The sequence below is a fragment of the Eurypyga helias genome, unplaced genomic scaffold, assembly GCF_000690775.1.
Source record: "Eurypyga helias isolate BGI_N326 unplaced genomic scaffold, ASM69077v1 scaffold10327, whole genome shotgun sequence".
Taxonomy (NCBI): domain Eukaryota; kingdom Metazoa; phylum Chordata; class Aves; order Eurypygiformes; family Eurypygidae; genus Eurypyga; species Eurypyga helias.
This window is the reverse complement of record NW_010262313.1, coordinates 1-65,903: the sequence shown is the minus strand read 5'-3', so window position 1 is coordinate 65,903 and position 65,903 is coordinate 1. Positions and strand designations below refer to the sequence as shown.

General features: G+C 51.9%; 1 protein-coding gene across 1 annotated transcript; it reads left to right on the top strand.

Moving 5' to 3' along the window:
* Positions 1-16,252: 16,252 nt before the first annotated feature.
* On the top strand, positions 16,253-58,758 carry EPHA8 (EPH receptor A8; the record flags this gene model as incomplete). The annotated part of the gene is given in 17 exon segments (XM_010155679.1): positions 16,253-16,317; positions 26,900-27,563; positions 40,791-40,946; positions 41,996-42,331; positions 44,786-44,910; positions 45,087-45,249; positions 45,721-45,817; positions 46,453-46,520; positions 47,012-47,188; positions 47,851-48,036; positions 48,632-48,693; positions 49,085-49,294; positions 50,523-50,672; positions 51,802-51,992; positions 52,391-52,546; positions 53,955-54,035; positions 58,719-58,758. Coding segments are annotated over 17 exon segments (2,927 nt in total), but the record flags the coding sequence as incomplete, so codon positions are not given.
* Between the last annotated feature and the right edge of the window lie 7,145 nt (positions 58,759-65,903).

The window sequence follows — 65,903 nt, the reverse complement described above, 5'->3', positions numbered from 1 at the left end:
GGATGTGCCACCTGCATGGATCCAGCACCTGCCTCTTGTCATGCTATGCGTGGGGCTTTGCCGAGGAGGCCAGGGCGGAGGGCCCAGGACAGCGTGGGGAGGTTGGTAGGACCCTGACTTGTTTATCCATCCAGTTTTTAAAAGGTTTTTGCCTTCAGGGCTGTTGCCTGTGCAAGGGATGGGGGGGGCGCGGGGACATTGTGCATGGGTATCTGGGTGGGGAAAGCTCCTCAGGAATTCTGTCCCCCCCACTGCTTTGCCAAGAGGCTCCCAGATCTCTGTACAGCATTGCCTGTGCTCAGAGCTCAGCTCCTCCTCCTCCTGCAGACACTTTGTGAGTGGGACAGGGATGCACATGGGGCTTCGAGGGGACCCCCACACCCCATTATCTCTTGGCACGCCTCGTCCTCTGAAAGAGATGCACAGCAAAGAACAGGCAGATGGGCAGGCATCAGGGGTTACAGACACCTGTAGCATGGCTCTTCTCCCTGCCCTGAGCATCCCCTTCTCAGCAGGGGTGGGAGGAGTCCTGGGTCTGCTGGTGGCTCAACACAGAATGGCATGGGTCCTGGAGATGGTGCCATTCCCTTCGTGACTGCCACCCAGGCTGCCTGCACCAGCCCTGACCCAGAGGCACCTGGTCCTGCAAATACTGCAGGACAACAGAAGTGCCTGGACATTGTTTTCCTGATCGGGGAGGAGCAGGGACACCAGAGGCAGGCAGGTCTGGTCCCTGACTAGCCCTTGCACAGATTTGAACTTGCAGGACTGTGATGGGTGATCCCTAGGTGCAAATCTGGGTGAAAAGAGTGACAGCCACTCAGGTCTGAGCTGCTGAATTAGCGAGGAGGTTGTGGTGTCCCTGATAAATGCACAGTAACCTGGGTCATACTAAAAGGGAGTATAGCCAGGCTTGGCTCCCCTCCTTTGCTGATCCTCCCTGTCTGAGCTGTGCAGCTCTATCTGCAGCATCTATAAATATCCTCCCCACCTCCGTGACAGCCAGGTGCGGGACCACGTCTGAGGGACGTGGCGATGGCAAGAAGCTCGCCGAGGAGCAGAAGCAGCAGCATGAGGTAAGATGAGGGAGGCAGCTGGTGAGCGCACACTGTGACACATCCGGCTCAGGCCAGGGAGAGGTGACTGGGAACCGGGGGAGGGATGCAGGTGGGGAGAAGGGCTGGGGAACTTGGTGTGATGTGCTCCGTGTGTCTGGTTCTGGGCTGTTTGGGGTTCCTGGGGTGCCTTGTGACTGTGTCTGTGGCTGCATATGGATCCTGGTAAGGAAAAGGTCCACATTTCCAGACAGGAGCATCCCAGGCTCTTTCTCAAGTGTTTGCACCCTGTAATGCGCTGCATTATGGTATGCAGTACACACTGAGCGAGCACAGTCCTTCACCAAGGCTCAGCACCCTCCTGCATGCACCACTGCATGCAGGCACCCCACTACATGTCCAGCCCTGTCCCCAAAGCTGATAGTGTATCTGGAGAGGTCTCCCATTCTCTGGGGGTGATTTGGAGCACACTGTTCTGGAGTCACCGTGTCCTGGCTCCTGCAAAGCTGCTTTACGCTCTGTAAAGAGCTGTGGTTCAACCACCACAGCTTCTCTAGGACCATGGGTCACAGCAAAACCAGAAGCTGTGGGGAGGTGCAGTATCTGGTAGTCCTGCACACCTCTGAAAGACCTGGAGGACCCATGTTCCTGGGACACAGAGGGCTGGGATGGCACCAGGGGACTGGAGAGCCCATGTGGGTGCCTGGGTTGTGTTGGAGGTCTGCAGGGTTAACCCCCTGCATTAGAGCATCAGACTGGGAGCGTGCATCACTCTACTTCAAGTCCAAAGCTGACTTTTGCTTCCCCAGAGGTTCATTTCCAGAGCTTGGGGCTGAGACGATGGCAGTGTGGATGGTCTCCCTGTCACGCCTGGCTCTGCTTGGGCACGGGGTGACAAAGAGTTGAGGGATCCAGCACTGAGCTGTGACAAGCCCTTTCAGCACAAGGAGATTGCTGGGCTGGAGTAGCAATGTGATAGCTCGTGGGAAATCGCCTCTCCCCCTGCAGCAATCAGGGATTCTCTGGGGCTTCCTGGTGGCTTGGTGCTATTCAGGAAACTGTCAGCCCTGACCCCTTTGCTCCAAGGTCCACGGCAAAGATCACTGCTTAGCTGCACTCCTGTCCTGAGCATCGCTAAGCCTCTGCCAGCTGCCCTGGGAACTGCTGGAGTCCTCCCCGAGCCACGGCTGTGTCCCTGCCCGAGCTGCTCTACAAGCCCACCCCTTGATCCCACTGATGACAGGATCTCTCCGGCAGTGTCTCCAGTCAGACGGCTTCCCAGGCAGGCACAGCAAAAAGCCTGGAGGGACCTGACGCCCTGGGCCGTTCCCAGGTCCTGGTGATGAGTGGTGCAGGCATGTCCCTGCAGACACAATCCTCATCCTGTTTAGAACTCCCCCTGTTCTAAATGGGAAATATTTGCTACCATGTGCTTCGAGCCAGTCAGCGAGCCTTTCTCACCCCACACGTAAGAAGCTGCTGGCAGTGCCACAGGGTGTCCTGGCATGGGATCCAGCATCTCCAGGGAACATGCTGAGATCCAGGGTGGGATGGAATGTGTGCGACACTCCCCCCTCTTGCCCCCAGCCCACTTAGCAAGCCTGGGGTGAGCTTTATCCAGGGGATGGTCTGACAGTCGGCAGGGAGAGATACCTACCTGTCTTCCCTCATGTGCCTTTTCCTGGATGAGTTGCTGGGGGCAGGGCAGGGCTGCAATCATACACTGGTCCCTGGCCATGAGCACGTGGAAGAGCAAACCCCACTGTACATGGCGTAGGTGGGAGTCAGCATCTGTGGTTAGCATGGGCAGGTATTAGTGATTGTTCAGCATTTAGATGGGGAAACAGTCGTGGCCGCTGTAGGGGGTCTGTTGACAGATGCCGAGTGTTTAATGCTGAGCAAGGTATTCACCTGGCTCGGCAATTCTGGCAGCTCCAAGCAAGAGGGATGCAGAGACTTCCTCACAGGGCTGTGGGGAGGATGCTCTGAGCTCCTGAAGCAGCACAGACCTCTGTCACAAGGCACCCTTGCCCAGCGCCTGGCCTCGTCCACCTTGGGACAACTGCTGCATTCTCCCAACCTCTGCTTTTGAAGGGGCTGGCCCTCTCTCAGATGACCAGTGTGGCTGTAAACAGGCTGGGGGGGTCAGTCCTGGACTTGTCCCCTGTTCACATTGCCCCAGCTCAAGGGTGGCTGGAGAGTGTTTATCCCAGGTCGTTGTGGCACCAAAAGCATCAAGGCTGGGGGTGTGTGTGGTGTGGGGTGTGTTCTGCCTGTCTTCCCTGATCCCAGACATGCAAGGGGAGCATGTGCAAGGGATTTTCCTCTCTGTGCACCCCAGGACTGAAGGGAAACCCCATCCCCTTCACTCTTGACCCTGACCGAGTGCAGAACTTGCCGCCAGGCCACAGCTCAAGCTGCAAGTTTGGCTCTTATAGCAGCCGGACAAGAATAGCAAAGAGGCGTGGGGAGCACAAGGGGCAACAGGGGCTGCTGGAGCATCACGAGGGAGGGAGGAGGGATGGCAATGGGGAGTGGGAGCCCGCCACCCGTATGCTCGGGCTGGGTATAGCATGAGTGTGTGGCGCGGGAAGGGGGGCTCGCTGCAGAGCCCACCCAGCCCATTGGCTTTCGCGGGGCTCCCTCCCTGCCGAGCCGCTCGCCTGTGTGGATGTGAGCAATGTGCGCAAAGTGCCTTTGCATTAGCCAGCGTGTGCCGTAGCTCTGGGCGCTTGCTTGCAGAGGTGCTGGGACGACCGAGGTGGCTCTGTCCCGTGCCTGCTGGCCCCACCCGATCATGGCATGGGCACGGGTGGATCTGACATCCTCACTCTCCATCATCATCGCTTTGGCTGCCTGCCTCTCTGCCACCACTAGTGAAGGTAGGAAACGGGGCGGCCCTGGAGCGACAGGGCAGCGTTGGGGGGACCCGCAGGATTGCTGTGGCTGTTTGGATGTGTCCGCATGGGCTGGCTAGCTCTGCCGGGGTTAGCTGACCCCTGCTCCCAGGGGAGCACAGCTCCAGGTTCCTGTCTGAGTTTGCTGATCCTGGAGCTTTTGCACCGGAGGCTAAACTTTGGAGCTGGGCAGGAGACTTGATTTCTGCAGCAATGCCTGCCAGCTCTGCCTGGGCTTCCCTGCAAGGGCTCTGCTGCAGCGTGCAGGGGTGGCTGCAGAGGGGAAAGGGACACAGGCACCAGCTCAGCCATGGCATTCCCCATGACCAGAGCTGGCGGCAGTGCGGGGCCGTGCTTCCTGCCTGGGCAGCGTGGGATGTGATGGCATGGGAAAGCGTGCAGAGGATGTGGGTGCTGGAAGGGCACTCAGGTGGGTAACTTGTCTAGAGGGAAAGGGCTGGAAACTTCTGAAGTGGAAAGCAGGGGTGCAGCCAGGGACCTTCTCTTGACATGTTGGTGTCAGCCATATTAGGCCTGCTCCCTCCGCCCAGCCACTCCACTCCGCTGCCAGCTGCTCTCATCCCTGGCCCCTGTCAGCAGTGCAACCCTACTCTGGTGTCTTGGGCCCCCCTTGGTTTCGGCAGCGCTGTTCCTGCTGCCTGACCCGCTCAGCTGCCTCCTTCTGCACTGGCAGCAGCCGCACGGCTGCTTCTCAGGTCTGATGATCTTCATCACCCGGAGATCTGCTGTTCCCGCTCCTGAGCGTGTCCTTGGCACCGGCAGCAGCATCCTTCCTCCCTTCTGCTATGCCTGAAAGCCGCGGCCAGCATGGCACAGCCTTTTGCAGTGAGTCCCAATGCCGGTGTCCCTACACAGTGCTGGCAGTGGCATCTCAACCTTCTCCTGCCCCTGCATCCCTGCCATCCTGGCATGCCAAGGCCCATGGGCTGGCACTGCGGTGCCTCGTGCGCTTTGTGGCACGCCACTGGGCCAGGTCCTTGTGCCTACTGCCTTCTTCCAACATGCACTTGCACCTCCTCTCCCACCCAGCCTGTCTTCCTCACCTGCATTACCCTTTTCCAGCTATTTTCTGGTCCTAACCTTATTTTCTGCCAGCTCTCCATGTCCTGGCATTCCTCCTGCTACTTTCCTCACTGGCTTTTCTACCCTTGCGGGGCAGCGCGTTGATGTCTCACTGCTGGGGATGGGCTATGTGGGTGCAGATTGGACCTCAGCACCCTGACACCCCCAGCTCTTGCTTACCCTCCACTCCATGGTGCAGGAGCTGACCTGCTCCCTGTGCCCTGGGCAGAGCGCAGTGCAGGATGTGGCCCGTGCTGCCCCAGGCTCTTGGCGCTGCAGCGCTATAAAGCCAAGCAGCCTTGCCTGAATTCAGCTAAACCTGGGCATGGACAAGCGAGGCTGGGCCCTCTTTGCTGTCCTCTGTGGAGGAGATTGGTGGCTGCTGGGGTGGGTTTTATGGCATCTGTATAGACAGACAGGCCTTGGACTGCTGTCTGTCTGTCCATGGCTGGGAAAGACCTGGGTTTCCTGCAAGACTTTTTTGAAAGGAAAGCTAGTCTCAATAACAGCCTTTGTCAGGGGGTGTGTGGGGCTGGGGATGAGGCAGGCTGTGGAGAGGATCTCTGGGCTGGTCTAGTTTAGACCAGGCAGAAGCTTCTGGGTGGCAACAAGTCAAAGTGTGGTACCCTACAGAAAGCTGGTGGTGCACCATCCGCTGCCCCCAAGGGTGCTCATTCCTCAGCGGCTACTGGGGCCCTGCTCTGCAGTGGCATGACCCAGCTCAGTGCCAACCAGCCCTCGCGATACAGGCATTGTGGCTGCCGGCTCCTGCCAGCACCCGGTGTCTTAGGGTGCTGGGATGGCTGGTGGCAGGTCCATGACGGGTGGTTGCGGTGCTGGTCGTTGAGTGCCCTGGCATGGGGATGAAACTAGAAACATGGAAAGATGGCGCAAAGTGCAGCACAGCCGTGATGTCTCCTACATTCTGCTTGTGCTGGGCTTTGCTACCCCATTTCTACAGCACGTCGCACATGTGGGCACGGTGTGCATGGGTAGCCGTGGTGCACAAAGGTGCCCTGTGGCTACTGACCATCACCTCTGCCTGCTGCCGCAGCCACAGCCTGCTTCTTGCCGTGGATCTCCAGCCACGCTACCCAGCAAACCCAATGATCGTTTAGGAGCTGCTGGGTAGAAAATTACAGCCGCAAAGCAAATTTAAGGCAGGTGCGTGCTGCACTCTGTGTGTGCGTATTGGGAGGCAATTGGTATATAAAGACGTGTATTAACCTGAAGAAATGGCTTCAGTCTGATTTTCTTTCCCTTCCAAGAGCTCCCAGTGCCTTTCTCTTTCCTGAAACATTTGTTCCAAGAAGTTTTGAGCTTATATTTTTTATTCCTTTTAGTCTTGTTTGCAGTGCGTGCCCTGGAAATGGGAGGAAAAGGGAATCGCCATTCCGTGGGCAATCTCCACATTTCAGCGCGGCAGCCATTACAACATACACTGAAAGCCAAAACTCAGAATTTTTCTAGATGGGTGAAAATTTACAACAAGTGGAAGATTTTAATTTGGAGCACTGAAAAAAATTCGTCCAAAATTGTTAATTTGCTTTAGAGTAGGGAGGTAGAAAAGTTATTTTCAATAATATGAAGAAAGTGTGATAGACTAAAATATTTACACTATTACACACTGAGTTGCATAGGCAAAATTATTAAAGCAGATATTTTATATGACACCACAAATTGAAGTTAAATAATAAAGTATGAAATATCTTTGTTGTATTGAAAGTAAATCAGATGAGTAGACATTACCAGATTTGGAGTTTGGATGGAGGGTAACAAAATTGTTTTTTCTGCCAGAAAATGGCACTTCATATGCTGCTGCTGTGGTCTGCTCCCTCCCAGGTGATGCCTCTGGCTCTGCTCTGCCCTTCATCCGTGAGGTGGGGGACCTTTGTCCCCATCATTGCACAGACCATATGGCCCGTGGGTGCTCTTGGGTGGTACCTCGGTGGGGAACATGGTGCAGCAGGGAAGGAGCAGCCGGGGACATCTCCCCCAGCATGTCAGGGCATGCAGAGTCGGCCGAGGCAAACAGTGGCTGACGGGCATAAGGATGTATGACGGGGACAGGGAGATGTACAGGGAGTGTACTGGGGAGGACGCAGGGCTGATGGCACAGGGATGCTTGCCTTTTCCCCGCACCACAGGGTTGGTGATGGAAATGTTTTATTCCTCCTAACAACAGGAATGGGGCACGGGAGAGCACCAGGATCCTTGGGAAAACCCAGCAGCTTGCTGCACTGCTGAAACGGGGGCCAGAGGAAGGGTTTGTGGCAATCTCCTCCTCTAATCTCTCAATTGTAATCTCATTAATTTCCCCTCTGCTCAAACAGAAAAAGAGGCAAAAACTCATCTGGGCGTTTATTGAACACTACTTTTCCACCCTTTCTGCAGCAATGGCAAAGTCGGGGCTGCTGGAGAAGCAAAGCTCTGAAAGGGAGAGGAAATAGCTTTTTCAGTGGTAAAAAGGCTGTGAGGATGCCGTGTTCCCCATAAGAATAGGAAACGAGATTTTAGGTATATAGACTTCTGGTGATGGGGGACGGAGAAGCATTAGTTCAAAACGGGGAATTGATTTGGGCTACAATTAAAAAAAAAAAAAAATTGGGGAGAGGTGTAATATTTTGATTGCTCCCAAAATGCTGATATAAAACAAATACTTGCATGATTTTAGGTAGGGTCATGGGGATATATTTCTGGTCTCATCTTTATTTACCTCCTCCCTGTATGAATAGCTTATAAAACTTCTAAAAAATAAAACTGCAAAAATTGCAGAAAAATAACACAACAGTGCGCAAAATGGACCTGCTCTGTGAGATTTTTTTCATTTTCGTTGAATTCTTATTTCCTGAAATCATGAGGGGTTTGTTTACGTTGAAAGTAAATGGGTACCCATTTTGGTGACAGTGGAAATAGATCTGATGAATCCAAATTTAAGTAAAACTGAAAACCCTATAAATTACTACAGGGATGAAGGAATTCCCTATTTTTTTGATTGCTGAGAATTTATTAGAAAAATATTTTACCCATATTAAAACCAGAAGAAAACCCCAATGAACGTCAGCCCCAAAAGATGCTCAGCCAGGGAGGGAGGGAGAACGGCTCGTTCCATGCATCCTGCTGGGATCAGCGTGCGCAGGTCTCAACAGGAAAGACACCGTGAAGTGCCGGTTTCATCAAGACATCCTGACACCTCCGCTCTTTGTTTCAGCTGGGTCCTGTGTTTTGTATTTCCCTGCTTGCCTTGCTGGTAGCCTTCGGTGCTGCCTTTATCTCCCGGGGCAAATCCATTCATATGATAACTTTATTCATATCCTGACAGTTTTTCAATAGTTCATTCTCCTAATCCCAGTGTGTTTGTATGACCAAGACTCAAAATTATTCTTCTGTCACAGAGAAAAAATTGACCTCTTCTGTCCTGGTAGACCAGAAGTGGGCAGAGGGATCATGCAGTTGTATTTGCTTCAGAAAGAAACAAAAAATCCCCCCACATGCTGCTTCTGTAAATGATAGTACTTAAGGACATAAAGTATGTAACTCCTTTATGAATCAGGTCCAGCCTCACCAACACAGCCTAACAAACTGCTTTTGGCCAGGCAAACTGTCCAGAAAGGTATTCAAAGTTAATCTGAAGACATCGGCAAAGACAGACCTATCTCTTCCTTTAATAATTCTTCCAATGTCTCATCAGCCTCAGCCTTAAAAAAAATAGGACCCCTCTTTTCCTTCATACAAATTTGCCTGGCTTCACCTTCCAGCCATTTGTTCTTGTTAGGCTTTTCTTGCTAGATCAAAAAGACTGTATTTTTCTCCTGTGAAAGTATGCTGAATGTAACCGGGTGCCTTGCATTCCTTGTGGGTATAAGCAGATTGGGCTCTGCAGGTTCCCCTCTCAGTTTTTAACTCCAGCCCTGGTATCGTGGTTGAGCCTGTGGTATCTTCTGCTCTATCTCCAGTTTCCTGTATTTAAAATACTTTGACCATGTAAGTGAGTGACAACGGCGCTGGCTGCAACTGGAAAGACCAGCTCCATCCCAGCATCAAGGGTGCGTGCAACTCACTGGACCCTTCCTTGCATGCAATACCTTTTGTATCAGGAAACTCTCCCATACCATTTTTAAGGACTCTTACGATATTTCATTATCAGTGGCATGAGATGTTCAGCCTGTCCCGTCAAATGTTTTTAGCATTGATATTTTCGTCCTTGAAAATGTTCCATTTTAGAAAGGTATTTTTAAGAGAGTGAATTAACTGCCTTTAAAAGAAAATAACTTGCTTTAAAAATATCATTGGGGTTTGAACAGCTAAGCATGGTTTAGGGTGACCAAATGGTGTGAGAGCAAAAGACATCCTCAGAAAAATTAGGCAAAAAGCATCCAACAGCCTGAAAAACTGCCATCCAAAGCCCTTTCCAATAATCCAGATAAGTAAGCACATTTGCAAAAATCCACATCTCCTTACTGAATCCTAAAAAAAAAAAAAAAAAAAAAAATTAAAAAAAAAATCTTTGCCAGAACTGTTGAGACTTCAGAGTCAGTGGGAAGAGGAGGGTCTTTTTTTGGGGTGCTGCCAGATATTTACTGGTGATGGACTCACAGTCTGTGCTACAGAAACAGATCTCCAGCTCCAGGTCCACCTGAGTCACTGCGGGTGGCCTGGGAAGCAGCTGGGAACAACACCAGGGAGTCCTGATTTTGAGTAAGAAATCTGCAAAATCCCAAACAGGCAGGAGATAACTGAGCGGCCATGCAGCGTACAGGCAGGGAGTGGAAGCATTGAGATGCTCTGGGATAAGAGCCTAGGATGGCATTGCGGGCTTACCTGACGTGAGCTTTAACTCCCCAAACATGCATTAGAAGTCAGAAACCTCAGTGGCTAAAGCTGAAAACACACTTGTGTCTATTTTTCTATACCCAACAAACTTGAGGAAAGAAAAGAGAGCCAGGACTGGTGTGAAGAAATTTCCCTGAGCCTGTACCACACATTTGTTTATGGTTTGCTTACCACAAGCAAAAGAGGTGTATTTTGTGTTAAAAACTGCTGTATAATTTTTAAAGACTGTCACATTACTGGTGGCATGAAATATTCAGCCTGTCCCTGAACGTGGGACTGCAGGCTGGTGGAAAGTGGGAAGTCCAGGTGTGGGTCCATTACCTGTTCTTCAGCCTTCTGGGTTTGAGGACACTGGTCAGTGATGCAAGAAGCTGTCCTTTGACAGTGTGTGGGTTGGATGGATAAGCTGTCACAGGGCTTTAGCCAAATGAGGTACCATGGGGGAGTTGTGCAAGGCTCAGGCTCCTTTCTGATGAGGTAAGGGTCCGTGTTGTCTTGCCAGTCCATGTTGTCTTGCTGTCCCTTAGGGTGGGGACATTGTGATGGAAAGGACCCACATGACTCCCAGATGGCTAAATCCAGACTTGGGGATGCAGGGACCCTTCAGCTGCCCCTGGTGCTCCCCAGTGCCTGCCCCCTCCTCAGCCTCATTGTGGTCCTGCTCCTTCCCCTGCTCACGTTGGATGTTTCCATGGAATTTCTTTCCTCCCTGACCTTTCTCCCCACCATCCCCAGAGCCTTCCCACCTCCTCCTCTGGCTTCTGCACTGAATTACAACTAGCCCACCCGCCCCTTGAGCCTGAACTAGTTCCTTCCCCACCAGCACATGCTGCTGGACTGGGGACAAGAAAACGTGTGCTCACCCCTTACTCTGAGCCTCGGGTCTGACCCCATACACCCCATCCTTGAGCCCTGGGACAGGCCATGCTTTTTTAACATTTCCAGTCATATATGTCCTGCTGACCATGCAGTGTTTGCATGGAAACCTGCATGTGCCACAATGCTGGGGTGCACACCGGCACTATAACCCGCTGCCCGGCAGTGGGTAGTGTGCGTGCTTCAATTTGGGTTGCCTAAGCCAGTGTGCCCAATTCACCCTGCCTGTCCCACTGCACACAAGCACCAGGAGTCTCAAACAGAGCAGGAAACAAGAGCATTTTACATCTATATTTTCTCATTTTTATTTCTGAGAGGAAACATTTTTTTGTTGTTTGGCTTTTGATGTGTTTGGTTTTTCTTTCTGGGGAAAAGAATGCTGCAGTGTAACTTCAAGATTTTTAGCATTGGAAATAATACTTTATTCAGGGTGTTTTATTTTGTTTTGTTTCATTTTTTATATTATTTCATGACACCTCAGTTCTAACACAGGTTATGCTCTTGCGCTGCACATTATCTTACATGATATCATGCAGGGTCTGGAAGATCGAGTTGATCATTTTATTTTTAAAACCTGAACTGTGGCTTTTTGTTAGCACTGATTGAACAAACAAGCTTTCTTCCTACATCAAAGTATCTTCTGCTCCTGGTATACTGAAAAGGGGTGACCATCTGGGCAGTCCTTACGGGCATTACTGCTCCTGATGCATTACAAAATGATATAAAATTAAATACAGAAAGTTCACAGCAACAATCCGGAGGTCTGAGAAGAAATCCTGAAATGGAAATTAGGGCATGTCCAAAATGCAGCACTGCTTTTTCACAGTAATTGTTTGAAGATGTTTCATTCTAATTTTTTTTTCAGCCTGATTCTGGCACTTCCAGAAATGTGGAAATCCCACATTCCTGCCAGATTGGGTGAATTCTTTTATATCTACCTGCAATGTTTTCCTAAATTTCCTCTCTGGGCGCCCGAGGCCAGTGACTGCCGATGTGACTTCTATCCCTGCTGTGTCCTTAGCCAGTGCATCCTTGTGGACAAGCAGCTGTTCAACAAAGCCTGACTGGATCTGGCCGCTTGTGTGGCAAAGCACCCGTGTGCAGCACCCCACAGCCACGGTGCCGCCCTGGGTCTGTGGGGCACATCCCCTGGACACAGCTCCTGGATATGAAGAGCTGACCTACCCTCCAGGCTTGTTGCTTTTACCTTGAAACCCCAATGCTTGGCCTCATGTTGGTGAATAAATGACTATTTTTCTTTCTTTAAAGACAAATAGTGTCCAAGGGAGGGGGAAGCTGAAAAGGAAAGCATCCCATCCTGTCCCCCTGCGATGCTCCAAGGCCAGTAAGACACAGCTTTGTTGTTTAGCTCTGCCTTCTGAGTTGGAAAGGTCGCAGCTGGCTATTCAGCACACCCTTGGATTAAATGGTGGGACACAAATAGCTGACCCACCCCGACTCCACCTGCCCCTTCAAAGTCCTGCCTGAGCTTATGGGAAATGAATGCTGCTGGCTCTTGTTCCCCTCCTCTCAGGGAGCCTCTCCCTTCCCCTTTCCTATACCCCAAGTCTCTCTTCCCACTGCGGATAACCTTCCCCATGTCATTCCCCCACTGAGTGGGGCTGGGGCTGTGGGGCCGGTGTGGGATGTGGAGACCTGCATGTGGCTGCGGGGCTGAGCCCACCGATCTTTGGGTAACAGGGAGCAGGAGCACCTAGCTGTGCTGAGGAGAGTTTAATTATCGATGCAAAAGGCGTTGTTGCATGGGGGGGAGCCTTGCTGTGAATCTTGGGAGGCCTTTGAAGTTGTGATGGAGAGGAACTGAAGCCCAAGGGAACAGGGCTGCTCCCACTGACCCTTCCTCCCCATGCCTGCGCTACAAAGCCCCTGCCTAGGAGGGAGACGGAGGAGTAATTAGAGTGAGGACCACAGTGGGTTAACAATTAGTGAGGAAGCTCAGAGCACTCCTCGGTCCCCCACTGCTCTTTTAGAGGCTGGGGCTCAGCACATCCCCCAGCTTGTCAGCCCTGCGCTTGTCCCACCACCCCACCATGCACCCCGGGGTGGGCTGAAGGTCCACAGGCTGGGCAGCAGCACTGCTTCTGAGCCCAGGATGCGTAGATGCAGGAGCCCAAGGTATCCTCTCCTGTTTGTAGGGGTGTAATACACCCCTGCAGCAGCCACAGCCACCAGTGCAAGTGTTGGGAAGGGTTTCTGAGCGCTCACTCTTTACAGATACAGATATATGGCAAGAGATATATGGGCCCAGGCAAAATACACATCACCTGAATGCTAGTCCCTGCCTCAGCTTCCTCACTCATCCCAAGCAGTGTTTAGAAATTGGTAGATAAGGGCATTGATATGGCTACAGGCACAGATTCAAAAATAAAGATGTAGGTATAAATAAAGTATACATATACATCATGTACGTATACATATACCCAGTCTTTGACTCCTGGAAAATTTGCATCTCTGAGATTGCAATGTGCACTACTCAAGCAACATTACGTGATGCAACTTCATAAAGGAGCAAGTAGGTCTGCCTTGCATGAGACTCCAGTTGGTGCTGGGGAAGTGACCTGCTTGCTCCTAGGTGCTTCCATTTGAACGGGCAATCAGGCTTGACAGCTTTTCCACCACTGTGAGAATTCCCCCTGACACCTCCTGGTGTTTTGGCTCAATATGCCGAGTCAAGGCCAAGGCACAGCGTAGGGAAAATACAAAATGGTGCTCAGGAAAACAAAATGGAGCTTGCAGTTTGAGACTGATACGTGCAGACAGTCCATAACATCAAACAGAATCGCCCAGCTGTAGGAGAGAGGTCTCCCAAACTGGCACGTTTTCTGAGAAACATTTAAGCTGAAAGGGGTCCTTTGTGATGGTCCTGCTCGCCTTTCAGCATCACGGGAGGGCTTTTTCTGAGCATCGCTCCCGGAGAAGTGAGGCAGCCGGGAGTCACTTGCAAGGGGCTGGACAGAGTACTTGTCACATGCGATGTGGTGGACTCACTTCCATGTTGGTCTGTAGCCTTTCCCTGACAGTTGTATTTTGGGAAAATATTTGCCTCCCAATATCCAAGCAGAGCATGCAGTGCTGCTAGATGGATGCTTATATCCACAGATGTGTGCTATACCATGAGTTAACACAAGGGCTCTTGGAAATGCAGTGCCTTTGTATTTGTGCAATGCCCACTGCAGTGGGCTTAATGCGTTGGACTCCTATGCACTTGGCTGAAATGTTTGCTAAAGGATAAAAGAAATAACTTAGCCCTCTTTCTGCAAAGAGGCATGAGCAATCTTCTCTGCGGGCTGCAGGGACTGCAAGCTTGTGCAGATATTTATGCACCAAAGCACCTGCAAGGCGATGGCTCTTTCATCTATATGAGATTGGGTGACAACCATGTTGTCCACGTGGTGGGATGGGGTGTAGCAAACTGGCTTCCGATGCCACATACCCCTTTGCAGACAACCCTGGGGTATGTCTTACCATGCCTGCAGTGATCTCAGCATCGTTCCCCATGACCGGGTGCTCCACCTGGTCCCCAGTCCATGCAGGCTCCTCGTGCTGCCTGGAGAGCAGCAAGAGGCAGCTGCATCCATCACTGGGCATCTCAGCGTGGGAAAGAGGGTGCAGAGACCACAGCAGGGGGGAGAGAGGGTCTGCGAAAGCAGTCCCCTCCCTGCAGCCTGCCTGCTGAGGGTCACCGGGACTGTGCTCCTGCACTGCGATCAGGGAAACTCCTGAGCCCGGGCTCCTGCTGGGCGAATTACCCAGGGAAAATAGGCAGAAAATCTCCAGATTAACAATAACAAATAAAAATGGATTTGAGATCTCTGAGGTAATTACTCCGTGCTGAGGGCAAGGGGCCTCTTGAGCAGTGGGAGCAGCACCGTGCGGGGAGTGGAGGGGCTCGGCCTGCTGTTGGGCCAATGGAGTCACACAAGAAACTCTGGAAATTCTTTCAAAATGTTCTGCTAACATTAATAAATGCCTCAAAAGCTCCTAATCTGCTCTGTCAGGAGCATGACGTCTGGGCAATTCACAGCCAGCTCACGTCTCTGCTGCTCGCTCCCCCCCTCTCCTTCCCTGACTGGTAATAGTAAATGAAAGTGGCACCCGTTCCTCCAGCTGCTGGGACCAGTATCACGCTGAGCCCAGTCTCTGTTGTTGGTGGGGCTGACGTCCCGACATGCCCCATCCCTGCTGTGACAAGCCAGTGCCTCGCACTGAGACCACCCTTCCTCCAGAGCCCAGGGACCAGCTGGGACCCCGTGCTGCAGCAGGCTAAGCTGCCTTGAGGTCCAGTTTGATGTCACTCAAGAGTGGGCAAAAAGAAGCCAATGTGGACACAGCATCCACTCTCGGCTTGGCCCTCCTGGGTGGCTGCAGGGCAAAGAGGGCTGGGGAAAGCTGGAGGCACTGGAGGTTCCTGAGGGAGCCTGGTGCTGATGAGGGTTGAGGAGGCATGGGCATTGGTGCCCGCTGCACTCATTCCTGAGGTCCAGAGCACCTTGCCAGCACCCTCTCCCAAGCCTCCATCCCTCTGGATCTGTAACCTGGAGCTGAGGCTCAGGCTTCTTCCCAGGTGCTTTCCTCTGCCTGATACTCTGGGATCTGGGTGTGGGGCTCACGGGCAGCAGGTGATATTCTGGGAAAGCTCACCCTGGGCATGCAGCGATGCCATGGCATCCTGCTTTCTCCCCCCACCCTGAGCTGCTGTCACTGCACAGGTTTTCATGGGAAGCTCCTGAGCACGTTCAAAGATGTCCTTGCCTCTCCCATCGCAGAAGCTGCTCCCCTCTCCTTGCAGATTTAACCATGTCTCCTCGTTAAGCTGGTCTCCCGGTGGTGGCAGGGCTTTTGAAGGGTTGCCTTTGATGGCCCTCCTCATGCAGCCTGTCCCCCACAGTCTGGCCTCTCCAGTGGGGTGTCAGCCAGGACCATGGGGGGTCACTTTGTGCTGGAGCTGGGCACTGTGGTGAGCAATTACAGACACTGCTGGAGTGCAGACTTCAAACCAGTGATGCCCAGAGGGATGTGAGCCTAAAGGGCTCAGCAGAGCCTCTGGAGAAGCGTCCAAATGAGGAACAATCCTCTGGTTGCAATGGTGTTGGCCCAGCATGGGACTGGTGGACAACCTGATGCTTGGAGTTTGTTTCCCCAGCTCTCCCTTGCTTTGCGTCCCCTCTGACCTGCTTTTTGCAGCCTCCTCTCCTCCAAAAGGACATATTGTTCTCAGTGCTGTGGCCAGGACTGTTTCAGCCCCATCCCACCTCTACCCTGAACTAACAACTCTGGAGAGCATTATTTGTGGTCATCCCCTCACTCCATATCTGCCTCAGCTGCAGCCAGGCAGGTCCTTGGCTGCAGCCCCATGGAGTGATGGGTGCAGGGGACAATCAAGTGAGTAGGATGCGAGGAAGGGTCGCTTGTGGTGGCTCAGTTCCTCACCCCTCTGGGATGGGGAGAAAGCCTTCTAACACAGCATTTTGCTCCTGTGTTTTCCAGTGAACTTGCTAGACACGTCAACAATCCCGGGGGACTGGGGCTGGATGACTTATCCCTCGCACGGGGTAAGTATGAAGCAGCTGTTGGTACATGGGGGACCCCAGTGGGATGGGTCATCAGGGTGCCTGTTGGCAGGGTGAATGGACATCTCAGCTCCAGGCTGGTCAGTGCTGATGTGGCAAACAGACCATGTCTGTTGGGAAAATGCCAGCCTGAAAGACTAGCAGTGGGATGCGGCCAGTTTGGAAATGCTGTTTAACTCCCCATGTCCCCTGGTATGGACCAGGTTGTCACCGAGTCCTGAGCTTTGAGGGAACTCAAGAGCTGGGTCACTCCATGGGCGCTTATGCTGAGAAGCATCTCATTTCTTGCTGTACTGGAGGAACATCAGGAGGAACAGCCCAGAATGACTGGGAAGCTCTCAACCACCTGTAATCAGAGGGGTTTGCTGTGGGAACTGGGCAAGGGGGCGAGGGGAGCATCCCCTGCGCATGATTTCTTATGGGGATGTAAATGCACAGCCCTGCAGCATGACAGGGAGGGATGTATGGGTGGTGACGCCCATGTGAGCCTGCTATCTCTACTGGCTGGATACTCTCCACACGCTCCCTTCATGTGCATTTCCATGTTCAGGTTTTCCTGCTGCAGCAGCTTTCTGGAAACGGGGAGTTTCAGATGGCTGCAGTCACCTGGCTGTAAGGATTTTGGTCATTCATTTAGTGAACAGAAACAATCCCATAAATAAACACAGGGCCAACTGCAAGGCACAGTGGGGCTTGCTGCATTGCACAAAACAGGAAAAATTAGGGTGCTTACCTGGATTTCACTGCTGTGGGTTTTCTTTTTTTATTTTTTTGTGTCCACTCTTTTTCATCCCCTCTCTCAACTAAACAGTCCTAATCTTTTCAATTCCGCCTCCTACAGAAATCTTCCCAGGCCTCTAATCATTTTCATTGATCTGATGCTTGAGACTTTCAGTCCCTGTGCTGTTTGAGCAGGAGTGATCAGAACTGTGAATTCATAATAATAACAGTGACCAGATTTATATCAGACATTATCAAATATGTAAATATATTCAATCATTAACTCAGCCCTAATTTCAGCAGTTAGCTGTTGCAATGATGACTATCCTGGAAGTGTAATAGATTCAGAGGTACAAGGTCAGAAGGGACCGCAGAGCTAATGTGATGTGATCTCCTGCATGAATACAGGCCTTCAGACCTGTCAATGCACTCGCATCTCCGAAAAGCTCAGGTTTTAGAAAACAACGTCCCTGACTACCAAACTGCCAGTGGTGGTAAATCCTCCAGGTCCTGTAGTGATGTTGTTAACAAGTCACTGTTAAAAACCCATCGCTACATGGGTTTGCCTGGCTTCAGTTTCCAGCCACCAGACCCTCTTCTGCCATGGCCGGGATAAGAGAGATGTTGTCCTATTCATGGTCATCCACAGGCTGCCCTCGGTCATGTGAATCCCTGTCCTGTCACCCTGCTGCTGCCATCTCATCCCAGACCTGCTGCTGCCTTCTCATCCCAGCCCTGTTGCCAAAGCTGGCATCCTGGAGTGGGGATGGGGGATGTCATGTATGTTTAAGGGATCAGGGACCAGGGCTTCCCCTGCTCCTATTGGGAGGGAGGATGTTTGTGGGATGTTTCTGGGAGTGAGGCTGTTTTCCTTTGTCCACTTCCACTGCTCTGCCTTTCACCGCACCCTAAGCAATTCCTCCCCATAGACAGACCCTCCACCACTCACAAAATGCCCAAGATCCTCCTTCTGGATCCTCCACCATGAGTTCAGCTTTCTGGACGCTTGTGTGACCACATCCGCAGGCCCATTGCTAGCTGACAGACATGCAGGTGAGATTCATCACGTCACTTAGGTGACTTGCATGAAGATGAATCCACCTGAGCTGTCTGTCCTAGGGACACATGGGCATGACTGGGTACTGGGAGGGGACTTTTTACAAGAGCCGGTAGTGATAGGACAAGGGGTAATGGGTATAAATTGAAATCAGGGAGGTTTAGATTAGATGTCAGGAAGAAATTCTTCACAGAGAGGGTGGGGAGGCAGTGGCACAGGTTGCCCAGAGAAGCTGTGGATGCCCCATCCCTGGATGTCTTCAAGGCCAGGCTGGATGTGGCTCTGAGCAACCTGGTCTAGTGGAAGGGGTCCCTGCCCATGGCAGGGGGGGTGGAACTAGATGATCTTTAAGGTCCCTTCCAACCCTAACCATGCTATGATTCTATGATTCTATGACTGGGCAGGACCTTGCACTCCAAAGCAGACAAGGTATTGAGCCTACAGATGCCTCGTTCGCAGCACATCAAGGAATTTCATGACCAGTTAAGGTACAGTATCCTGTACTGTGCATCTGCAAATCCAAGGGCTGAATCCTGGATTCCGACCCATTAGGGCTGTCAGGTGTAAAGTGTTACATGACCATGGAGTTCTGGGTCTGGCTCACAGGGCAGTGCCCACAGTCCTGCTCTCTTGCACTAAGCCAGATGCCCAGCAGCCCTTCACCAGCAGCCCAGCAACTCCTGAACCTTAATACATGTCTGAAATCTCCACCTTATTAGTAATGTTTATTAAAACTAGTTAATACCGGATGCCAAAAAAGAAAAAACTAAAACCAAACAAAAATACTTGCATAATACCTAGTGCCAGTGCCACCTCTTGGACATGCTGCTGTGTCCTCCTAGAAGTCCTAGCTAAGTCATGGGGTAACACCACTTTTTGCTTATCCTGTGCTTTTCCCTAACTCATGGCCTTGTTACTGAGAGGGTGACCATACAGCTGTGGGAAACTGTCTTGAACACCTTCAAGGAGGGTGCCTGGGTTTTGGTGTGACATTCTTGCACAAACAAGTCTGCATATCTTCTTCCAGCTGGATGTTTTAATGGCCCCTCAGAACACTTGTCTGGACTGTGGTTCTTCCTCCATGGGGCATTGCATCATCCTGAAAGGACATCTCAGTCCTTTAATTTTGTGCTGGTCCTTCAGCTCCAGGTGCTTTTTGAGTAGTAAATTTGCACTTGGATCCATTTGCCATCACCAGAAAGGAGGTGGGATAGGGTGCTGGTGTCTCAGAGAAGCTGCTGTAGGACACGTGCCAATGATCTGGCACTGAGCAGATGCCTCCTGAGCAGCCCCTGCAGCAGGGTTCAGATTCAGGTGGGAGAGAAGCTGGGTGACTCACAGGCTTGGTAGCTTGGGTCCATACAGCTCCAATCCTGGTATGATCTCTGCTCCAGGGAAGGGACTGAGTTTGCTGGTCACCATCTCAGGAGTACTACTGGTGTCCCTGGGACTGTCCCTGCCCCCTGTGGCACGCTATGACTCTGGCAGCCCTGAGCTGGGTAGAGCCCAGCTTCTGGTGTATTATGGAGGGGGTGTACTGTGAAGGCAGATTTTATTTGAGGTCCCTTATTTTTGCTGCTGTTTCCTTAATTCAGATACTCCTTCTGGAAAATATGGCAATGCCCCCCACCTCCAGTATCGTCCCTTGCTGCCTGCTGGCTGTCTTGCCTGAGCCATGGCTGGAGTGTGTGCTGGGTGCCAGAGTGTGCAGGATTTCCCTGCAGTGCCTCTGCTCTGTCCACGGACAGATCTATCTGTCACAGCAACCAAGGCTGCTGACCCTAGCTCCCCAGCTGAAGTGACATTTGCTATGCTCTACCCGCATCTCCGTTCCCCTGCCCTGCATGGGCCCAAGGCCACTGCATGGGTGACAGTGGGTTGGTGCGTCGGTCTGGCTGCATCTTTGCACGGGACTAAACAGCACAGAGCTGCAGTTCCAAGCCTGATGACCTTAAAAGGGGACTTATCTCCACTAGCTCAGTCCATAGTGCCCTACAGATTGCTTTTCCAGCACCATCCCTCTGGGGCAGCTGGGGATGCCAGAGGAAAGGCAGCAGTTCTCAGAGGTTTCCTCTTCTGGACTGGGAGATCCCAGAGCTGCCTGCATAGTCAGGACAACAGTCCGAAGTACCAGCAGTGCAAAACTGGAAGGGTATCACTTGCAAAGTCCCTATGTTTTCATCACACCTGTGGGCAAGGTGAACTTGCCTCCCAGGAGGGTTTTTTTCCTCTCTGGGCTTACTGTGGCCAGCAAGAACAGAGGAACAGAGGGCTGGGAGCAATGGGCACAGTGGGGGTCAGCAGCACCATCAGCTCTGGGGAGTGTCAAGCCATCAGGGAGGCATGTGTGGCCTGTTTTGACATTTCCTCTTGCCAGACAATTAACCGAGGGGTAATTGGCTGTAATTGCCGCTCAGGGGTTTAATTGCATTCCCCCCTCACCTCCACCCTGGAGACACGTGCAGGAAGCGGAAGGGTCACCAGGAGCATCCCTGTCCCGCAGGCTGCGGCTCCTCTCAATTATAACTTCAAAGGGCTCCCAGGAGCTTTGCAGCTCGCTCCATCCCCAGAACAATTCCCTTTGCATTGAAAATTAAATTCTTATCAGTGCCGTCAAAGAGGCTGTCCCTTCCCCTTCTGTGCCTCTGGTTTCCCAGCTCTCCCGAGCAAAATGCTCCAGTGCCCCAGTGCCCTTCTCTTCCCCTCTTCTTGCTTGGCACGTGACCTGCTGGATCAGAGGGAGCCTGATCGGCCCCTTTGCAAATTGCTTTTCTACTGACTAATTAAAACACTGATGAGATAAGTCAACATATTATTAATAATTATTGTATCGTCTACTTTGATTTACAAAGTCAAACAGGAAATGATTTTGTTCAGACATCGGGTATGTAAGGATGCCTTGCAAAAGCTAATTACATTGGGAGCACCTTGATTGCTGCAGAAAGGTCTCCCATGAGCTCACAACCTCCCCATCTGCCCCCCACCAGCATCTCTGTTGTCTAGCCCCACAGCATCTCCCTCGCTGCCTGGGCTGGGATCAGCCCACAAAGCTCGTGGGCATCTGCTACTCAGGCAGCTGCCCCAATGCCTAGCATGCTTCATGTTGGCTTTGCTGGTTGGATCACCAGGAAAGATCTTCAGAGGTTGTTTGCACCTCCCCTTATCTGCCCCTCCACTCCTGGTATCCAGAGGCCCCTGAGCACAATTAGCCAAGAGTGCTTTTCCTTCATTCTGCAGTAGTTCAGAGAGAAGTCCGGCAGAAAGGCACCAGATTTGCTTAAAGGGTTGCCATTCCTTGGATTTCTCTTCCAAGCCAGAGCTTCTGTCTGAAAAAAAAAAAAAAAAAAAAAAGAAAGAAAAAGAAGATGGGTAGGAATGGAACATTGGAAAATAAAGATTTAGACTAGTAATTGAGACAAAAGCTCATCTCCCTGTGCTTGTTCAGTAAATGCTAATTCCCCAGACGCTGGTCAGCACCAGGAGTTAATCACCTGCAGTAAAACTCAGGGTAGTTAACCGCCCAACAAATCCCTCCTTAGCCACAGCAGTGACTGATTTCATGGGGATTATCTGCATTAATGCCTCCCATTTAATGATTTATAGGTGCAATAATGTTCTTTTTTCCTCTCTTAGTGACAGCAGCATGAGGGACCCGGCTTCTGGGGAATTGCAGGAGCTCATGGCTTGCTCTTGGGAGGAAGGAAAGTGCTGGATGCCTCAGCAGCAGCAGCAGCTTTGCTATGCCAGGCAGATGTGGCATCCCTCCTGCAAGCTGTCCCAGGGCTGGGAAGATCTTGGCTTCTCCTCTGGGCACTGCAAGGGTGGTGAGAGGCTGAACCACTGCTCCAGGGGGATTTGGTCTTTCCTTGCATGTTTGCTCCTCTGCTTCTCCTCCACCTCCTTCTCCCCACTCTTCTGTGCCACACAGGCCTTGGGAGACTGCTAAGACCTCAGCCACCCAGATATCTGGTGTTTGCATCTCTCACCTTTCATCATCTGGCAAACTTTTTTTAGAACTGGTGTTGACTTTAATTTAAAATATTAGGCAAGCCCCTGAATACAGATGCAATCACGTCCCCCCTCCCAGTGTGTGCGCTCACCACATTAATTATGATGTCCTCATTTCCGTCTCGTTAAGGGATCTTATCACAATAGTGGGGGCCGGGCTGGGCTTCATTTAATAAAAGCCACTTCAAGCTGTCAGCTGAGAGCAGGCGATGCCGGGAGGCTGGGTATGTGCACAGTGCCTGTGCTCTTGAACTGATGGTACCCAGCATCAGACACTCCTCTCCCTGGCCATAAGAGCCTGTAATTAAGGTGAAATAGAAAAATGCTTCAAGTCACGGGGATTCCTGAAGCGGGTCCTTCCATCCCAAATGACTGGCAAGTTCTGGGACCTGTCAGAGCTTGTGGGACCTTGTCGTGGTTTAGCCCTGTTGGGCAATTAAGCGCCACCAGTCACTCTACTACTCCACCCCCACCCCGCTCCCAGTGAGGAAAGGTTGGAGGAAAAACAAGGGAGCCTCGTAGAAATTGAGATACGAACTGTTTAATTATATAAATTAAACTTGCGGAGTTACTAACAATGCTATTGCTGATAAGTCATTAAAAGAACAGAAAAATAGAACAAATGATGCAGGATCTCACCACCCGTGGGTGGACACAAGCAGGTTCCAGGCAAGGCAGAAAGATAAATCCAAAAACCCTGAGAAAAGAGGAAAAAACCCAAAATAGAGAAAGAAACCCCCTCAATCAGCCCGGGAGCTGAGAGCAGAGAGAGATAAAAACCTTTCAAACCCAGACTCCTAGATCAATCTGCTGGACAAAAGATGCTCCCTCGGCGCTAAGCACCCGCCCCCAGGTCTGAATAAAGACCTGGCTGGAAACCCCGAGCCGCCCCCCACCCATATTCTGTGCCCGCCCCTCAAACTTCCCCCCCTCTCCCCTGCCCGGCGGTGTGCAGGGCTGCTGGTACCGGGGTGACACCAACCACTTAGCTTGATGGATCATGGGGTGAAACAAAATGTAGACTGTCCCTAGGAGAGCAGCTCATCGCTGCCCGGGACTAGGACAGACCTGTGTTGCCTTGTGGCATGCTGGGAAGATGCACCTGTAGCATCCAAGCCACCAGTTCAGGTGGCCCAGCTTCCCTCCACACGTTTCCACTGACGGCAGAGTTCTTGCCCTGTAGACCAGTGATATAGGTGCGATGGTTTGAGCTGGTCTCGGGTTGGATCCCAAGGCACTGTGTATGGCCCTGGGAAAGAGCTGGTAGTCCAGCTGCTTTGCAAGAAAAGAACCAAGTTTGAAAGAGCCATGCTGCAAATACAGACCCTCCGAGTTCTCTGCTGTGGTTGATAACAACCATTGCCAGTGCTTGGAGATGGACAGTTAGCTTTTTGTCAGCAGTGAGGATGCTGCCACCCCTGGAAGTGCCACAGGGGGTGTGGGGACACCGCAGTCATGAGCATCATCTCCTCTGCCAGATTTGGGAGAGGAGTGAATGTCTGGAGACCCAAGGCAACCACACTAGCTGGAGGCCAAGGCATTTGCAGAGGGGAGATGGCTGTGCGTTGCAGGGAGCATCCCTGCAGCTCTGCCCTTGCCCTGTGCGTCTCTTCTCATGAGCAGCTCTGTCTCACTTCCCCCCCTCTGGGAACTCAGTGGGGAAAAGACAGGAAACAGATGTTGTGTTAATTTGTTGATTAATTGTGACAACGACTTCCACACCCTCCATAGTACCGCGGTGTGTGCACACATTGGTGCAGGAGCAGGGAGCTGGCTGGCTCCCGCCTGCCCCAGTGTAGTGCTGTGCAGGGAGCTGTGCCGTGCCTGTTGCTGTACACACTTCAGGGCACCCTTGTACCCCTTGGCCTAGTGGCAAGAGTGTAATCCATCTGTCACTGCACTTTCTCTCCTCAGAACCCTCTCTCATCAGAACTCTCTCAGCACCCTCAATATCAGAAGGATATTGACCAGTTGGAGCGAGTCCAGAGGAGGCCACGAAGATGATCAGAGGGCTGGAGCACCTCTGCTGTGATGAAAGGCTGCAAGAATTGGGCTTGTTCAGCCTGGAGAAGAGAAGGCTCCGAGGAGACCTCATTGCAGCCTTCCAGTACCTGAAGGGGCTACAAGGAAGCTGGGGGGGACTTTTTACAAGGGCCTGTAGTGACAGGACAAGGGGTAATGGGTTTAAATTGGAAGCAGGGAGGTTTAGATTGGATATCAGGAAGAAGTTTTTCACGGAGAGGGTGGTGAGGCACTGGAACAGGTTGCCCAGAGATGTTGTGGATGCCCCATCCCTGGAAGGGTCCAAGGCCAGGCTGGATGAGGCTTGGAGCAACCTGGTCTAGTGGAAGGTGTCCCTGCCCATGGCAGGGGGTTGGAACTGGATGATCTTTAAGGTCCCTTCCAACCCAAACCCGTCTGTGATTCTATAATTCTACAGGCTGGTCCCTGCAGTTGAGGAAGTTGGTGTGTTAGAAGGGTGCTGCTGGTCACAGACACAGCTTGACCCTCTAGCAAAGCACACAGGTAACCTGGTCCCTTTCCATGTGGTCTACCTGAGTGCTGGGGTGCAGAGCAGGTCCTCAATGATCCTAGGACCTAGGATGAATTCAGACATTTCTGGAATTCAGAAGATTATTTTTTTAAATGAACCAGAAATATTTTTCTCCCCTGGCAGTGACTTGACTTCTACACCCTTTGCCACCATATTCTCCTCTGACCAAGCTTTTGTTGAAGTCTGCACCCAGAGCAGCTGCCTTTTCAAGGTTGCCTTGAGCTCTTTAGGAGTGAGCAGCAAAGTTTTCTAAAGGCAAGCTGCTGGGGGAGTTTTGAGGATGTACATCACTGAAATGTCTGCTCTGATCACCCTAGCACAGCAACACCTCCTCCCTCCCCGGGAGCTGCAGGTCAAGTGGGTTAAATGAGGAAGGACTTTCCCATCTGAGAGGGGAGAAGGGAGGAGGATGTTTTACAGGTATCACTGATAACCTCTTTCCAACATCTCTCATCCTGTGATGGTGAAATGCCCTCACCCAGCTGTGTCCTGTCCCTTGCAGTGCTGTCAGCCACATACTGAGTTTGTTGGGTGCCTGTCCGGGCAGAGCTGCATCCTCGCCAGCTCCCAGTCACTGGGGTAAAGTGCTCAGGCTCACCCGATGAGTTGAGCATCAGGCTCTTTCTCTCTGGGCTGCTGTTGGTTTTGTATCTATAATGAACTACGGGGTACCAGTTGCATAAGAAAACACCATTTTTGCCCTGTCAGAGCAAACCGAAAGGTTTATTTTAATGTACTTGCAATGCTGCTTGAAAGATTTGTTTTCCTGCTCTGGGCACTGCTCCCCCACCCCCAGACAGCACACATACACAGTGCTGAGGTGGGGGGCTGCTCCCTCTCAGCTGCCTTTGGCAGTGCTGGCAGAGCTGGTAACCCGATTAAGATGCAGGCTGGGAGGGCTGAGGTTGCAGGGGGCAATGGTTTGGTAAGCAGAACAGCAAGTGCTGCAGGAGTGACAGTACCTTCCCCAACTTCTGCAGGGCTGTGTCAGGTCTGCCTCTCACAGCTGTGCTTGATCATGGTGATGGGACTTGGGCATCTCCAGGGAAAAGTCCAAAGGTTTGAAGTCCTCCTCTGCTCCTCCTCCACATTCTCCAAAAAGAATTAATGGGTCCCAGACGCCTCCATGGGGGATGTGATTGGGGTGCTGGTTTGGACAGAGACGTGAGTAGAAGAGGTGGTGGGAAGCTCTCAGAGAAATTCTATGGGTCCTGGTGAGGGGTTGGTGGGATTGGAGAGGGTGGAGACAGAAACATGTTAGGCAAGCGTGAGCCCCCAGAAGTGTCCTGTAGTCCCCAACAACTGAGTTGAATTTGTCCCTCAGCTATGGAGCTCATTTGTATCCAAAATCTCACTACTTCTCTCTTTCCATCAGTTAAAACCACTAAGCAACATGACACAAATATCCCTGTCCCTCACCCAGAGCACCCCTCCATTGCAATCCTGCTTGCTGCAACCTGCTTTTGCCCAGCACCTCTTCCCCAAGCTCACCCTGCTGACACTGCTACACTGAATTTTAACCCAGAGCTGTCAAACTGTAAGTCCTCAGGTTCCCAGAGCCAGCCCCCCATCCAGCCTCTCAGCTGGGCTGAGCACTGTAGACTCACACCGAGGAACCATGCTGACCTCATGTTGCCTGGGAAGAAGGGGGTTTTGAGCCCCCATGGACCCCTGTTTCTTCCTGGAAGTCCTGGGTTCACTGCATGCTCCCCCTTCATCCCATGGTATGCACCCCAAAGCTGATTCTCCAGCCTGGAAAGCAGCCTGTTTAGTTTGTGCATGGAGGCTGAATGAGCCAGAAGAGACTCAGGTGAGCACCACACCGGTGCCTTCCTGCTGCTGCTATGAATGGCATGTTGAACACCAAGAAAAGAGACTTGTGGACATGGTCTGGAAGGTTTAGAGCCCTCCCAAACACACACTGCCATCAGTTTCTGTCATCAGACCAGATGTGTGTAAGCATTCCTGTCTGTGAACAGGGGTGCACAGCACCCAGCTCTGCCTTAGGGTGGCCTGTGAGAGTTACTCCCCAAATTAGTGCTGGGTAAGGTCTGCTCATCCTCATTGTCCTTTGGCCTGTGGCAGCAGTGATCTATCATCTGGACACAGCTGCAGGATCAGAGGGAGTTCATCCCAGTGTGGGTGATGGCACAGACTCCAGCATCCCCGAGCTTGCCCAGTGTTCGGGGACATCTGGAATGACGTATTCTCTCTCTGTCCCACAGTGGGATTCGATCAATGAAATGGATGAGTTTTTCAGCCCCATCCACACCTACCAGGTCTGTAATGTCATGACTCCCAACCAGAACAACTGGCTACGGACCAACTGGGTTCAACGGGATGGCGCGCGGCGGGTCTATGCAGAGATTAAATTCACCCTGCGGGACTGTAACAGCATGCCGGGCGTGCTGGGCACCTGCAAGGAGACTTTCAACCTCTACTACCTGGAGTCTGACCGGGACCTGGGCACCAGCACCAGGGAGAGTCAGTTTATGAAGATTGACACCATTGCAGCTGATGAGAGCTTCACCAACGTCGACTTGGGAGTGAGGCGCCTGAAGCTGAACACAGAGGTGCGGGGTGTGGGGCCACTGAGCAAAAGGGGTTTCTACTTGGCCTTCCAGGACATAGGTGCTTGCATTGCCATCGTTTCGGTGCGGGTGTACTACAAGAAGTGCCCAGCAATGGTGAGGAACTTGGCATCCTTCTCTGAGGCTGTGACTGGAGCAGACTCATCCTCCTTGGTGGAAGTGCGGGGAGAGTGCGTGGGCCATTCAGAGGAGAGGGACACCCCCAAAATGTACTGCAGTGCTGAGGGAGAATGGCTGGTGCCCATCGGGAAGTGCGTGTGCAGTGCTGGCTATGAAGAGCAGCGGGATTCCTGCATGGGTGAGTCCCTGCTTCTTGCTAGCAGTCCCTGCAAGGGGAGGGATGGCTGTAAAGGGGCTCTTGCCTCTTTGGGGAAGGTCTGAGGGCAGAAGCTTGCTCACAAAAACTTGGAATACCTGCCTCGGTGGAGACCAAGTGCTGCCCAAGCCTTTGCTGACCAGCTTTGTGCTTCCAAAATGTGTCACTGGTACCACTGGCAGGCTCCTTGTGAGCTTCTGTGAGCCTGACAGTGACAGGTCCTGATGCACAGGGCATGGCTTTGGGATGGGGACTGGCTTTGGGATGGGGGCTCACCTGGCTCCATTTTCCCCTACTGTGGAGCATGTGGCCCAGACATCCCAGCTCAGTGCCCCAGGAGCTCTGGATGGTGCTGAGATGGTGCTGGTGGACTCCGGCAGAACACAACTTGACCTCTCCAAAATGCTCCACCTCTCACTTCCCTTTGGCAGTGGGTTTGAAAGTGAGGAATGCAAAACCAAAACACTAAACTTTTATGAAACAAGGTTATCGCGTCCATCCATCACCCTTCCCCGGGGCTGCTGCAGAGCCCTGACATCCAGGGGTGTGGAGAACCGTCCCAGGGGCCCTCTGTGCTGCTGGGCAGACGTCATGCTGCCAACTGTACAAACTGTGATAAGGAAGCGGGATGACCAGCAGCAGCCGTGCACCAGGCACGGGGATGTGTGTGTACAGAGCATAGCACTCGGGGCTCCCCGTGAGAGCCCTCTGCACAGATTTGTTTGCTCTTGGTTTCTTTACGGGAGGTGTTTAGGGGAGCAGCACAAATAAGAGTGCGGGGCTTTTGTTTGAGTTTTATGGAAGCGTTAAGTGGAACATTTGTCTTGGGGGAACAACACAAGGTTAGGACGTCCGACGCTGGGCTGGAATCGATAACAGGTACCGCTGGGATCCATGCTGGCCCCAACAGGTCCCCAGCTACACAGAGTGGGAAGGATGGGCAGAATAAATGCTTCTATCTCAAACTCCTCCAGCCTGTGACCGTTGATTTGAAAGTCATTCTAGATGATGACTTAGGGATAGATCAGGTAATTCAGAAAGGGTCATCTTCTCCCATATTAAAGAGTGGGTGCAAAGTGTGCATGGGGCCAGGCATGTTCTACCAGAGGGGGCACTGGCATGGGCTGCCTGGATGCCTGGGTTCCAGTCCAATGACAGCAAGGAGCTGCAAGCTAGTTCAGATGGTCCAAACACCCCTTCCCCATATTCCCTCTCCTGCTGTCCCATGCAGCAGGCTCTGCCCCAGGAGATCACCACCTCACAACCTGCAAGCTGAGGGAAGCCCTGCTATCAGTGTTGTGCTCAGTCTGCCTCATTGTCCTGTGTTTCCTCAGACATGTTTGTCACTCTCTGAGACCAAAGCTTGGGAGTGCTCCTTCTCTGCTCTCCTGCTCTTTTCTGGTGGGACTGACCCTAACCATAGGCAGGGCACAGGAGGAAGCCTCTTCCAACCTGCCTCCCTGAGTGGGGTTGACACAGGCAGAAGCTGACCCTTCTGCATGCAGACAGACTCAGACCCATGCTGCTCAACCAGCAATGCTCTTGGGCGAGGCTCTCCAAGGCTTGTGGCATCAGAAACACCACAGAAATGTCACTGGACTTTCTCCAGCCTCATCGTCATCTTTCCCTCCTGACTCCCCTGTCCCATTGTCCTTGGCAACTCCTAGCACAGGGAGTTTGATAGCCCAGCCACAAGTGAGCAGGGGGAGCACCTCCTTCCTAGCATCTCCCTCAGTGGGTCAGTGTGGAACTGGAGTACATATATTTACACACAAAAGCAAACAGATGCAAATCTCTGATCTAAGGTTCTCATGCTTGATTGGGGCAGAGTTCATTTTTCACAGTGAAAAGTGCCTTTCTGGAATGATTTATAACCCCAGCAGATCTGTCGGAGTTGGAAATTAGCCGTTTTAATTGTCAGGCGGACAAAAGCAGGATTCCAGTGGCTGTCGCCCCAGCAATTTTTCATTCTCCGTCACAGGAATGAGATGATATAAATCACTCCTTGTGGCTCTAATAATCTTTCTATAAATATCAGGGAAATTCATTTTTTCCTTTGAGGGAAAAAAAATTAGAGACAAGATACTTTGCCTCTGTGGCAGTGTTTAAAATGTGATTCCAAATTAATTTCCTTTCGCCTTTCACAGATGGACGCCTTATTTGTCAAGCAAATGTTTGAACAGTGGAGGTTTCTCCCCCTCCTCTTTAACGTTCATTTTTCTAAGGATCTGCCAGAGTGATGGAAGACAGGTCAGGAAACCAGATCATGGCCTGTTCCCAGTCCTTCAGAGGTGAAGGAAGGCGGGACCACAGATCTCGAAGGATGGGATGAGGTGGGACACGGCGGAGGATGTGTAGGAACCCAGGGAACTTCTTTGCCTCTCATCCTATTTACTTTCAGCCATCACCTTGGATGCCCCTTTGTTTGAGCAGGAGGGTGGTGGCTGGGACCTCCTTGCACTTACCTTGGTGAGCTCCACACAACAATCATGTTGTGATGTCCTGGTGTTGGTCATAAAGATGTGAGGGACATTTTCCATGGGACCAGGGGAGCCAGATCTTGGCCCAAGGGCACTGGGGTCAGGATGATGCTAAGGATGCCAGCCAACCTGGCATCAGATGTGTCACAGCTCTGCATAAACAGTCATCCCTTGCACCTGAGCCTCATGCATCTGCCCAGTTTGTCTTCAGAGGCACAGGACCCCCTTTCCCGGCTGTGGCTGGACATGGGTGCTGCAGTGCCTTACTGGACAGAAACCAGATTTGAGCATGAATTGCCACAGCTGGTGATGGGGTCCTAGGCTCTGCCAGCTCCTAAAATTCCCAGCTTCTAGTCTCATGACATCTTCTGCCACAGCCACCCCAAGGATGAAGCCCCTCAGGGTCTCTGTCTCACTCTCTCTCCCCACTTGCTTTTCCCCTCTGGTTTCAAGGCTCTGAAGGACTTTGCTTCTCTCATCCCCCACCATCCACTGCTGGCCTCAGATGTGCTGCTCCTTCCTCCTTGAAGCCTATCAGCCCACAGCAAGGTGTGTTAGTATCTCTTACACACCGCAAATAGCAACTGCTCTGCCTAAATAGCAGAATAAGCAAGGGCGTAAGTGAAAAGGATCTGTCCCAGCAATTTATCAGATAAGAAGACAACCAGCATAATTCAACTTCTTTATATGCAGCTGCAGTACAGGACAAATAGGGACCCATTTCAATAAGGTCCGTGCAATTAGAGAAATGAGAAAGGGGAGAAAGGGGAGCCCTTTAACCCTCGGTCTGCTTCTGCGGGAAGGGGAGAAAACCACAAGCCATCTCCACAAAGAGCCACGAGTCTGAGAGCTGGGACAAGCCTACCACATCCTGCGGAAGGATGGAAAGATGGACAGGGAGGCTCAGGCAGGTGAGGACAGTGGCTTTTCATGCACACCCCTCCTATCAACCCTGGCCAGCCTCTTGTTCAGGAGGGATGCTGGGCTCCTGAGCAGCTTTGGGTCTGTGGCTCTTGTACTGGGGGTCAGACTTTTGAGGCAGATGTGAATTACTCCTTGGGCTGTGCCTGCCATCATCAGTGAGCAAAGCTGGGAAGTTGGGCTAAAATCTGTTTAGCTGATCGTGAGTTGTACACATGCAGAGAGTCAGTCTGGACCATCAGTAGCAGTGTCACAGCTATGGATCACAGTGCTGCTCTCTGGAAGTGGACACAAACCCATCAATCTATCCAGCCACCAGCCATGGAGACCTCCAGGAGTTCAGAATCCCCCAGGAAGCCTTTTCTTTAATGAATAAATGAAAAAGGGTAAATCAGAAGGGACAAGCCTCCTTCCCTGCTGTGGGTGAGACTTTGGCAGAAATGCAGTTCCCAAAGAGCATCTTTGTGATATATCAATGGGTTTCAGGAGTGGGACTTGCTGTTCAGACATTTTTGTCAAAAGTTTGGGACCAGGCATCTTAGCCTCTGGGTGTCCTGATTGCTCTGGTTGCTTTCTGTCTGCAGTGCTTGGGGGTTCAGCTTGACTGTTGCCTTTGGCTAGAAAACGGTGGTGAGGGGGCAGCAATTAAGCAGTTGCTGTTCCGTCAGCCCATTTGCACACGAGGGTGAGTGTTCGTAGCCTGCCAGGGCTGAGTGAGAACAGCTGCCAAACAGTGGTCTGTTCTGTGTGGCTGAATGAGGATTTGGCCCTGGGGTAGACCTTACCCAGCTCTGCTTAAGCTGAAAAAAGGGCCTGTGTCATCTGGACAAGAAGAAGAGAGGGAGGCTGTTACTGCCAGGACCCTTTTCCCTCCAGCTTCCAAATCGAAAAAGGTGGGAATAGGAGGGGGACTGCTGGCCCCTCATGGACAAACCCCTCTGCTGCTGGGCTCTCTCATGCCTCCTGTGGCACACGGCTGGTGGAAATGGATTTGGAGCGTCTGGTTAGCAATCTGGAAGCCAGTTAATTTTTTCCAGTTGGTGGGATTCATGCTGATGAACCAATCAGCAAATTTAATGTACCTTGAACCTTCCTCATGGGCAACTTTAATCAAGCAATTAAAGCATCACAGCATTGCTAATTAAGAGGAGGAAATACCCAGCTTGATAATTATGTGCTTGTGAATACAGTTTTGCATCCATGGACCTTTATGAAGAAAGTCAGTGGAGAATGACTTTCCAGCTGATGGGGCAAGGGGTGAGCAGAGCTACACAGTGGAGGGGAAACCCCATCTAGCTGCACCCATCACACATGTACCATGCTGGTGGGCACAACCCCAGCCACACAGGGTCAGGTTAAGCCCTAGAAACACCATGGGACAACATGACACAGGCAAACCATTAGCAGGGGAAGCCAGGTCAGAGACACGGACTCCGGCTGGGCTGGGCAATGACCTGTGGCCACAGCAGCCAACTTTTGCAGCTGTGTGAACAGTTATGGTCCACATGCGATGTTCGAAGAGGAGGAAAGGTGGAGGCTAGTGACCTGCTCTCCTTGGTCTTGGGCTCAAGGGGATGGACCCCTTTGCTCAGCGCACAGCAGGTGGGGATGCTGCTTGCCCCTGGGTACCTAGCCAGGGAGACAACAACCTATGCTCCCTTCCCTCAGTGCAGAAGTGGTGGAAAAGCATGCAAGGAGGAAGAAAGATATGCTAGTGGATTAAGAGAGTCCACCAGAACCCTGGTCCATTCCCTTCTCCCCCAGATTCCTTATGCCTTTCTAAGTCAGAGATGCTCTGAGAAGCCTCAGGCTTCTCTCCCCTTTTTCTGCTAGGTGATTTTTTCATCACAGAGCAACCATGAGCTCCTTGTGTTGTGTCTTCACGTGAAACAGCTGATACAGGCTGCTCCATTGGAAACAGGGCACTAGTCCTGCTGGGCTGACTCCAAGCAAAAATCCTTTTTCCTGCCTACATGGGGCCCCCAGAAATGTGCCTGTGAGTCACTCATGCCTCTCAATCAGCAAACCTGGGATTTCAGTGCACCCAGTAGCAGGATGGAATCCATCTCCCCTAGGTCCTGCCTGGAAGCGTATCAAGGTGACAGATAAAGGTATGTCAAAATACACTGTCATTGCAACTTCAAACAACCATGGTTCATATTTCTTCGCAAATCAGTGTGGATTTCAAGGAGACTTTCTGTGCAAGTCCCAGCACACACACACCAGCTCCAAGCCACAGTGTTGCACCTCAGTGATGCCTGCTGAGAGTCTCCTGTGCCTGCTGGCAGGATACCAGGCTGTCACACCTCGACTGCACCAATGCCCTGGGTGCCCACCATGGAGGGCTTCTGCTGGAGTATACCACAGTGGGTATCCTCAAGGGCAGGAGCAGTGATAGTTTTGAAGATGCTCTGTGGGAGTTATGCAACTGTCCTTTCAGTGATGCCAGGCAAACAAATCAAATTAACTTAGTGATTCACAAGATTTTCATTGCTGGTTTTCAAGCCAGTCAACTGCTCTGTAAAATACAGTCAATACCTTCTGGTAAGATTATATCGCCTTCTGTTTATTCCATGCAAGCCACACCACCTAAATAAATAAATAAAACTGTTTGTTCTCCAAAAAAACATAAGCTAGGACTGTCAGGATCCAGGTTTCATACATCAGATGGGAACAGACTGCAGAGAAGATTTATCAGAGGCACAAATTGCTTGTGAGGTTTGGGCTGGACATTAGGAAAATCTTCTGGAATGGGTCACTGGAGAGGCAGCAGGATCTCCTTCCTTGAGGATTTCTAAGACTAATCTAAACACAGCCATGACAACTCTGATGTAGTTTTGAGGATAATTCCAGCACTACCAGGAGATTGGTAAAAGCACTAGAGGCCCCTTCCACAGGTGCAACTGAGATCCTTGGATTCACACTTGTACCAGGGCTTCCAGCTTATAGTCCTAGACCTGGCTGCTAATTAGTCTGTTTGGATTCCAGGTCTGCTGGGCTGTGTGTGTATGGATAATTTAGCACAGCGAGCATGCTGGAGAAGGCAGGGTGCAGGATAAGGTGATCTCAGTGTCTCTGGCACCTTTAGTCCCTTCCTCTAGAACTCATGCAAGTGCCAGCTGCATTTTCCAGGGAAACAAAACAAAGCAGCACCACCCAAACATGTAAAGCCATCTTTTTTTTTTTGGTTACGAACAAACAAAAAGGACAGAGATGACTGCAGAGCTGCCCTTTCCCCACGAACAGAACAATATATGTTTTGCCCCTAGCTGAATATTTTATTTTTTACAACTTTTCCTCTGGGTTTGCTGTGTTTAGCTGCGGCTGCAGATGAAGGGTGAGTATGATGCTAGGCTGGAGTTCAGCGTATTGTTGGGGATGAAACAAATTTCATTTGTGCTTGGTAAGTCTCTGTAGTCCCTGTAAGAAGTGCTGAAGAGCAACTGGACTGTGATGGAGGTATCTGACTTACCTTCACCAGTTTTGAAATGTAGGGGGCTATTTATTTATTTATTTATTTTTATTTGATCTCTTCTTTTTCACAGAATTTGGCCAGGTTCAGGCCATGAACGCAGGTTGTTGCTCTGGATTAACAGTTTGTGGGTGCCTGTTGTTGGGGAGTTTAGAAAAAATCTGCAGGAAATACCTGGAATTTTGCACCAGTACTTACACTGGAGATGGTGCAATGCAATGGGAGGCTGGGGACCTTAAATTCACTACCAGCATATTTGGAGGCTTGGTGTGATCGCCTTGCATACAGAAGATGCTCCTCGTTCCCACACAGCAGTAGAACTGTGCCAAAAATTTGTTCTGTACTCAGCATGAGAGCCAGATCCCACCCATGTCACTGCTTTTTGTGTGCTGACTTCTTCCCCTTCCTGAAAACGAGACTGCTGCTGACACTTTCCTGTGAAGGAGAAAGGGATCCAAAAGCTGGTGGTGCTCAGCTGTGTGGGGGCAAGGCCTGTTCTGGCCCCTGCTGTGCTCTTCACTTGCTTCAGCTGGAGTGATGGGCACCCTTATATTAAAGCTCAGTTCCTGTTTATATCCATAGCTATTTGCACGTGGTGAGAGGGCTCACAAGCACTCCAAAGCTGCGTACTAGTTCCCGCAGGGGCTGGGATCAAGATCTTGGTGTTTGTACATCCTTTCTTCATTTATGCACATTTGCTTCCTGAAGCCTTGCTGCAGGTATGCAGGGTTACCTCCAGCACTGTCATCCGCCAGCGTGCCTCCCATTCAGCCCTGCTGCTTCCTCAGCACAGTGTGTACTGGGGTTGTTTTTCATCTGGTGAAAACTGTGTTTTTTTCAGAAGCCTTGAATAGTTCTGTCTAAAACCCTCTGACAAGACTGAGTTTTGAAAACAGCTTTTTTTTCTGATTCTAGCATTTGGCCACCTGTTTCCATCTGACTCCTGCAAGCTGTAGCGTTTTCCCAAATAAGCTTGATAAAAAGCTTTTGCCCTGGGAGCGAGCGAGGCTGTCACCTACATAAGTCTGCACAGTGTCACCTCAACTCTGCTCCCATAAAAGGATGTCTGCAGTAGGCAGCAGAGCAGCACTCACAGCCAACTGGACATTTCTTGACTTTTTACTTGTTCAGGATGTGGGGAAGAAGGGCAGGACAGAGTCAGGGGTACTTTGAACAATACTGAATTCACTGCAAGAGGCAAGACCTGCTGATTTTTCTATTGCAGTGCCATGAAGATGTCCAGTTTGGGATGCAGCCAGTCTGGACCATCACAGTTCCAGTTTGCTCAACACTGCGAGTGGAATTACTCCACTTGGAAGACCAGGGCCCTCCTTACACAACTTGTCCTGGTGCCCATGAAATCTGGGTGTAGACCAAGAGCTGTGCAGGGTGCCCTTTGCTGCATGTGCCATTTGCTTGCATCCTGCTGTGTAGGGTTTTGCTAGCTTTGAAAAGTCTTCATGGGTGAAAACTCCTATTCCTCTTTCTGTGATGCCCAGGGGGTGCAAGTGAAAGAAGTGTCAGATGGGTTGAACTGTGGGAAGAAGGGCCCAGAAGCAGGAAGGTGGTGTGAGCTGGAGTCTGGGGTGATATGAGACAAGTTCAGGTGTGTGGAATGGTCTGAAGGGTGGTAAGGTAGCATTGGGGGTGGGGAGGGTTGTGAGTTGGGCAAAGAGGCTGCAAGGTGGGAAATGTGCTGTGTGAAGGGCTGTAAGGTAGCCCTCAGGGGCTAAAGATAAGGCAGTGATCAGGGGTGTGAGACAGTACAAACATCACAAAAAAGGGTGCAGAGGACATCAGCAGGGCCATGGGGCAATGCATAATCTAGGGACCAAGAGTTTGCCTGAGAGAGCCAGCCCCCAAAACCCGCTCCAGACCATCGATCAACTTGGGGATAGAGCCCAGGCTGACCTGAGTTTGCAGGGAAAGGGGACCACAGCCTTGCAAAAACACAAGGTTTGGGGCAATGAGGCAGATACCTCTTTTTAAGATGTGACTGTGAATAGCATACTTTTGGTTCAGTGTCTGTGTCATGTGGGAGCTGAGATTGGAGACCTGCTAAAACCAGATTGAAAGAAGCTGGGATTTTCTCTGATAGCTTTTCCTGCAGCATGGAGGGCTCTGGGACTGGTGCCTGTCTCTGATTGCCACAGTGGCTGTGACACCCTTATTTCTATCTCTATCTCTTCCCAGCACTGTCAAAAGGAGGTACATGGCTGCTCTTCTGGTGCTTGCTCATGTCCAGCTTTGTTGCAGGGTCAGGGAAGGGGGCAACTGGTGGTACCTGTGCCTCAGAGCTGCCACATGACACCCTCTCAGCTGTGTCTTTGCCCTTCCCAAATGTCCTGGGCTGAAGATGGAGCCAAGAGGGGTCAATGCTTGCATTTACAACTTCACCAAACTAGCTCTTGGATGTCCCACCAAGGCCACCTGCAGACCACTGGTCCCAGGCAGCAACTTCAGCCAGAAGAGCAGCTTGTTCCCAGCTAGCATATCCTCGACAGGTCCGTCTATCATCTCCTGAGCTCTTCCAGCTTTTTAGCAGACGTCCTGTCCCCAGAGGATGGAGAAAGAGGGAGACAAATGGACCAAACTACAGATGGCTGGCAGAGCCTCCCCACACTTGCTGCTTCTGAGACAGGCCTGCTGCTCCAGGGCCCGATCCATGAGGGTGGGGGTGGTGGGCTGAGAAAAGCAGGCAAGATGTGCTGTGAAGGGTGGGGGGATCAGTGGAAGCCCCATGGTATTGACCTCAAGAGGCTGAGGTGAAAACTGGGGACCCACTTATGTGACAGAGAGTTGGAGATGTGCTCTGCAACGCACACAGGTTTAATGTTGGGGGGTTTTTGTAGGCTCTGCTTGTGACACTGAGACCTGCCAGGTGTCTGGGCTGCAATCCCAATGCAGATGTGCAAGTCTTGAGGTGGGCTGCAGGCAAAGGCCTGCTGCTGTCCCATGTGCACTGTAAAACCACACTGTGAGATAAAGCTGCCAGGACAGGCAGCCTCGGCTGGGTTTTAGAAGGGGAATGGCAGTGGGGACAGAAGGAGGACACCAGTAGCAGGACTTCTGGTGGTCCATAAAGAGGCAGGACCCAAGATCCTCAGGCACAGAGCAAGGGTATCAATTGCATGAAATAACGGAAATAAATAAATAAATAAATAAATAATCCCCGCCTTCTGCTGGGCTCCTGGGAGGGCACTTTTGGCAGGCGGCAGTAGCTGGATGCAGTGAAGGCATCAGGACAGCCGTTCTGCACCTCCCTGGTGGGTAGATTCAGATTTTGGTGGCTTCAGTGGTGTGCTGCAACCATGGCTGTGGAGCCCTGTAGATTTCAGACCTGGCGCGTTTGATTGAATTTTTCTCTCTGGCCAGTTCTCTGTTGGTTCACTCTTACCAGAAATAACCTGGCAGGTCCTGGTCTTCCACGTGCTACTGGCCTGGCATGAGAGAGCTCCATCCAGAGCAGGACATGCCTGACATCCTGTACTGTAGGGTTTTCATATCTTGTGCAGGTCCCAAGCTGGTGCTGCCTCCTGTGCCTGTGAAAGGCTTTGCACGTGTGTCCAGCTTCCACCTAAATAAAGCACCAGGACCCATAGAGGTGGATGACCCTATCCAGAGCAGTGCCTGCCCCAGCCCCAGTTGCTCTCCAGGCCTCCTCACATGCTCATGCTGTCCAGGTGCTGGGAGGTGGCTCCCAATGGCTCTGCCCTGGTGCACAAATTCACCTGTAATTTGTCATTTAGGATAATTTTCCCCCTGAGTGCCTCTAAAATAATTGTGAATCATTGCTACAGGTAATTAACATGGGGTTTTTTCAGCATTAAATGCTAAGTGATTACAATTTCTTGGTGTAAATCTGTCGTGCTTCGTGTTCCCATCCTTCCTGCTGGCCTGTCTCTCCATACCTGATGTAGCACTGATTTCTCTGCCCTTAATGAAATATTGGTGGGGAGACCACTCCAGTGACTCTTGAATCAAGAGTCTGTGGTTGCTGCATGGGTAGAGATGATAGTGGTTTGCAGGTCCAAGGGGGATTCACACAAGTTGAAGGCAGCAAATCCTGACATGCATGCTGCCCAGCATGGACTGGGGGGCTTTTTCATTGCTGGGTTCCCATCTGGCAGACTGTGCTCATGCTATGTCTTCACTCTTGCCCACACAGAAAAACTTTCTTTCATAGAGATTTGGATGGGTTTTTTTCCCCAGCCGGCTACCTCCCAAATTTGTCCCCACCTGAGAACAGGCTGTAACAGCATTCGTCTCAGTATTACACCTAAAACCAAGGTGTTTCAGGCAGGAGGGTGTTGCAGCATCAGGTGGAGGGCATTTGGTTAAAGGCAGTCCTTGGCTCTCTTGGTGTGTGGCATCATGAGGATGAGTCAGCACCAGAGCTTGGCAAATGTGAGTCCTTGGTGAGGCTGGCTGGGAACAGAAAACCTTCTTCCAACTCTGCCTGCCATATTTTCTCTCCTCTTCTGATGCTCTTGAGGAGGTGAAAGATGTCAAGAGAGCTGGGGAGCAAAGCCAGCCCTGACCTGCTGCAATTTACTTGTGAGTCACATCTGCCTTCCCTTGCATCCCCAATTCTGGGAATTTCTGCTCCTTGCTCTGATGCCCTTTGTGGAGTGGAGTAGCAGGAAGAACAAATTCCGGAACTGCTGGCATTTGTGTTTCCCAGCCTGCTGTACCAAGATGTGATACCGGCCTGTGATACCAATGTCTCTGGCATGTGCAGCACGTGTACATTCTGCTGGTGGTATTGCTCCCCTGTCTTTACAGTAGCCTTCAGTGCAAAAGTGCTAGAGAAGCTGGTGACAGAGTCTGAATAGAGACCAGCAGGACACCAGGATGTGTGGCTGGAGTGCTGCCTTCATCTGCCATTGCTGGAAGTAACTCAGTTATAAAGAGGCCATTGTATTACTGTGCAGCATGTGTTATGTGAAATACGTTGGTAGCTATCAGTCCAGGGAGATCTGTGACAAGGAAAGGAGTGTTATTAATAAGAAAACAAATCAGCACCTAGAAGGAGAACAAACAGACAGCACAGAGGGACCCAGACCACCAAGGTTGCTGGATTGCAAACAAAACCTTTCTGCACACTTGGAAGGAAAAATTGAGGCTGTATGCAACCCATCTGGCCACTGGGGGTAAAGACGGGAAAATGAAGGTATTACTACCGCAGTAGGGAAAACCAGAAATGAGTCAGAGCCAGGAATAACGCTTGAATCACTGGAACTGGTCCTAGAAGCATTTGGTGAATATGGGGACACAGACAGAGCCTCTTTTTCCATACTTGGCACCATAATCTGCAAGAGAGGACAGATCCTTCCACCCCCAGACAGATACATGACATGCCATATGTCACTCTTGAGGTAGTCGATTTTCCTAGCAAGTTTTTTGTTTGTGTGACGAATGGTTCACCTGATGGACTTCTGGGAGAGGTGGGGGTTGGATGGAGCAGACCCAATGCCAGCCCCAGTGTGGGATGAGCATGTGCTCCTGATGCACAGCCCCCAGGACCAGGAGGAGGCAGAGCACCTGAAGGCGGGTTGGGTTGACAGAAAAAACTCAGACTGGCTCATTTGGCCTTGCTGTTCCTCTGCAGAGAGCAGGCAGCATGCATGCACTGCCAGTTCGCAGCAACATGAAAGAGTAAGTGTTTTGCCTTGTCTTGTGTAAGGAAATTTGTCACTTTGGTGTCACAGACCAAAGTCTTTCAAGGGGATGTGTACCATGTCCCATGTGCGGAGCTTTTAATTCTTGAATTTGCCCACATAGATGCTCTTGAGCACCTGGCACACCCCGCATGAGTAGTTTGGCAACCACTGTGAAGTGACAACGGTGCTGCAAATTTGCCCCATAAACGATGGTTCTTAGAATAGTTTACAAGGTTCTGGTGCTGCCTGGTTTGATCTTTGCAGCACTGCCTGCTGTGGGGTCAGGTGGTGACGCAAAAGTGTGGCTGCAGTGGGGAGAGCTCTGGGCACAGGCATGGGGGCAAGGAGAGCAGCCCTATCTTCGCAGGCAGCTCGCAAAAAGCAAAGGTAGCCAAGTCTGCTTATGAAACAGTGGGGAACAGGTACCAGGATGGCAGCCTTGGGGGTGGACAGCCTTGGGGAGAGACAAAAGCAGTTTTCACAGACATGTGAGAGCTGGAAGGGGACTCCAGCTCTCACATGTTGAGAGAATTGGAGGGAAGGGTGGGTTTTCCATGCACTGGAATTCGGGTAAGAGTGGGGTCCAGCTTTGCGTTGGTGGGATTTGCCAAGCCGTGGGGTGCTCCTCGTCCAGGCGCATCCCTCTGACCGCTGCCTGTTCCCTCCTCTGCAGCCTGCCAGCTGGGATTTTACAAGTCGGCCCCGGGGGACCAGCTGTGTGCAAAGTGCCCCTTGCACAGCCATTCGGAGAGCCGGGCAGCCCACGTGTGCCGCTGTGACAGCAGCTTCTACAGGGCAGTGCAGGACCCCCCCTCGGCCGCCTGCACGCGTGAGTACCCTGGCTGCCCAGGTGCCCACCCCTGCTGCAGCGGGGCAGGGGTCCCGTCCTCAGACACGGTGGGTGCTCTTGGGCTGAGCCCGTCACGCACCCTTGTCTCTGTGCATGCTGCCCAAGAAACTGAAGCACTGGGCCTCCCTTCAACACACGAGCTGAGACCCCCTTGGCTGCACTCCACCACTGCCCTCGGTCTCATTCTCCTCCTGCTGCTCCAACACCCCTGGCCAGAGCCTGCTCCCCTTGCAGGGCTCTCTCCTGCAACAGGGCAGGATGAGACTGTGACTCTGCCAGCAAAGTGCCTGCTCACGCACCAGCCAGCGTGCCAGCCACTTGCTGGCTCCTTCCCTTTGCAGCAATGACCAGGGTGATCAGACCCCTGGGAGGCCATGGGGCAGTGTAAGTGCTGCTATACTCCCCCTCACTGTGGGTGGATGGTGCCACTAGGCTTGTTATATGGTTTCCATTCAGCTCTCTGCAATAGCCTGCTTGGAGGGGCCCACTGCTATTAAAAGAGGACAAGAACATGCCAGGAGAAGTCCTCCTCTCTGCAGTTGGTCCAGGAGGACAGAAGGGCTGCTGGGTGAAGTCAGGGTGAAAGGTCGGCAACATCAGACTTGTGTTTTCCTAGAGCATATACACCCAATCTCCCCAGGAAATGTGAGTTTACCCTTCCCTTTAGATGAGCAAGTCCTGCTTTTCACCCTCCAGCCCACTGACATCCTGGCTCTTCCTGCAAAATCTTCCCAAGTCCCCATTGCTTCCTGTTTCCTCCCAGAAACAAACATCAGATCTTCCGTGTCTGGCATTTGGTGTCCTGATCCAGAACACCTTACCTCCACAGCATTTCGCCTTATGACCTGTCTGTGTCTTTGCTGTCTTTGGAGAATTTCCCCCTCTGGGCAGCTCTGTCTTCCCATAGCATTGTTTGCACGTGCAGGTACATGCCGCCCAAGTTGCACCCCCCACTTGGCCCCATGGACTGCCAGTCCCACCATGTTTCAGCAGCCCCAGCACTGCCTCAAAGTCTGCTTCTTTTTCAGGGCCCCCCTCTGCTCCTGTGAACCTGATCTCCAGTGTAAATGGCACTTCGGTGACCCTGGAGTGGGGCCCGCCCCAGGACAAGGGGGGACGTGCTGACATCGTGTACAACGTGGTCTGCAGGCGCTGCGCCGGGGATGCTGGCAAGTGTGAGGCATGTGGCAGTGGTATTCGCTTCGTGCCCCAGCAGATGAGCCTGGTGAAGGGAGCGCTGACAGTGACCAACCTCCTGGCCCACACCAACTACTCTTTTTGGGTGGAGGCTGTCAACGGTGTCTCTGACCTCAGCCTGGAGTCCAGGAGAGCTGCAGTCGCCAACATCACAACAAACCAAGCAGGTAAGAGGAGCAGACACCCCCCTCCAGGCTTTGCCTGTGTGGGTGATGCTGATGTTGCTCTGACGTTGCTCCAGCCAGTATCTGCAGGAGCCAGAACCTGCCCTAGAAGCAAAGCCTGGTTTGGTGATGGGCATGGGACCCCCAGGAGATGTGACCCCTATTCTCTCTGCTGCTAGAGGTGGGTTCAGGGAGCTGGGGTGGGCTGGAGACAAGTTGCTGCCCCAGGCAAGTCTTACCCTTCTCTGGTTCATAGAATCCTTTTTCATCCTCCTTTTCCCCCACTTGAGCCTGCAGCCACTGGTGGAGGCTCCCTTACTGCAGCAGACAGGGGGCACAGAGAACACTTGTTTATTGACAGGAACACTAAGTGGTGCATGAATCTTTCAGGCTGTTCCTCCAGCTTTCTGTCCCTTCCCAAAGGACCAAGCAACAGTTCATGCTCTGCTCTTAGCTCACACCAATGCCAGGCCCTGTCAGGTGACAGCAGTGTCTGTCATGTGTGTCTCATCTTTGCAAATCCCTTGCTGTGAAATGTTCTTTCCCCAGGAAATACTTCTGAGCGATGTCTAGCCCAAGTGGGCCAGGACCTTGCCCCAGGGCCACCTGGGCCTCTCCCCAGAGCACAGCCCAGCTCAGCCCCTTTCCTTGGAGCATGCTGCAGGCGGAGGGAACAGGGCAGGAACTGATCCTTCTTGTTAATCCTCCCAGTTGGAAGTAAGCCCACAGGAACTTCCCATGATGCTGAGCACTACTGCTCTCATGGCAGTAGTGCCAGCAGGAGAAACCCGTGGAGCCTGGGTGAGTTAGCTCATGGCTGGCATGAGAACAAGATCGTTTTGTGTACTAATGCCTGCCCGTAGCACTTCTTCAGCCCTCCACCGAGCCCACGTGGAAACGGCTCAGTCCTGCCAGCTCGCTCCTGCATGATTCCTCCAAGTGCTGATGAGCAGCATCAGCCTGATGCCTTGGAGGGGCATGCTCTTGGGAAGTGCTGAATATTCCTATTTCAAGCTCTGCTGGAAAGTGGATGCTGAGCAGGTGCTGTGAAACCAGCGGGGTCGGGAATTTGGTAGTCATTGAAGTTTAGCTGCTGTGCCTGTGTGGTGCTCCATTCCTGCCCACCAGGAGGGGTTGAGGGACCCCTTCTGCACTGCATGGGGTGACCTACTCATGCTGGGTGCTAGTCACTCTTGTCCCCCCAACCTTGAGCCTCTGAGCAGGGCAGGAGCGGGTGCTCAAAGAGACACTGGAGCTGTTTGGAGAGATGGCATTTCATGTGCCCATGGGGTTTAGCTGATTCCTACCATCCCACCCATGCCCACCAGGAGGGGTTGAGGGACCCCTTCTGCACTGCATGGGGTGACCTACTCATGCTGGGTGCTAGTCACTCTTGTCCCCCCAACCTTGAGCCTCTGAGCAGGGCAGGAGCGGGTGCTCAAAGAGACACTGGAGCTGTTTGGAGAGATGGCATTTCATGTGCCCATGGGGTTTAGCTGATTCCTACCATCCCACCCAGTTCTAGTTCCCTGGGGTCCCAACACTGGTTTCTGTTTCTCAGAGGAGCCAACACGAAGATGAACTGAGATAAAACTGCTGCCTTTCAGTCCCTGGCTGCCCAACTGCTGCTGCAGCCCCTGCAGCTTCTTGTGGTGTCTGTGCTGTTCCAGCAACATTCCTGCACTGCAGCCACAGCAGACAAAAGCTCTGTCTTCCCCAGAGCTGCCACGTTCCAATTTTCATTTGGCAGTTCTGGTCATAAGGGGTGCCTGACCCCTTGCCATGAGTTGGACCCAATGGCTGTGCCTGGACATCACAGCACCCCACCACACCCTTTGGTGTCCTTCCAGGGGGAGGTTTCCAGAGGGAAAAGAGGCCAGTGAGTTGGCTCTTTCAGCTCCAATTCAATCATGGCAGTTACAAGGACAGATTCACAGGCTCGCAACCCAGGCCCAGGCAGATGACAAGTATCTCAGGCCAGGAGAGTCCCTCCAGGGCAACTTTAGACTGATGCTCAGTCTCTGATCACCCCTCTGGGCATTTATCATCTCCCCTTTTCTCTCTTCCCCTCTCCCCCTTCCCCAGGTTGGGCAGGAGGGGTCCAGGTTCTGCTAGGGGTCTCAACGACCTCCAGCCCTACAGCCCCTTTTCCCTTCTGGCTCCAGATCACAGTGAAGCACCAGTGTCCCTTCCCACCTGTTCTGGGACAGTGCCCTTCTCTTTCATATGCACTCCATGGAAAAGTGATTGTGGTGACTGAAGTGAACAAAAGCCTGTTTGCAAGCCCCTTCACAGCACTCATCTCCACATGGATTTAATTAAAAGAGAAACGTGGTTTAAACCAAGGGTCCTGCATGGTGCTCCAGTTCCGCCCTTCCCTGCTGCTGTGTCTCGCTGCCCTCACCCATCCAGGGATCCACCAGCAGGCACCTAACACCCTGCCATCTGTGTCCCCAGCCCCATCCCAGGTGGTGGTGGTTCGCCAGGAGAGTACAGGCCAGAATAGCGTCACCCTGCTGTGGCAAGAGCCAGACCAGCCCAACGGCATCATCCTGGAGTACGAGATCAAGTACTATGAGAAGGTAATGCTGAACTTGCTGCTGCAAAACAAGGATGGTGGATTTAGCCAGGGGCCTGGCTCAGTTTAAATCCTGCTGGGGCACCTGCTGCTATCAGCCAGCCTTGCGCAAAGGACTTCTGAAAGACTTTGTGGTTAGTGTGATGATGCAGCAAGGTATTTGGTGTTGCTTTTCCCCAGGACAAGGAAATGCAAAGCTATTCGACTCTGAAATCCAAGGGCACTACTGCCACCGTCTCTGGGCTCAAGCCTGCAACCCGCTACATTTTCCAGGTTCGGGCTCGCACCTCTGCTGGCTGCGGGAAGTTCAGTCAGACCATGGAAGTGGAAACGGGGAAGCCAGGTGAGTGTGGACAGTTGTGGGATGTGGGAGTGTGGGGCAGGGATCATGAGGGATGATGATGCCCTTGTCCATGGTGACTGTGCTTCTGCCACACGGGGAGAGAGGCTGGAAACACATCTCCTGGGGTTTCAGCCTGCAGGGCTTGCTTGATGTTGCCCTCCTGAGATGTGCTTATATATTAGAAAGAGGAGGGGGGAAAGACGTAGCAGTTATGGCAGGGAAGATCTGGTGAGGTCCTGAGGCTCCAGACTCCTCTTTGCACTGGTTTGCAGTATTTCCATGGCTTTCCCAGATCTGTTTTTGGTTTCCCCATGTGTAAATGGTCCCTGTACACTGGGAAAGCCCCAAAGATGGGGATGGATGGTGAATGGTGCTTTGTCTTTGAAGGACATGACCCCAGTAGGTGAGTTTCTGAGCATAGCAGTGTGCTCCTCACTCCAGCTCGCCTCCTTCCTACCCTGCTTCTTCCAGTCTCTCTCCGGTATGATACGACGACAATTGTCTGGATCTGCCTGACACTCATCACGGGCCTTGTGGCGTTGCTGATGGTCCTAATCTGCAAGAAGAGGTAAGTGTTTTCTGGAGGTCAGTGCAGCTTGTCACCAAGCAGGGTATGAGGCATGGGAGAACTTGGGTGCAACTTTTCTCCTCTCAGTTTGTCCAGAGCATCCACAGGTCAGAGGTTAATAAGGAAATTCATTTAGAAGTCACCATGCCTCCACCTTCCCTGAAGCAGAGCCAATCTTCAGATTTTACTCTCATGCCATCAGGCTGAATAGCAATAGTGATAACCACAGCTGTAGCAATACCAGTACCTGTACCACTACCAGTATGAGGGCTGACTGGATGGGCTAGGGGGTAGATCAGGAGAAGATCAGGAGCGCTTGTCCATCAGAAAGGTCCCAGAGGGACTATGTGCTGCTGCATCTCATCATGTGGAACATACATGCTGCTGCCCAGAGGAGACAAAAGGGCTGCAGCTTTTAGCACTGGCAAGCCTTGAAGAGCACCTGAAAATGACCTTGCTCCAGGCCAGACTGTCACTCCAGCAAGATGTAGGGATGCAGTTGATGGAGGCCAAACATTAGCTCCAGCTTATCCTGGGCTGCCTACAGCCCTGGCATGCACTACCTTCCAGCTCTGGGCTGCTTGTGGGAGCAAGGGATGGGGGCACATCTTCTGACACTTGTGTCCCTGTGGCAGGCACTGTGGGTACAGCAAGGCTTTCCAGGACTCCGATGAGGAGAAGATGCATTATCAGAATGGGCAAGGTAAGACCCTCCTTGCTACTGCCCCTGGGATGTGAAGGACCTCAGCCCTGTGGATGCACAAGGACCTGGGCCATTACCCCTGGCACTGCTATGGTTTCCAGGGGGAAGGATTCCAATCACTGACTGCTTCTGGGGATGTGTCTAGGTGAGCTCAGGGGCTCTGATCCCAGGGGCATCCTGGTCATGGGGTTATAGGGCTGTACAGTTGAGGTGGGACTGCAGCATGTTCATCTCAGAGAGCAGCAGGCTATAAATGTAGAAAATTCACCACAGACAAGGGGTTTTGAGGTGGGATGGGAAGTGTTGGAAGGAGACAATCACATGGAGGACATTTGGACAGCCAGGTCTTGGACTTTTCTGAGGACACCACCATGCCAAAGAGTGCCTTGGGGTTCCTTGGGGCTGCAACCTCTGTTGCTCCTCTACAAGGAATCACCCCAAGAAATCTTGCCCCTGCCACTGCCCAGCCACTGGGTGCCCCTTCATCTCAGCAGGGCTGCCTGAAAGAGCTTATCTCCTCTTTCCCCTTTGAAACCTGGCAGTGAAGTTTCCTGAGTCCAAGTTCTATGTGGACCCACACACGTACGAGGACCCCTGCCAAGCTGTGCACGAATTCACCCATGAAATTGAGGCCTCCCGGATCAAGATTGAGAAGGTCATTGGGTCTGGTGAGTCCCCAGGCATGAAATGAACTCTTTGGAATCATCCTGGTGTGGAGGGTTACTGTTCAGCTGGTGTGGCACTGATGGCTCAGGGTGACACAGCAGATGGCTCAGCCTGTCCCACGGGGGTGGTCCAACGTGGCCACCCTGCTTTCAAACCTTGGAGCAAGCATGTGTGGTGAAAAGAAACAAATGAAATTGCAAGCAAAATCAAAAATTTTCAGAACAAAAGGGATTTTTGCATAGGAACAGGGGGGGCATGGGGCAGAGACAGAGCTGGAACTTCACCAGCAGCACCCCAAGGACTTACCCCAGAGCAGCATTAGGAAGCCTGGCTGAGAGACATCCCTGCTGCTCTAAGAGACTCACAAATTTGTTCATTAAAAGTAGTAAAGCAAATGCCACTATAATCACTACTCATGGCACATTGCCTTCAGTAAAAGGCATCTGAGAGAGGTGGTTTCTCACCAGTTCCAAGAGGTGACAAGGAAACAGCAGAGGGGCAATCCTTTCCATACTCTGAGGCAGCGATGCACAAAGAGTCCTGGAGTCCTGAGGAGCTCGAGCACGCTGCGAGCATGCTGGCAGGCTGGGTGATCCATGGTGCTGCTGGGTTGGTGCAAGAAGCTGAGGAGCTCCCCATGCCCTCACCTTCCCTTTCCTTGCAGGGGAGTCCGGAGAGGTGTGCTATGGCCGCCTGAAGCTGCCAGGGAAGAGGGAGATTCCTGTGGCTATCAAGGCACTAAAAGCAGGCTACACGGAGAAGCAAAGACGGGACTTCCTGAGCGAAGCCAGCATCATGGCACAGTTTGACCACCCCAACATCATCCATCTGGAGGGGGTGGTGACCAGGAGTATGTGGCAGGCGGGGATGGCACCCACTAGTGGGACCTCTGGGCTATGGGGGAGATGGGATCAGGGATCACTTTGGGTGCACTCCATCCTTCAGTTGCCCCAGGTTCCTCAACTGTCAGATGTCCATTTACCCAGGATCCCCTCCATCCCACCACCTTGGCTTCTCTTACAGGACAAACTTTCCATGTGGCAGTTCCCCACCTTGATCTGCAGTGCGCCCCAGGACAGAGTTATTGGATTAGGAGACATCCTACTTATTAGCGTTTATTTTAAAGACTGCCTGTGTTGAATCATAATTTGAAGTCTTCCTTCAAAAAGGCACCTTCTGATGCAAAGCATTATGTTAATAACATGCAAATTTCACCAGGATGCCCCAGCCACATCAATAGCACCTGAAGGGAGGGGTAAGTGTTGGGGTTATTACCACATCCCCATCATCATGCCCATCCTTTGCAGTGCAGGAGTGAGACTGCTCAGCAGGGCTCCAGGAGATCCATGGGCCTGGATTCACGCATCTACCAGTAAAAGCCTAGTACTGGCCTTCCCAGAGGAAGGTGATTTCTCTGATAACTTGAGCTCTCTTGTCTTCTGCAGGCAAATTGGTAATGATTGTTACTGAATACATGGAGAATGGCTCGCTAGACACCTTTCTCAGGGTAAGGAGCTCTCTTGTATTTTTATTCACTGCACATCTCCCTGGCCTGAGTGACTGGAGGACAGGCTGGTTCCTGCTCCTCAGCCTCATGGCCACTGCGACCCCTGCGTGAGAGTGGTGTGCCCCGGGCTCTCATCTCTCCAGCAGACACAAGCTCCCTGGCATGATGGCTGGCTCCCTGGAGCAGCACTGCAAAGGCAGGGGCACCTGCCTGAGCAGTGTCAGAGGTGATGGGAGGGCAGGACATGGGCTAGGAGGACAAGAGAGAGGCAATGGGGTTAGAGGAGATACTAAGCCAAAATGAGAGTTACTACGGGGTTAGTTTAATGAAGGCAACATCAACAGGATGCTGGTGAAAATCATGAATGAACTGTGGGTTATTTCCTTTCCAGAAGCACGATGGGCAGTTCACCATCATCCAGCTTGTGGGCATGTTGCGCGGTATTGGAGCAGGCATGAGGTACCTGTCTGACCTGGGCTATGTGCACCGGGACCTGGCTGCCCGCAACATCCTAGTGAACAGCAACCTGGTCTGCAAAGTGTCTGATTTTGGCCTCTCCCGCATCCTGGAGGATGACCCTGATGCTGCATACACCACCACGGTGCGTGGCTCCTAGCATTGCATTCTTGATGATGCTTACTCCTGGTGATTGCCCCAGGCCACTGACAGTTAGAAAAATTAGACATTCTGAAGTCAAGATAGGTAGGGCAGGAATGGAATCACCTCACTGCTGGTATCTGGACCTAGAGCATGAACCCAAAGAACTTCTGAGCCTTAATGCATTGTCCTTCATACAGGGACATCTCAGAACTGAAGTGTGCAGTTCTGAGAAGTGAGGTAGGAGGGCAGGGAGCTGATTAAACCTCTCCAGCCAACAGCTCCTGGGGGCATGCATGACCATGTGACCACAAGGATGCTCCCATGTCCCTGTTGAAGTCCGTACCTAGACTGCATAGCTCCATCCACTCCTTCAGTTGTCCTAGAGCCACCGGTTAGTATGTGTGTTATGGTACAGTGCTGAACTGAGGATGTGTTCTTGTTCAGAAATTTGTGATAAGATAGTATCCTATGTTCCTCCTCTGTTGTCCTTCACCTGCTCAGGAGATGCCTTGCCCAGAGGGACTGTCCCTAAGGACATGTTGTTCATCTTCAGTCCCCATCAAGGCGTGCAGCAGAGCAGGCAGGACTTGGGTGGAGACAAGGGATACTTGAAACAGACAGGGATACTTGAAAAGCGTTCCCAGACACCTCACACCTGTCCCAGATACTCTGGGAAACCCACCTGATGTTCCCTAGACCACAACTTTCCTCTTCAAAAGGCTGGCAACCACATTTCCAGCTTAAATGTATTCTTAGCCCATTTATTACTGATTTCTGTCAGTGTGGTCCTTCAATCCAGTAAGTCCTCCCCTTCAGTGCTTGCCTGCTGAAGCAGTAATGGACAGGGAGCACGTCATCACTCTCCTTGTGTGCCACACTAAACAAGTCAGGCTCTCTGGCTGTGCTCAACATTGGTTCCATGCTCTTGTACTCTGGTAGCTCTTGATGCCATCACTTTGAATTCCTCTCTCTTGACCACTGAGGGCCAGAATTGTGCATGAAGAAGACCTTGTAAAACAGCACAGCTTCCTCCTTGCTCTACTAGAAATACCTTGAAGTCACCCCACAAGTACACCTTTAGGGTTATCTTGTACAAATTGACTCCTCAGTCCTTTCTAGAAGTTGCCATCCCAGTATATCGCTTCTCTAATCTGCTGTTCCAGCTGCAGAGAGCCAGGGATGCCTGAGCCCTGCATGATCTGAGCCTCCACTGTTGCTTGCTTTTTCAGGGAGGGAAGATCCCCATTCGCTGGACGGCTCCAGAGGCCATCGCATACCGCAAGTTCTCCTCGGCCAGTGATGTGTGGAGCTATGGCATTGTCATGTGGGAGGTGCTGGCCTTTGGCGAGCGCCCGTACTGGAACATGACCAACCGGGATGTGAGTGGACACAGGGCAGCATGGTGGCAAGCCTGCCTTTCCTCCTGCCAGCCTAACAGTGGGGCTGAGGAAAAGGGAACCAAAGATCAGCCCTTGCCTCTCCTCACACGCTCGCAGGGCTGTGCACCATGGCACATGATTGCACCCGGCAGCCTTTCCCTTTGCAGCACCGTGGCTCCTGGCTGTGTCTGGTTGTGCGCACTGTGGATCATCTCATCACTGCTGCACTGTACAGGACTTCTGCTGGCTGGAAAGCTTCAGCATGTGTTTTGCCACTTTTCCCATTCCCTAGAAGAGGTCAAGTCTTCCCTAGGATCACTGCAGCCCCACTGCCAATCCCTCCTGCACCCAGTGCTGGTGTTCCATTCCACTGCCTGCATGAGGCTGCTGAGACCCTCAGGCTTGCACCACCCAGCAGCAAGCTTTGGGCTTGTCAAAGTTAGTGGGAGCCACTCTTACAATGGAAGTAGCATAAAAAAAATGTATAAAAATGTAGGTTATGTTCCTGACTACAACCTGGGAGCAAAATTTTCAAAAGGAGGCAATAAAATGAATATTTTTATTCTGCAAAATCACAGGACTCCTTTTTTTACCTATGGGGACTATAAACCTATCTGCCTTCTCTGTGCTCTGGAGTCCTGAGAGTCCCCTCTCTCCCAAGTGTTTTTATTATTTTATAAAGTGTCTTTAGTGACAACAGGGCATGGGTGCAGTAGCTTACACTACCTCGTCCGCAGAGTTCCCTCAGGCAGGGTTCCTCCAGCCTTGCTGAGTGGTGGCAAGCCCTGTTTGTAGAACAATTGGAACTGAGTGCAGCTCTTGTGGCTTTTCTGGTGCAGGGAAGCTGCAGTATTTTAGGCCTGTTGGGCCACTTAATGAATCTGCTGTCATAGCAGTGACCTCTTGCATGTGTATGGTACCCAGCCTGCTTCCAGCTCTCCACAGAGACTGGATGCAGCTTGCTGGCAATGAACTTGTCATTTAGCATGAATCTTGTGTACACCCAGCTTGCTTTCCCATCTGATGGCCCAGCAGTTCATGAACCAGGGATCTTCCCTGTGTGCTGCCATCTGGGGTACTCTGAGTCAGCGGGAGTGGAGCTCCTCTTCAGCGTGTGGCTTCCTTCCAGGTCATTAACTCGGTGGAGGAAGGCTACCGACTGCCTGCCCCCATGGGATGCCCCACAGCCCTGCACCAGCTCATGCTGGATTGCTGGCAGAAGGACCGCAGCGAGAGGCCACGCTTCACCCACATTGTCGGCATCCTGGACAAGCTCATCCGCAACCCTGACAACTTGAAGTGCACAGCCACTGTGAACCGGTAAGGGCCCCTTGAGCTGCTGCAGTGGGAGGGGATGATAGCTGATGTTGGGCAGAACATGTGGGCGGCAGCAAAAAAAGGATATTTCTGTCCAGCTCTAGCAGCAGTGGCTTCCCTGCACCCATGGACATGCTCAGAGTCCAATGGTGCAGGTTGTGGTGGGCTGTGGGAAGCATCTTGTATTTCACTGCCTTGCTCCCACTGTGGCGTCCCCAAGCCAGGTCTGGCTAAACATGTGCAGCAGTGCCCACGCAGCAGTGTGTCTGCCTTTCCAGCCTGCGAGGGTTCGCTCTGTCCTGCCCTCCTCTCCAGAGTGTCAGGCTCTTTGAGGTGGACCTTGCAGTCTGGACTCCTAGGACCAACACCTCCTGGGCTAACCCCTTCCATCCTGCTCCCAGGTTCACCCAAACACCCTTGGACAGGCATCTCCTCGACCTGACAAGCTGTCTGACAGTGGAGGACTGGCTGGACTCCATCCGGCTGGGGCACTACCGGGACAACTTTGCCATGGCAGGGTACTCCTCCCTGGGCATGGTGATGCGCATGAACATTGAGTGAGTACCACAGAACAAAAAACACTGGTTGGGTTGCTCTGCACCATCTGACTAGCCCCAAACAGTGACCGTCCTTCCTTGCCTTGCTCAATCTGGTTTGTCCCTGATGCCAGAGACACACCTCTAAGGAAACTGTGTTGAGACCTGGGACAATGTCCAAGGCTGTGCTGACCTTTGAAAGATGGTGTGGGTGTTGTACTGAGAGGGTGTGAATACTGTCACCTCTAGTGCTCTGTGGTGGCTCTCCAATGTCATCATAGGTTCATAGGTAATTCGGGTTGTAAAGTGCTTCAGGAGGTCATATAATCCAGCCTTCCAATCAAAGCAAAGCCAGATCTGAGTTTGCTGTCTCCGTGCACTTTTCATCTTTGTTTCCCCTGCAAAAGGTGTGTCTGGACCAGTGTAGCTGCACCATATGGCACAGCTTCTCTGGGATTATTGGGAAACAAATGGAGCTGGGGGGCACCTTTGAGCTTCTCCAGGCCCCAGTGCATTGGACTGGCTCCCTGCTCGGTGCAGCTAGGCAGGGGGACACCATTCAGGGCCTCCGTGTGAGTGGAAGGTCATAGCCAAGTGACCAAGGCTGGGTTAAGTATGGAGAGCTGAGGAAGATGTTTCCTACCACTCATCCTCCTGCTGTAAGGAGCTTGCTCTGCCACCTGTCTAGGGATTCTCCAAGGTGGCTGATGCTCCAAGCGGTACCAGAAAAGATGGAAACTATACCTTGCTCCTACCCTGGGCTTTTATTCCCCATCCCTTGGTGTTAGCATTTAGTGTCAGGGCTGGCGCTAACCTCTCCTGCCTCTGAGGAGACTTGTTCCCTGTCAAAAGGCATGGGGCTGCCAGACAGTGTTTCCCATGACTTGGGAAGGATGTGACTGCACACCTTGGTTGAGTTGCAGTAGATAGAGAAGTAGTCAGTAAAAGGGAAGATGAAGAGACACAGGAAAAGGGCTGTCATGTGCATTGATCGGGGGTTGTACTTGAGGCCTTTGCTGTGGGCTTGTGCTGATACTGAGCCTTGTTCCTTATGCACATTGGGGAAGGTTTTATGTAGGGAAGGCTCATCATCCATCTGTCTTTCTGACTGGGCTGTCGAGGACATCTTGCTAAAACTGAACCCAGTTTCAGAGCATAGATCTTGTCACTGACTAGGCTGTCAGGAATGATCCCCCTCCTGCTCCGTCTTCCCCTGTGGCTGTCACAGCATCCCTGTCAGGAGGATGTGCCCACATGAATGGCAGCCTCGCTGTCCTTGAGAGGATGCCCAGGGACCCTCAGTGGAGATGAGCCAGGCATGGGGTCATGGGCTGGTCCATGGGGTGTGCACATGGGGCAGGGCAGTGTCCCTCTGGAACCAAGAACAGGCCCAGCCCATGGGGTGTCTGACAGTGTCCTTGTTCTCCAGGGATGTTCGGAGTTTGGGCATCACCATGATGGGCCACCAGAAGAAGATCTTGAGCAGCATCCAGGCCATGAGGTCCCAGCTGCTGAACACAAATGGCCCCAGGAGGCATCTCTGATCACCACCTTGGCAGACCTGCATTGGGTATTCCTTAACACTTACCCTGGCAAAGGGGCAGCAGGGTGGTGAGCAGGAAAAGGGGTACCAGATGAGGACCTGGAACTCTGCCAGCATTTCTTTGATTTCAGCGTCAGTGGAAACGTGGCTTTCCAGATACCTCAATGGTCCTGCTGCCTCCTTCCCCCATCTGAAGGGGGAGCAGCCTTCCAAGCAGGCTAGGGACATGTCATGCCTCCCTCCATCCTCTGCTGTGTCCCTGTGGGACCAGGGATCACCACACAACTATGCAGGACAGGTGGTAAACCCTTCACACAGCAGGGTGGCCCCAGCTGCAGCTACAGATGGAGGGATATCAAATGCAACAACAATACCGGGAGCAGTGGGACAGGCTTGCCATGGCACACAGCTCATTTGAATCTAACAACTGCGGGATTTGTTGGATCTCTGAAGTGAGGAGGGCACACAGTAGAGACAACCCTGCTCCCAGTACCTTCCATTTCCAGTGTACTCCAGCCAGGACGTCCTGAACTGCACCAGCCTGCAAATGACTTCACGGTCCACTTCTGCCAAGTGGAGGGCAGGGGACAGAGTGCAAACTGGCAGTGCCAAGACCAGCTGGTTCTGCATGCGGAGGAGACTTCCCCAGCATAGAGGAGAGGTGGCCAGGGTCTGCTATCTGGAGCCTCAAGAAGCTGAAGGATGCTGAAGGAGATGCTCCACCTCTTGAACCCACCAGCACTGCTCCTTTCCAGATCCAGCACAGGCATCCCAGGGCAGCCAAAGCTTGTTTTCTAGGGCCACAAGCTCAGGTTTCTCCCCCAGCAGAACAAACATCTTGGCCTCCCCCAAGGCCAGAGCAGAGAGGAGTGGGAGAGTTTGTTCCCATCTCATATGATGGGAGGACAAGAGAGACTTCTGCCAAACTCTTATTTGTTCTACATTGACCTAGAGAAACCCAAGAGCTGTCCCCTTACCATACTACCTGCCTATGCCCAGGGCTGCCACGTCATCACAGAGGACGTGTTCTGAGCAACATTTCCAGCTGCAATCACACAGTCCTATGGCTGGGGACAGGGGCTCTGGGCAAAGACGATCTTCAACACTATCCAGCAGGCGATCCTGGTGAGGGGGCGGCTGCCTTTCCTTCACAGCTCTCCTCTCCTCAACAGGAGCATCTCCTTTGGCAAGCTTGCCTGGTGTGGAGCAGTGACCTCCAAAGACTTACAGAGTTGGTCTGAGAGGCTGAGCTCACTGCAGACATGGAGATATGTTGGCGGGAAGGGAGGTGGGGGGTGTCGGGTGGGAAGGCTGTGGTCTGGGAAAGTTTCTCTTGGGTGTAAATATAATTTGTTATGGGTTTGGGAACTATTTTACTCAAATACGATGTTAAGTACACAAAAATGGTCTCAAAGCACAGAAGCCTCAGTCATGGGGCTGAACTCACTGCAAAAAGATCTGCTGGGAGCATGGCTGGGGAGGGGGGGTCTGCTGGAGAAGAAGTGCTGGAGGGGAGCCATGCTGACTGCCGGGGATCAACCTGGCCCACAGCATTCTGTCCTTAGTACTGGCACAGTAAATCCAGCATCACTCAAATGCTACTATACTGGTAGGATCTGGCATCAGGTCTGTTCCTCTCAGCACTGTTTGGGCACAAGGTGGGTGGGGGGAGGGTTAAAGCCATTTCTCAGCTGCAATAATCTTGGCTAAACTTGCCTTTCTGGGGCTGGCTTAGCTTTCCATCCAGGTGCTTACATCTTGATGGATTTTGTGACTGTGGCGGGCACTTTACTTCTTCCTATGGAAGCTCTTTGTAATGGGGGACAGATGCAATGTGTTGTTTAATTTGTATTGCACCCTGCGTCCTGCACTAAGACCTGTCACACGCACACACCCTGCAGTCAGCGTCATGATGGAGGTCAGTCCAAGCCCATGTCACTGAGTGCTGCCCATGTCCTCTCTTCTCACCATTTGGGTTTCTCCCCAGGATGAGCCCATCCTGGACAAACTGGAGAGAGCAGAGGTCAGGCCAGTGCCACAGACCTGTGTCTTTGGGGTTTGCTGGGCAACCCTGTTAATGCAGGCTGCAGGATCTGATGTTGGGAGCTGCCAGATGAGCCCTTTCCAGGTGGTTCATGGGTCAGATCCTGCAGCATGGGGTCATTGGGCTGCTCCCAGCTGTGGGGATGGTGGGGCAGGGTTTGCCTTTTATGTTCAGAGTGTACACCTCCTTGACAATAAAACTCTTTCTTTCCATGGGCCATCTCCTTGCCTGTTCTTGTCCCTGTGCTGCAGATGATAGCTGCTTCACCACTTGCAGAGACCATGGGGGCCTCCATGGTTGTTTCACCGGCACAGGGGTGCAGCCACCTCCTTCCTCCACTCCAGAAAGTCTCCTACCTGAAGGATGCTTCACTAGGCATCAGGAGTGCCTGTGTTTTTGGCCCACAGGTGCAAGGAAGAACCAAGAGGCTGATCGTTCATAGAGTCCATGCAGGGGGGTAGCTGTGCTGTGACCCTGTGCTGGTTCCAGGCAGGGATGAGCTGCTTTCCTGGGGCCAGCCCACAAGATCTTGTTTCATTCCGTAATACATCAAGCTGAGTGGTCAGTGTCACCTCCCATACCAGTGGTGCTGGGAGCCGTCGGGGGGGAAGTTTGCAAGGCAGATGGTTTTTGCAAGGCATAAAAGGGGGGTGAGAGAGGGGTAACCCGGAAGGTGTGTGTGGGTCAGCTACGAGGTTCCTGCTGGCAGCGCAGTCTTTGTTCGGACCTCATGGCAGGTGATTAGCAGAGAAGGAGTATTTTTTATTGGGGAAATTGATCTGGAATGGGGGGTTGAAAGTTTCTTTCTCCCTGCTCTTGTCTCCCAGGCTGAGAGAGGGAAGTTTTCTCTCCATTTGGATTTCTTTGCCTTGCCATTTTGGAACCCAGCTGTGTCAGTCCACAGGTGGTGAGATTCTGTATCATATGTTCTATTTATTATTATGCCCAATTCTTGCAGCCTTTCATCATAGGAGAGGTGCTCCAGCCCTCTGATCATCCTCGTGGCCCTCCTATGGACTCGCTCCAAGTGGTCAATATCCTTCTGATATTGGGAGTTCCACAGCTGGATGCAGCACTCCAGGTGGGGTCTCACCAGAGCAGAGTACAGGGGCAGCATCCACTCGAGCAGAGTACAGGGGCAGAATCCCCTCCCTCAACCTGCTGGCCCCACTTCTCTGGATACAGCCCAGGATACGGTTGGCTTTCTGGGCTGCCAGCGCACACTGCCGGCTCATGGTCAGTTTTTCGTCTACCAGTACCCCTAAGTCCTTCTCCTCAGAGCTGCTCTCTATCCACTCTCCACCCAGCCTGTCCTTGTGCTGGGATTGCCCCAACCCAGGTGCAGGACCTTGCCCTTGGCCTTGTTGAACTCCATGTTGCATATGGTCGGAAGGAACCTCTGAAGGTCACCTGGTTCTCATGTATGTACCGTGCACACAGCTGTGCAGGTTATGCACAAGCCCCCACCCTATCATGCAGACAAGGACAGCAGCCATGTCACACCTGGCTCACAGGACACTGTTGGCATTGGGCATGGTTGGACAGCCTGGGAATGCTGGGACTAGCCAGTGTTCACCGAGGATGCACACTTCACTGATTTACTTCAGTTATGAGTAAAGCCAGTATCCACACAGTACAAAATGTACAAAGTTCTCTTACATTTCTCAGTCCCAAAGCAAAAAATTGATCCACAGAAGGCTGCATGATGCTGGTGCCTGGCTCCTTCCCCAGGTATGGGCAGGGGCCGATGCACTCAGGTAGGCTGGTGTGCATTGCTCTGTGTGGGTAGGGACCCATATTCAGAGCTACTCCATAGATACTACATTGTGAAAGACTCTAAGGACCATACTCAGGGCATCACCTTGCTTGCAACCCCCAGGAAGATGAGGCAGTGTCGTGTCATTTTTAACAGGTCAATTCTTCCCCTTCTGGAAGAAATTTCCTTGAAATTGCGGCCCTGGCAAAGGCCAGCCATCAAGGGCTCCTCTCCAGGACACACAGCTGCATTTCCAGACTCTGTGCACTGCTCCGTGTTGCCAGACCTGAGCCCCACGGCAGGCAGTGGGTGTCCAGTCTGGCCAGGCTGGGGATAGGGCTGACATCCAGGGATTCTGATGGCTGAGAGAGGAACAGGCTCGGCAGCAAATCCCTTGTGGAGAGGACTTAGGGAGCCTGTCCAGGGGAAGGGGCTGGTCAAGAGGCAAACCTTTCCATCCAAGGAGAGGTGATGGAAACCCTGTCTTACATACGACAGCAAACCAAACCCTCCATGTATCAAAACAGACCTCAGGGTTTTCATATCTTTTTGAATGGCCTCCAAGAAACTTTTATTTGAACTTACACTGTGGGGAATTGGTCTTCCACTGGTAAAACAGTTTTCCTTTTCTAGTCACACCTGATGTTACACCAAGCTACCAATAAGTTATCTCTGAAACATTTCATTTACAGCTGTCCAGGCCAAATCTGGCCATGTCATTAGCAAGTGAGGGTCTGCGAGCTTTGTGTGCCTGGAGGTGGCAGTCTGGACTTGCACAACCCTGCGTGGAGCCACCCGCCTCAGCTCTGCACCCACGCTCAGTTTGTGCCGACTTTATGCTGGTTCGCAGGGATCAGCTGCACTCCGTGGATGGTGTTAACAGATGGTGAACTTTGCTTCGTATTTACTGATACGATTCTTGTCTGATCACATACTGGGTTAGTCTGCCAAGGAAGGCTGTATTCCCAAACCATCTTCTTTCTCTGCTTTTAGCACAGTCATTTAGCATCATGTCCAAGCAAATTACTCCGGATAATCTGATGTAAAACAGAAATATCATCTGCAGCTGCTGGTTTAACCCTTGGAAGGGTTATGGGTTAATTTCTGCATGGGTTTTGAAGTATCCGATAGGTCACATCTTGGAAACCACCATCAAGGAGCGAGATAGCAGCACAGTTCACCCCAGGATGAACAGAGACTGACAGACGTGCTTGCTCTGTAGTCAGACCAGGGTCCCCCCACCTTAAGGGAGCTGGACTTGGGGAGGGATGAGTCAGGACTGCAGCAATCCTGATTTCTGCCGCAGGGGCTGGGAACATGGGACAGGTTTCAGAGCAGAAATGTAGATCTCTCGGATTAGGAGGTCTCACTGATTAGGAGGTCTCCCTCTGAGAGGCTGCTGCACTGGGTGGGAACAGAGGGAAACAGTTGGTGCTTCATCACCTGCCTTGTGAAGGTGCCTTCCTCTCTCCATTGGGTGTAAAATGGAACCTGGATGTCCAGTGACATGACATGTATCCCAGACCTGCATCCTGGGTGGTCGCATCAGTCCATGGAATGCAATCTAAAGCATCTCACTCAGAGGGGAGTGCCAGGGGATACCCAAACACACAGCCCAGCTCCTCAGGGACCTCTGACCCCACCACCCATGTAGCGTGGGATGTGCGGTTTTGCTGTGCAGCATCTGAGCACTCCCAGCACTCTCAGAAGTTTATGGGTCCCTCATCCAGCAGCTTAGGCACAATTCCACCTGCTTTTCTGAGTGGGCTGTCAAATTTCCACAATATTTAGACAAATAACAGAGCCTTTCAAATTTCCTGAATGAAAATTCCTGGCAGTTGGGTCTTGGGAAATTCCAATGAACAGTTGCTACATCTCCTGCTTATGCTGGTCCTTCCAGAAGGGAATTGCAGAACACCTGCAAGTGCCAGGAATATTTCTGCATGCAAAGCTGGCAACACTTTCCCTCCCTACTCACCATAATGCTTATTCTAAGAAGTAAAAAAAATATCAAAAAAGCAAGATTTTTTTTACTAGGTTAAAAAAGATTTGGGGGTTGCATGTTGCATAGGAAACTTGTGAAAAGGGTAAAGACATTGAAACCTGTTGATCTAGACTCCCAGACACACCAAGTTAGAGATTTTCATTTTGCTGGTGCTGAAAGAAGATGAAATTGTTCCCTGGCACTCACTGATGTTTTCCTGTCCCCAGTCTTTCACTCCTATAGACTTCTTATTACTTGTTATATGCTCAATTTTGTCCCAGCCTTCCCCTCTTCCTCTCACAGAGTTGTCCTGAAAAGTGGCCCTTGCAGGGAGTGTGCAGTAGGACAGAGTGTGGGTGGGGTAGCATTCAGCAAATAACAGCAGCTAGGATGTCTTTCCCAAACACAGAGAGGTACAAATTAACTGGGTGCATCAAGGAGGAGAGACGAGGGTATTTGGTGCAGATGATGGTGAGCAGTGACCTTCGTGCCTGGACAGAAGCTGAGGGAGCTCAGTTTGGATGATGGAGGCAGTTTGGGTGCATGTGCTTTGGTGAATTGATGGGGCGTGAGCTCAGAGACTGATGTGTGCTGCAACATGAGCAGGGCATGCTCCAAAGGCACGGCATGAGCTTACAACTCTCAACGCAGATGGCGATGCAGGAGGTGTTGGAGAGGCAGGACCAGCATGATCCCAGTGGGATCCCATCCTGCTCAGTCACACAGCAGGGAGGGGTGAAACCCCTTTTAGTGCTGGACTCCTCTAAACCTGTTATCAAAAGATTATGTTCCTCATTACAATTCCTTTATTTCTCTCACATTCAGAGCTGTCAGTGAGGGGTCAGCAGAACTTATGAAATTCTCAATTCTCACAGGTTTTGAATTTACATGGGTTTTTTTGTGTCTGAGCTGGAAGAAGATTATGAATAATAGATTAAAATTGGAGGTCTCCAATCATTTAAGAGCAATGCATTGAGCATTTATTCTGGGAACGAGGACGAGCCAAACACCCTTGCATGCATACCAGAAATTAGAAGCGCACTTCAAACAGGGCTTAAACAAAAGGCTGTGCTCTTTGATGTGACTCTCTGCTGGGGTGCGGGGAGGAGCGAACCTGGGCAGCTGGAAGTCTCTGGGCTCTGTGGGGTCTCAGAAGCAGAGCAACAGCTTTCTTGGCTCCAGATGCTCCAGTGGAAAGACAAGTCCCGCCAGCTCCATTTCTTTTCCATTGCTGAGCCTGCTGAGAGACATTAGCCTAGTATAGGAGTATCTTGTGCAACAGATGGGGCTCTCCAGGAGAGAATGGAGAGATGGGTGATGGGAAAAGGAGTGCAAGTAGGGCAGATTTGGGTGAACTAGGATATGGCTGAGGCAGGAGAAGGAACTGGGATGAGATGAGAGCACAGGGGAGCCAAGATAGGTCTGAGTGGGGCAGGAGCCAAAACAAGAGGCCTGGGCAAGGCCATGTCTGGTGTGGAAAGGGGATTTTAATCACTAGAGACAATGGCTTATTAAGTATAAGCTTTGCAAAGAAAAAAAAATAAAACCCTAAACCTCTGGCAAAATTGTTGTCTTCTCTGCCCAGAGAGATGAAAACAGGATGGAACTTGCTGCTGCGTGGCCCCTTCTCTGCACATGGGCACATTTCTGTGGAGCCCTCAATATCAGAAGGATATTGACCACTTGGAGCGAGTCCAGAGGAGGGCCACGAAGATGATCAGTGGGCTGGAGCACCTCTCCTATGACGAAAGGCTGCGAGAATTGGGCTTGTTCAGCCTGGAGAAGAGGAGGCTCCGAGGAGACCTCATTGCAGCTTTCCAGTATCTGAAGGGGGCCTACAAGGGTACTGGGAGAGGACTTTTTACAAGAGCCTGTAGTGATAGGACAAGGGGTAATGGGTATAAATTGAAATCAGGGAGGGTTAGATTAGATGTCAGGAAGAAATTCTTCACAGAGAGGGTGGTGAGGCACTGGAACAGGTTGCCCAGAGATGTTGTGGATGCTCCAGCCCTGGATGTCTTCAAGGCCAGGCTGGATGTGGCTTTGAGCAACCTGGTCTAGTGCAAGGTGTCCCTGCCCATGGCAGGGGGGTTGGAACTAGATGATCTTTAAGGTGCCTTCCAACCCAAACGATTCTATGATTCTATGATTCTATAGGTTCTTACAGTGCAAAAAACCCTATCCCTTGATCCTATCAATATCTGACCTTCCTCCTTGCATCCTCACTTTTCCAGGCACATTGATTTCAGTTCACTGCTTTATCAACACTATGTTAGTTAAAGGAATAGGCACAGACATGACTTGCTCCCAGAACAGCCTCCCTCAGGCTTTGCTGGGGCAAGAGACATACAGCCTGAAGGAAAGCATTAGTCTGCCTCAGTTTCCCTTGTCATTTCAGAGTCCTGCTCCCATGCCTGAGCCAGGAGCTCAGATCCCACCCCTCCAGCCTTCAGGTCCTTTGCCCACACCATGTCTGTGCAGGTGCCACCAGACACCTATGTTTGCAGTGGCCTGGGACTACCTACTCAGAGAGCTGGGGTGTCTGGTGCTGGCGGGGGGAAGGCAGCAGGAGGGCCTTGTGATTAGGAGGTGCTGGCAAGACCCCAATCACATCCTGGGAGGGGTCTGAAGGGAATATGGTGCTGTGGGACAACCTGATCTGTGGTAGGTGACACCCCGCTGTGAATATGAAGCTTGTTGGGACAACCCAGAGGTCCCTTCCTTGAGCCCTGCTGGAGCCTGTGACATTTCCAGGCAGCATATTATCATTAAGCAGCAGATCTCATCAATAAATGCTGCACATAAAGCAGTAAAATGTTACGATACAGTTTTCCAAGACACTTCCAGGCCTTTCACTTCTTTTACCAGCAAGGCCTTGGCAGTGCAGTTGTAGGCCGCATCCCTCCACAGCCTGTACCTGTCCTGCATCTCTCCCCCCCCTGGAGCAGCAATGGGTTTCAGCCAAATGTGACAGAGGATATCAAGCACAGAGGAGCATGTGTTTCTCCAGGCTTTATGGAAATAGATGACAACTGGAGAAAGAGCATTCCATGTAGCAGTGCCCCCACAGACAAGACAGTGGCAGCCTCAGCTTGAGTCCACATATGTCCAGAAGAAGGCATGAAAGGGACCTGTAACAGCTCCCTGTCCTCCAACTTGCTATGAGCCCTGAGACACTGTCCTGAAGGAAAGTGCCCCTGAGACTAGTTGTAGGTCATGTGGTGTGGTTTTCCATACTTTACCCTTGTCCCTTGCTCTCCTGACACTGTATCTTCAGTTGCTCCCTTGAAAGTATCCCACCACCTCTCCTTCACCTTCTTCCTGTGCTCCCCCAGCCTGGTTGCACAGCCTGCTGAGGGCAATGCACAGGGTGCTGAAGTATCCTTGGTGGTGAGAGGGTCTAGAGGTGCTCATAATTGCAGATTACACTGGGTTTCACCTCCCTGCCTATGTCCTTTGAGGAGGGCAGTGCCTGAGGAGGAGGACAGCTGTGATGGGCATGATGCATTGTCTGTGAGAGGGTGGCAACCCAGAGCTCCTTCCTGGGAAGAGCAGAGTCACAGCCTCTTTGAAATTCCTTGCACACTCATCCCAGGGAGCCAGGAGGGACACTGGGCTGAGAAGAGCCTAGGTTTTTGTTTTCTCTCTGCAGAGTGCCTGTCAGACATGCTCACCTCTGGGAGGACTGGATGGACAGATGGACGTGGCTGTGCTGAGCAATGCTTGTGATGGGCTGCAGGGAGATCCCTGTGCTTTGATAAGCCCTCTGGCATCGGTGCTGACAGCTGCAGCCACCGACTCTCTGCCATCGCAGATCAGCATCTTCAATTAGACCCTCTCCCAGGACTGTTCCAAACACTGACAAAATATCTTCCTCAGATTTTACACATCCTCATTTTAGCAGCCAAGCCGCTCACACTGCTCCTTTGGTATGGGGATGCAGTCCTGCCCTCGTGTCAGCGACCTCCTTGCCCACTCTGCTCTTGTTGAGCATCCTGATACTGATGGTCCTGATCTGTCTCAGAGGTCTGGTGTAACCTGGCAAAATCTTTATTCTCTCAGCCTGTAACTGTGGGAGAAGGGCCGGGAGTGATGAGCAAGCTGTCAGTGGCAAAATGAAGCATCTCAAGGATGAGTGCGCCTGAGCCACCCCCAGTTCTTCAACTGCCTGGTGAAACAGCCCTGGGAAGATGAGTGCGTCTGTGCCAGCTGCTTCTCTCCAGTCTCCTGCATCCTCTTGTTCTCACTCAAATTTCCAAGCCTATTACCATATCTACATTCACACTGACTTTTCAAACCTCTCTAAAATCGCAGTGTATTTCAAGGTGGGGAATTTAAGACTAGTTGATGAGAGGAACACAATAGCACAGGCCACTTGAGGTACATAGGGTTGGCACCTGGAGTTGGTTTTCAAGGGCCAGCGTTAAAGTCGGGTTGAAATTTCCCTTTTTTTTTTCAGTATATGTTCTATGTCCATGGGAGGCATTTGTGATGACTGCCCACACACCTGCTTCTACCAAGAGGCTGTATCTCACTGAGCCTGTATGTTTGTGTGGGTTCTGGGAGCTGAAGGGTAGGACAACTGCAGGCAGACATGTAGTGAGCTTACAGACTCATTGATAAGAGAAGACAGGCAAGGCTCCATCTGGAGATGCTGTGCAGGAAATTTCTAACATTTTTTATTCATTTGCCCCCAATCTTTCTGTTCCCTATTATGGTTTCAGCATCTTTCCATGTGGTGGGACAGGATGCAGTCCTGCAGCTTGTGGGGGCCAAAACAGGTATGTCTTGCCCTGGGCCCCCTCCAGGAGGTTTGGATTTGCCCTCAAGTGAGCTCCTTGCTGCTGTAGGCTATGTGTGGGGATGCTGGTCTCCAGGTCCTGACCCCTCCTTGTGCGCAGGTCCCACCTTGGAATCTGCTGCGCAGGCTGAGTGGTGCAGGATGCTGACTTACACCTTAGCCCTAAGGACACTCAGAGCCTGTCAGGTTCAGTCAGTGCCTCATCCTTTTAGTCATTAGTCCAGGACATTTTAGCAACCTCTGTGGCTCTGGGAGGAGAGTGAGAGGTGCCACAGCCTTGTGGCAATCCCTGACCAGCCCCAGCCTCAGCTACTACTTCTGCCAGTCCCTCCTTTACTCTTCCCCCATGGTGGCATCACTCTGCTTCTGCATTGTTCAGTTCTCCTGAGCCTGGATTAGTCATGCCCCTGCCTCCATAGCCTCCTGGGGTAGAACAGGTCTGCTTTGGGGAGGAAGTATCTTCCCTGCCAGTGATCATCCTGGCACTACAGACCTGGGGGAGCTGCCTGGGAATGCCTCCAGACCTCTTTATTTGATGCTGGAGTTTCTCACCAGTTTTAGAAGGAAAGATCTGAGAGTCCGGGAGATGGCTTCCGTCTGAAAGCAAGGTGCAGTGCAGGCAATCCAGGATCCCAGGGAGCCAGTGGTGTCTGTGCTTGCAAGGGGGATGGGGGGATGCAGGGGCTCCCAGATTTTTCACTGGCATCTGCTTGCACTCTGCTGCTGGAACCTGCACGACTGGTCCAGCCACAGCAGACAGACCCATGCCCTCCAGGAGTGCAGCCTGGAGGGTCAAGGCAACTGGCTGGCAGCCAGGCTGTGGATCATGGAGGGCAGGACCCAGCAGCTGCCACTGAACTGTGTGTGAGTGTCTGAACTGCTGCTGTTTTAGGTGCTTTTCACAAAACAGGTGGGCTCAGAGAAGGGGTAGAAGCAAGGCAGGGAGGGAATGGTGATGGGATGTATGGGTGGATGGGTGGGTGGATGGATGATGGATGGGTGGGTGGATGGATGATGGATGGATGGATGGATGGATGGATGGATGGATGGATGGATGGATGGATGGATGGGTGGATGGATGGATGGATGGACAGACGGACAGAAGGATGGATGGATGGATGGATGGATGGATGGATGGATGGATGGATGGATGGATGGATGGCATCTCCAAGCATCTGGATGAAAATAAGGTTATCAGGAGTAATCAACATGGATTCACCAAGACGAAATCTTGCTTGACCAATCTGGTA